Genomic DNA, 72,089 nt, shown 5'->3' with positions numbered 1-72,089 from the left:
CAGATTTAAAAGACGACTTCACCACTTTTCAACCTATCTTAATGTAATAGGCCCTTACTAATGTTCATGATAAAATAGCACCTTTTTTCTAATCTGCCTCATGTGGGCAGTTCAGAGACCCGTGTACTAGTGACATCATTGATGGGAAATCCAAGAAAGTGCAGAAAAGTTACGATGTTATAATGGAAGCCATTGTTCTTGTGATAATGTTTTTATTATATATATAATCTATATTTTTAATACATTTTTTTTAAATGATCTGCCTAACGATATCACTGGCAGATGGGTTTTTGAACTGCCCAAAGCTCTCCTAAAAGACAGACGAGTAGAATTTTGTTTTGCCATTTTATCTTGAACATGACGAATTATATGAAGATAGGTCGAAAGGGGTGGAGTCGTCCTTTAATAAATAATATAGGCTGTACTGTACATTCATAGACTGTACACTGTACATTGTGGTTCATACCGTTGTGGGATAAATAACACAGGTGCACCCTACCTGTACCGAGTGCTGGAAAGGAGACAGACTGAAGCTTGTGGTCTTCACACATCTGCAGGACCTTCCGCATGGAGCTGGTGATCGTCGCCTCCTTGGTCTGTCCCACCATGTGAATGATGTGCTTGGTGGAGAGGTTGCCAGGTTTGGTGATGACGACGCCATCGCTGGGTTGGGTTCCTTATGGGATCAGAGCAGAAATACACATGCATTAATAATAAACCCCTTTAATATCATCAGCCCTTTAAGATGATTTGGATTAGGAGTTGACAGCCTGCAGGTAGAAGAATTTAATTAAAAACCTAATGTTGGGCAGAGTAATATGACAGACAGACAGACATACAGACATTCAGTAAATTAATAGTTAGATGACTTGTCCAAGTGAGGATAAAGAATAAAGAATAAGAAAAAAAAAATTGGGGGGTCAACCGTTGAGGGCCTAGAAATCGTATTGCGATGAAATCTATAATTCCTGTTAAACATCTTACCTAGAGCGATGCATTCATCAACCACGCTCTTCCCAGCAGCTTTCAGAATGGCTGCTGACACACCTACACACAGAAACATATGGTAAGGTCAAAAATCCATCTTCACAATCATTTCCCCACTCATCTCTGGCATACAGTACATCACCCTCAATGAGAATGGTAGATGGTGATTTCTCATCACAAAAGCGAATCTGCCCAACAGGCTTACTGTATTTATTGCGACCGTCAGGTCGCATTTACTATCAAAACCTCCACCGGCTGTCTGTCAGTCAGTCCGTCCGTCCGTCTGTCCGTCAGTCTGTCTGTCTGTCACGCCACACTTTTGCCCTGCTCGTATCTCCGCCATCCATGTGAAATTTTACACATGCACTCCTTGCCTGCCAAACCACAACCTCCACCCATCAATTCTCACATGGCCCTCTTCTAGCGCCACCATGAGGCCAATTCTTGCAAAACACATTTTTGGACACTGCTCCTACAATTTTTGCCCTAAAATCACGCAAATCGGTAAACAGTATGTCTACACTCATGTCATCAACATGGATCTGTCCCATATAGCACCACCATCAGGCCGATTTTTTCAAACACCTTTTTGGACACTGCTCCTACAAATGTTGCCCTAAAATCACGCAAATCGGTACACACTTGCTCTACACTCATGTCATCAACATGGATCTGTCCCATTTAGTGCCACCTTCAGGCCGATTTTTTTAAAACACATTTTTGGACACTGCTCCTACACATTTTGCCCTAAAATCACGCTGCCACCTGACGGTCGCTTATCTCCCGATTAGGGAGTCTTACTGGTTTGTTTACTATGAGAAACATCACACCTTGTCCGCGTGTAGATTTGTACAAATGTTTACAGTCATGGGTTTGCTGCTCTGACATCATGCTCTGATGTCACTGTGATGTCCGCCACATCTTGACACTGTGGTTCCCTTGACACATCACTGTGACATCACAGGTGATAGCACAGGTGACACCACCTATGTAAAAGTCCATATATGGGTATTCCCCAGAATCCCTTTTGTGCCCATATATGAAGATCCCTGATGTCATCGATATATATCACTGGCCAGATGGCCAAGACATGGCCTATATCTGTGTGGCTGGTTCAGATAGGGATCTCCATGTATGGGCATACAATATATTGTCATGGGAACCACTCTAACAGAATCCCTTTTATGCCATATATACAGGTATATGGAGATCCCTGATGTCATAAATTCCAGGTCGAAAATGAGAATGTTAGGGTACCATATATGGCCCATATATGGAGATCCACAGGCATCAAAACAAGGCCCTAACTCACCAAGGCCCTGCTTGGCATTACCAATTAACATACGTTTTTTTATGCCCATCTCCATGTATGGGCATAACATATATTGTATTTATATGGATACATAAATTATTATTATTAATAAAGGATAAAATAAAAAGTCCATATATGGTCATTCCCAGAAAAATAAAAAAACCTTTTATGCCCATGCATGGAGATTTCTGATGTCATAAATCCCAGGCTAAAAATGAGAATGTTAGGGTACCCCCTTATGCCCATATATGGAGATCCACAGGCATCAAACCAAGACCCTAACTCACCAAGGCCCTGCTTGGCATTACTTACGTACGTTTTATGCCCATATATGGAGATTCCTATATTGTCAATATTAAGGACATTATTAAGGATATTATGTTATCAATATTAAGGCCATATATTGGCGGCGTGTTCCTCCCCCCGCGTCATCAGCGCCCACACCCTAGGTGGGGTTGGCGATAGGGCCTTTCTGTGTGGAGTTTGCATGTTCTCCCCGTGTCTCCTAGGGTTGATACCCTCACAAAAACATGAACAAACTCCCCCCAGAATGACAACAACTAGAATCGTCAGAGAAACGCTGTGGTTGGCCAGATGAGTTATCCTGAGGTATCTTACTAGTATTATACCCACAACAGAACTAGAAAGATTGCTCTCAGCAGTCTGTAACTGTAACTTAATGTGAACCTAACGAGTAGCATATTTCGTAGAACCGTCATGCATGATGATAATTTTTATTTGAATCCAACACTTGTTGGATTGACTATGATCAAATAATTTATGTAAAAGAAATTAAGATATTATAAAACCATTGTGTCTTCCGAGTCCTGGCCTCACCATAAAGCTGCATCACTGTACCTGAACTGAGACCGAGGGAGGTGTTGGTGCTGCTGACGACAGCATCCGTCTTCTCCCGAGTGATGTCACCGCTGAACACCTTGACCTTCACCGGTCCCACCATGGCTTCCGTGTTGGTGGCTGGAATTGAATCCTGGCTGCTGGTGTCATCTTCCTCTTCCTCTGACGTAGAGCACGAGCTACTGCTATCATCACTGTCATCATCGTCACTATCTATTGTCTGGTGCTGATCCTATGGGATAGTCACGTGTCACTAATCAGTTTCTTAACCACTTAAAGTTGATACACCATGCATTTAAAAAGTATTTATGTCATATTGTTTATGTCCCAAAAACGTTTTTCAAAAGGTTTGTTTGAGGCTAAATTACCACTCCTGAATAGAGAGCCTCTCTCATTTTTGAATGGCTCTCAGAGCATTTCAGCTGCAGTACCACCTTTGGCCTGAACTGCGCCACCCCCCCCCCCCCCCCCCAAAAAAATGTTTTTGAAAAATAAAATTATTTTTTGAAAATATTTTTTTTTATGATGACGTCACAATCGGCAGATAACGTCACAATCGGCAGCAAATCTGGATAGCCTGTTTTGAGGCTAAAACCGCAGAAGAGTCTGCAGAAGAAAACCGATATACAAAGTTCACCACGGATCGTGTTGTGACAACCTTGTGAACTTGTATCCGCTATTCTTGGCAAATATTTCCCCCAGATAATAGGGAGGCTATGATTCATGTGGTTAAGACTCAGAGAAAAGAGATTTGAAAATGATATTCACCATCATGGTCATCGATTAAGGCCCCGGCTACACGGAGCTGGATTGTTGATATCCAGATAGATTGTTGATATCCAGATAGAAAACTATCTAGGTCCACACGGAGCTGGAGATCTAGGTCTAAAATATGAGTCCCCAGACCTCCACTAGAGGGAGGCATGGAGGGAGGTCTATAATTATAGGCTCCAACAAGCATGCCAGGCCAGTAGGTGGCGCCGTGGTGGTAAGGGATAAGTAATACCCAGAGTGCTCTACCATAGAAGAATAGGCTCAGCATCTCAGCATGCGCAGTACTAAGCCGGAACACCGGCAGTGAATCAAAAACAAAAACAAACAGCTACTGAAAACACGTGAGTGAAGTCATGGAGAGCAAGAAGAAAAAAGATAAAAGTGAAAAAAGTGATAAAATTTTTATATGGACCGACGATGAGGTTGAGTTGCTGCTTAATATCGCCGTACAATACAAGGCCATGAGAGCACAAGAGAGTGTTGACTGGGATTCGTGTTACATGCCAAAAGAATCAATGGGCATGCGCGAAGATTACGGTGATGTCATTGTCTTCAGAAATATCCGCCTATCTTGACTACACGGATCCAGTGAAGCGGATAGTTTTCAGTGTCTCCACTTATTTATCCGGATTGAAAACTATCCAGATTCACTGCCAAACTATCCAGCTTCGTGTGGCTACATGCCCCAACAGCACAAAAAAGTGTCTAGATATCAACAATCCAGCAACAATCCAGCTCCGTGTAGCCGGGGCCTAAGTCTGTCTGTCAAGCACTATACTTTATAGCCCTAGCACCATATTCTCATACAGCACGTATACGATCCTATCGTTGATTTTACGTGACTTGAACAACATTATTAGTATAAATAGAATACAATAGAATAGTCCACTATACTCTATATCTAACTATTCATTTTAGGGAGTAATAAGACACTCTCTCAGTCAGTCACACTCAATGCATTTCCACGTTTATCTATTCACTCCATTCAGCAATGTACACAATTACAGCACATGTACAGCACATGTACACATGTACAGCACATGTACACAATTACACATATTAACGCATATTATTATATTCATCATAAATATATCAACTATATTCACAATTATAGCAACGCAATCCTTCTACACATAATCAACACTGTCTTTCTCAATACAATACTTTCTCCTCCATGGGCTGCTCCTTACATTATGATGCTCCTTAATATTCTCAAGCACGCACCAGTTACAGTTACTAAAAATGAATTTGGAGCTAGCTAGCTCTATATATATATATATATATATATTAGGGGTGCAACGATACACAAAATTCACGGTTCGGTTCGGTACGATATTTTAGTGTCACGGTTCGATACTTTTTCGATACAAAAAATAACAGAAATGTCCTTGATTTATGAATGTATTTTTATAAATATGTATTTTTTTGTTTTAACTTTGAACAATACGGTACCCAACCTATAGGGTAGTGGTTCTCTAAGTGGGTACTGCGGATTCCTAGGGGTCCTTGAGAGGGTTTCAGGGGGATGTGGATTGGTATTGTGTATTCTATTGTTCGGTACAGGGTCATTCGGTTCGATATTTCTCGGTTCGATTCGATTTTCGATATTCGGTTCGATATGTTGCACATATATATATTAGGGGTGCAACATATCGAACCGAATATCGAAAATCGAATCGAACCGAGAAATATCGAACCGAATAACCCTGTACCGAACAATACAATACAATACCACTCCAGATCCACATTCCCCTGGAACCCTCTCAAGGATACCTAGGAGTTCGCTGAGCCCACTTAGAGAACCAATACCCTATACTGTAGGTTGGGTACCGTATTGTTCAAAGTTAAAACAAAAAAATACATAGTTATAAAAAATTCTGTTTATTTTTTGTTTCGAAAAAGTATCGAACCGTGACACCAAAATATCGAACCGAACCGAACCGAACCGTGAATTGTGTGTATCGTTGCACCCATATATATATATATATATATATATATATATATATATATATATATATATATACATATATATATATATACACACACACATATATATATAGCGCCTATATATATATATATATATATAGTCCTACACCGGCCATGTTGAGGACCAACAAAGGCCCCTTGGAAATAATTCAGTACCCTCAGATTATTTTGAGATTATGATTATTTTTTTTGTCTTGTTTCACACAATATTCAGTAGTGAAAGTGAGCCGGAACGGCCGGAACCCCCGTTCCGTTAAAACATTTGGGGACGGAACGGAGTTCCGTTAAGAAGAGGAGAAGCCAGCTGTCAAAATCCCATGTTAAATAACCAGCCACAAACGCACGTCCAGGAAGAAAACAATAGCTATACTAAAGTCAGATTAACATACAGTAGGCTACACAAGTGTTACTAGTTATATTTTCTGATAAAGTGCTTCTAAATTATTCCCGTGGGTTTGTGTAGGTCAGTGTGATCCAGTCAGTCCGTTTGCGTTTCAGTGTTTGTTTGACACGGAGCGGGTAGAGGTGAGACGTTCGCGAACGAATCGAGTCTTTTGAACGGCTCTTTGAAATGAACGATAGGATTCGCTTCACAGTAGGGAGCCGTTCCTTTCTAATGAACAGTGGTGGGAAAAATACTCAATTTCTTTACTTAAGTAGAAATATCAATACTGCAATCAAGTAGAAGTTTGGAATGTTAATGTACTTGAGTAGAAGTATCAAAATGTAGGCCTACGTCTTTTGAACAGCTCTTTGAAAGGAACGGATCCCAGAGATCCGGCTCACTTCAAAGAGCCATAAATCCCATCTCTAGGAGGACTCGTGTCTGTGCCTGCATGTGGCCATACATGCAGAATAGACCAAAATGATTCAATTCTGCATCTGGGAATGGGAGATGTAGTGGAGTAGAATTAAAAGTATTGGAAATACTCCAGTAAACTAGGCTAGGCTATACTTAAAACCTGTACTTAAATACAGTACTTTAGTAAATGTACTTAGTTACTTTAGATAACTGGTTATAATAATGTGTAATAATAATATATATAATAATATAATAAATATAATAATAATATATATGCTTAGCCTTCTGTATGGAACATGAACAATATGAAGAAGCTTATTATTGAGGGGCAGCAGGTGGGCCTCCCAAAATAAAGTTTTCTATGCATTTCAGGGGTTTTGGGGGATTAGAGCCTCCCAAATTCTTTCCGGCCGCGCAGCTTCGCCGCGCGGCCAATTTATGACAGTTCCGGCAAGAATTTCAAACCACTTTCACCACTGACAATATTGGACTGACAGTCCCGCATATAAGCTATCATAGCTACAGTATAATGTCCAATAGAGAATGTATTACCGCCTGAAGGATCAGATGCTTATTCAACTTATATTCATGTTGAGAGTGAATACCACTGAGCAGACAGGCTGCAGCAGAGAGCATCTGTGTAGTCACACAGACAGTGGTGCTGCTGCTGCTGCTGCTGTGAGCAGCAATAACCTCAGGCTTCCCAGGCAGGCTCACTAGCCGTTCAACTGACAAAAACAAAATGTAAGACATTCCACAAATGCTTCTTTAAACGTTAAGTGTTTTTAAGTGGTTCGTGAAAAATGTCCAGAGAAGCTGCAGAAGCTGTTTTGGGGAGCAGTTAGGGGTTAGGTATCTTGCTCACTTCGGTATCTTAGGTATCTTGGACACTTCAAACCTTAGGCTTCCCATTACCCATTCAACTATTGCCAGCTGACCTTAAGTACAGATACTCCTAGTTAAACATTACTCAACTCAACACAAAGTTTCAAGTTAAAGTATTGGAGTAAGTCCTGTTAAAAGTATATTTTCTTTTTAATATCAAAGCATACTGTATTAATATGTAGACACCCCCCCGGAATGTTCTTTTACAGGTATAGACGGGTTTCTGGTCCACGTTACACTGATAAGAACTAGATGCGTGCGCAGGGTCGGTACCAAATGAGCCAATGAAACCAGCGCTCCCCAAAACAACAGGTTTGGGGATTGGACGGAATTGATTACAGTCAGCTGTGCATTTAGTCTCAATGTTTGTAAACAAGAAACCCGTCTATTGAGAGCTGCATGGACAAGTTTAAGAACCACTAAAAAACACTATTAAACAAGCATTTGTGGAATGTCTGTTTTTAATTTGAATGCTTTGTGCTGTTTATTTGTTGTATGTAAAGCACTTTGTGAGTTCTCTCTGTGAGAATTGCCATACAAATAACAATGACATACATGACATACTTCCCGGACTATATGTCTTGTAAGGCAGTCCGTCTGGAGTGCCAGTAAAATTGTTTAACTATGAATTTCTTAAATTAGCCTTGTTCTGACCCGCCATCAAATGCCTTGGAAAAGATATTGCCAGAGGCCAAATCTAATCCAAATCACCCATTGAATTCCACGGTACTCTGGGAGCAATTAGGGGTTAACTTCTTGCCTGCTGGCCGACTTTCAGAACGACTTCCTCACTAGGAGACTCTCTGCCGAAGTCGATCGGCCATTTTTTTGCAATTTTATTGGATATTTTTTGCTGAATAAATGGTCTTGCCTACCTTGTACGATGGTATCGAGTGACCGTGTAAAGTAAGGATTGGTTCGTGACATCACCGCTAGCTCAGGCCTCCTCTGTGTAAAATCGCCTATGCTAGCCGTTGGTTTCAATACACACTACAATACATAACGCCGCGTCATTACGTCGGATTTTGACCCGGTTTGAAGTGTCTGTGGCGTGGATACATGTCCCAGCCGATGGGCCATCATAATATTTACACCATCAAACGCGCGCGTGGCGCACACGGTCCCACGCTAATGGTTAGCTCCAGGCCCATGTTTGTTGTTCAGGGACACACATCGACATTGCTTGCTCACATCTCATATTTTCTGCAATTATTGTAATCCCCTTTGGATCAGCAGGTTCAAGTACTGTTCATGTTGTACACACAGGTGTGCTGTACAGGTGTGTGAACTTACTCTCTGCTTTGACTTCCACCGGCTGAAGCCCTGCTCAAAGGCCTGGAGGATGGTGTCGTCTTGGATGACCACGTAGATGAGCTTCAGGACGGTGGAGGCAGTGGAGGACAGATGGTCTGTGATGCCCTGCAGGATGGCCTCAACACACGCCAAGCCTGACAGGCCACCACCGCCTCCAGGTGACAAGAGGGAAGAGGAGGAGAAAATGTACGATCAGAACCAGAATCAGTTTCATTGTCACTTCCACGATACACACAGCATACAGGGAAGCAAAATACGGTTCTCCACAACTCATGGTGCTTCACATTTAAAAACAATAAACACTTAGCAAAAAGAGCAAGGCTGATGTATGAAAACACTTTGGTGGCGTCACCGAGAAAGCAGCTCCCTCATTGGCTAAAGGCCCAGCCAATGAGGAGAAAGTAACGTGAAACATTGTACTGTGGATATATATATCTAACATATAATTAGAGAGAGAGGTCAGTCAGTCACAAAATGCATTATCTATTCACTCGCTTCAGCGACTGATCTCAAATTTAACATGGCATTGGTCATTAGCATTATACACACGGTGACGGAGCCCGAATTTAATTTTTCCCAAATTCTAGCGATTAATTAGCGTTTCTTCACTCTACAGCTCTACAGCCTGTTGTCAGGGTTACGGTCTGTTCCTCCAGGCCATGGGATCTGTAGCCCCGGGCCCACACACACCTCTCTCACAGTTAGGAATGTTGCAGTCTCTCTCTCTCTCTCTCTCTCTCTCTCTCTCTCTCTCTCTCTCTCTCTCTCTCTGCATGGGTCACGCATGCAATGGGTGATGTGTGTCTCATCTTCCAACGGGTATAGAAAACTTATGTGGAGCAAATACATCCTCATACTTCTATTCACCTAATTTTGCTGTTAAATTATTTGTATCCATCATAAATATACACTCCTCCATGGGCTGCTCCTTACATTATGATGCTCCCACATATTCTCACGCACGCACCATGCAGTCACAGTTACTTTCCCCAAAACCCACACTCTGCACATATTTTGCAGCACATGAACGGGTAAGGTCTAGTATATATATATATATATATATATAAGCAAACTAAACAGACTATTATATTTGTGAATATAGTTATGTTCTCAAAACAAGCAATATCCCCAGGGTTGGTTAGGCATTTCTCTAAGGCTTCCCACAGACAGTCAGGCACTAAGTTGAGTGAGAGTTGTGTGGGGGAGGCGGGGGGCAGAGACAGCACAATGCATTCCGGTTGGAAGTCTAGTGGTTTGAAGTCTAGTGAGAGTCCTGTGGTTGCACAGAGCACCATCCAACAAGCACACAACACGCACTAGACTTCAAACCACTAGACTTCCATCCGGAATGCATTGTGCTGTCATTGCACCCCGCCTCCCCCACACAACTCTCACACAACTTAGTGCGTACCAGTGAGAGTGCAGCCTAAGAGCAATGATATTCCCAGGGATGATTTGGTATTTCTCTATGACCAGTAATCTTCCCAGGGGGAATATGGGGAGAGAAAGAGCCCTATAGGTGTCTTGGACTGTGGTATAATAACAATTTGCCATGGCAGGAGTGAGTTATTGCTTAAATAATACTGCCTATACCAGTTCCCATAGCAGGTAAGGACAACGTGGCGATGGACTTCTTTTCACAGCATTCCAACACATTGTGGACGCGCGCAGTGGCCTCCGCTGCGTTGGTTGGCCCCACCAAGTGCAGGATGAAGTCACACCGCAAGGCTCCGCCACTCGTCACTCTGACCTGGTCACCTTTCAGGGGCCCTGCAGACACAACCAGAAGGACCAATTCACATGTACAGAACCTAAGATAGAAGGTTTCTGTTTGTCACAATCAAACCCATTTCATTATTTTATGCTTTAACTATTGAAAAATAGCAGATATACAAGCTCACAGCGCGGCACCGAGTGCCGCGCTGCGAGCTTGTAGATCTGCTATTTTTTGAAAAATCGTGAAAATTAGAATTTTCACCCGATTCTATAAGTGTCTTTTGAATCCTTCTAAGGTTTTTTGAAAAACACATGTTTCTATGTCAGCAATCTGGCCAGCCATCGTCAAAGAAAAGGTCCTTTTCATTTAACTGGAGCTCAGTTAGTCTGTTCTTGAGAGACCACTGTGTCAGTGGTTCTCAAACCTTTTCATGTGAAGGACCCCCAAAATGATATTTATTTGGCCACGGACCCCCATCTCAAAATATATAGTTCCAGGGACCCCCCAGAAGCAAAATCGGAGTTACAAACGTTCGCTTTGAAAAGACATATATTCAAAGATTTGCACACATTTTCACGACTTTTTCCAAAAATAGCAGATCTACAAGGTCGCAGCGCGGCACTCGGTGCCGCGCTGTGAGCTTGTATATCTGCTATTTTTCACAGGTTAAAGCATTCAATAATTCTAGGCCTAAATGGGTTAAAAACTATGCTATATAACGCCTGTGTTGGGTGGAAATCTCATTATGTCCAAAACTGTTACCTTTCAGATTTCAAATTACAAAAATAGCAGATCAACAAGTTCAAATCGCTTCAAGACCCGTTTTGACAATTTTTGATACCTTTGTGTGGCGCTGTAGTACAAAAAGTTAAAAGATGGAGATAAGTCAAGTTTTCTGCCTGAGAACAATGATACTGCATTATAGAGTACGAGAAGAAGCACAACAGGACAAGCAACAGTAGATTCACACATAAGTCTACTGAATGCCTGTGTGTGTGTGTGTGTGTGTGTGTGTGTGTGTGTGTGTGTGTGTGTGTGTGTGTGTGTGTGTGTGTGTGTGTGTGTGTGTGTGTGTGTGTGTGTGTGTGTGCAAACGTCACATTCTTCTCATAGCGTTCTGTCAGGTTCTGTGTTCAAGAAGACTCACGGATCTTTCGGCATTCTTGTTCAACTGCAGGCCCAGCTGCTCTCAAAATGGCTCCACAGACACCTAAAATTAAAGAAAAGTGGATTCTTAACAAGTTGTTTTGTATTGTCTGTCTGTACACAAGAGGGTACCGCACCACTGTACCAACCTCCAGTCAAACTGATTCCAGCATTGGTAGTATTCACGATGCCTCTGACAGATTCCTGAGTGATGTTACCTTTCTTCACTTCAACCATGACACCGTGGATCTTAACTAAAGTGGAAGGAAAACTGATACATAAATGAATAAATAATGGCGGTGATGCCTTCAGCAGTCTTTGTCTGCCTTTCTTGAAAATGCGATACAAGCAAAAACAACTGTTTTCCTAATTATCTGACTGCACTGATATTGTTTACGTCCTTTGTACAAGGCATTCTTGTACTTCTGCTTATATGGACATAAATAAAGATTTCAAATCTCTGTGTGTGTGTGTGTGTGTGTGTGTGTGTGTGTGTGTGTGTGTGTGTGTGTGTGTGTGTGTGTGTGTGTGTGTGTGTGTGTGTGTGTGTGTGTGCGCGCGCGTGTGTGTGTGTGTGTGTGTGTGTGTGTGTGTGTGTGTGTGTGTGTGCATAAGTATATACAGCACACTCTAAAAAAGCTCACCTTTGTCTGCATCTGTATTTCCAGTTGAGCTGTCAACAGTATCCGCCATTTTCTGTTGAACACAATGGGCCAGATTCATCAAGCACTTTACGGCCAAATTACACCCATATATTTTTTCCTTTTTTTCAATCATATCATGCCTGAGCACTATTGGACAACATTCAACATGAAACCCACCATCTGACATGTTTTTGGCCACTGTTTTGAAGAATTGCAGTTGTGAAAATCAAGGGAAGGGACTTCACATAAGCTGCAATTGACATTTACATGAACTCATAATTATTTTACTATGTGCAGTTGTGGATGAAGAAAAGTGCCTTTGGAAGATTGCAACATGACACTTGATGGTGAGGAGATGCTGAGCCATTGTCAAGCGATGAGATCAGATAGAGACATGTTTTAGGGTTTTGATTCATTGTCCTGTACTGTACTGTATATGGAATACACTGGCAGTAAACTTGTAGGTGTGTGTGTGATGATCTGAAAGCTGTCTGTAGGGAAAAGATTGAAACACTTTAGTTTACCTGCTTTGAGGGACCTTTTGAGAGACGTTTTGCTTTTCCATCTCTTCTTGAAGTTCTTGCCAATTCTGTTGAAAGTGATGTAGATGTCTTTATTTAGCACGCGCACACACGCGCGCACGCACGCACGCACGCACGCACGCACGCACGCACGCACACACACACACACACACGCACACACACACACACACACACACACACACACACACACACACACACACACACACACACACACACACACACACACACACACACACACACACACACACACAGGATTTGGCTCCAGGCCTTGCAAAAACAGAATAATACACGTAAAGTAAAATGACCGTCAATCTTGTCGTGGGTCTCAAGGTGCAGAGCCGTGGACAGCCTCTGGAATACTTCGTCTAGTTGTCCATTCAGACCTGCAAACTCCTCTCCGTGTTTGTAGTACTTCACCAGACGCTTGGCTAAATTATCAGTGGAATATTTCCTGACACGCTTTTCAGCTTCTTCCAGTATGCTGATGAGGTCGCAGAGGACGATGTTCACATTCTTAGAGATGTCACCATCTCCCTTTCCCTTGATTTTCAAAATGTGTGGCTCCCAGTTTTTCACGCGCTGGGCCAGATCCTGGCAGTCTTTCTTGTTGGCCCTGACCTTCTCACAGAGAGAGTAGAGGGAACTTGCTAAGGTAATGAAACTTTGTACGATCGCCACCGGGTTCACGTCCATGACTGGTGCTTGCCTGGAACATGAGAGAAGCAGAATCAGAATCAACAGGTGAAAAAGAATTGAGGATGGACAAAGGGGGACAGGTTGAAATGTCTGACTAGGTCAGAACATAACAGACTTGACAGACTTAACAGATTTGATATGAATCAAATAATGCAGATCTCGAGATCTCGTGGAATGCAGTGAGAAGTGTACTTGAGCCCCATGAGGCACCCCTGAGTGAGCCATAGGTCTCGTAAACGAATGTACTAATTTTTAATATTCCTCGAATATGAGGAATACATTCATCTTTGAATATAAGAATATATATATTTGAATTATTAGGCTAATTAATATATATGTTTTTTATATGTTTATTTGACAGGGACACGAAAAATAAACATATTAATACTAATAATATTCGAATATATTTGATATTCAGGCCAATATTCCGATTTAATTTCTGAGGAACGTTAACAGCCCTAGCGAGCTGTCAGGGGAGCAAAGGAACGCGCAGAGTTACTGTTTACGTGTTACAGCTACGTTTATTTCCAGCAAAACAGGCCATCTGAAAAGCCATAGGCCTACTACATGTTTCAGATTCATATTTCAATCTAAGCCACAACACATAAAGAAAAGATTGCACTTGGAAAAAGATCCGCTCACTTAAATCAATTGTTCATGCGCCATGCCACAGAACATCCAGCCTTTATCCGGATATACAAATGTTGGTTTGGACGGGTTACTCGGACTTGTAAGTTGCAGGTGAAACTTGGCAACGTGCCATGTGAAACGTACCCATCCTCAGCTCCTTGGGAATACAAACCAACATTTGTACACACTGATGTAGGCCAGATGGTCGAAAATGTTCTGAACAGAATGTGTGTGTGTGTGTGTGTGGGGGGGGGGGGGGGGGGGGGGGGGGGGTGTTTCATACAAACTGGGTCTAGTGATTATGAACTACTGGGATACCTGACCATACAAAGTATTATAACTAGTAAGACGCCTCAGGGCGACATGCAACCTTGCCCTAAAGGGCGAGGTCGCGTCAATTCTTGTCTATCAGGCCAGTGATGTATATCGGACCAGTTACCCAATTTCAACAGTGCCTGTTGAGATTGGCAGAACATGCCCATATATGGGCATATATGGGTCCAGCACCTGTAAATATTTTTGGGTCCAGCACCTGTAAATATTTTTGGAGATGTGCGTGCTTCCTCCTCTGCTCTGAATTCATATATGGGCATTACCAAATATGGGCATTCCCAGATATGCCCTTAATATTGATGACACTGGAACAGGGTTCTCCATATATGGGCATAAAACGGACAAGGATGTAATTAATTTGCAAGTGTGATCTGGGAATGCCCATATATGGGCATGTTCTGACATCACATTGTCGACTATATATGGGCATAAACTATATGGGCATAAAAGGGACATCAAGCCAGAACGTGATGTCAGAGGCTCAGAGCGGCAAACCCATTGAACAGTGACATCAGAGCATGATGTCAGAGTGATGTCACGACAAGGGAACCAATAGACTGTAAAAATGTGTACTGACTGACTGAAGGACTGACATAGATGGAGACAATTATGACATTTCTCATGGTATAATGCGAACTTCGGTCGCAATCAACATATATGGGCTCTATTATGATCAAGGTCTTATGCCTTATGCCTTAACTTCTTTGCCTTTTTTTTTACTATATAGACATATTTTTCTAAATATTTCAAATAGCTGATCTGCAAGCTCACAGCGTGCAGATGTAGATCAGCATTTGAAGTATTTAAAAATGTTTTTCAAAATAGTAAAAAAAAAAAGGCAAAGAAGTTAAGGCATAAGGCATAAGACCTGGATCATAATAGAGTGTCTTATGATGGCTTTATGAAGGCTTATAACATCTCATAACTCTTTATGTGTCAATTTAACTCTGAAAGTGTTTTTAAGAGCTTTACAAAGAACTGCAGTCTTTACCTTTTAAACGAGAGTAGAGTTATTTGATGTTGATGAGGATGAACTTAAATAATCTAATGTAGTTGATAGTTGCAGGGAGCCTGAGCTACGCCTCTGCTACTGAGCAGTGGAGGAAGAGAGGATGTGTGTGAGAGTTAAGGCTGCACAATTAATCGTTTTTAAACCGAAATCGCAATTTGGAACTACGCAATTAGCAAATCGCAAAGGTGCATAATAATCGCAAAAGTGATTTCTCCTGCACACATGGGAAACTTATGGTGTGTCTTAGGGTGCATTTTTTTGCCTTGATGAAAGCAAGGAAGCGACATACAGTACTTTCTTCCTTGACAATAATGAGAGGCAGACAATACCATTACTGAGATCTTTCTGAATATAAAAACTTGTTATATTGCTAATAAGCAAAATACAAGGGAATCTTTAGAAAATATAACTGAACTGAATCAAAAAATGTGGTTAAAATATTTTTTTATCAACCTTTTAACAAAAAAAGTTTTGTTTTAACCAAAGAGCTATCACTTATTCTACCTTAAAATAAATATATAAATATCGCGAATAAAATCGCAATCGCAATATAGTCAGAAAAATCGCAATTAGATATGTTCCCAAAATCGTGCAGCCCTAGTGAGAGTGTGTGTCTGTCTGTGTGTGCGTGCGTGCGTGCGTGACACATTTTGGATTAAAGGTCCAAATATCCAGTTCTACAGACTGCAAGACTGACATCATATTGTATACACAACATTCTTGGGCGGAGATGCTCTCCACTGAGTGTTCCTAACTATTTCAGGTCATTTGGGTGAATAATTTCCCCCTTGGGATAATAAAGGTATCTATCTATCTATATATTATAGGTCCTTGTGTTTTTCATGAAGAACGTAACAGATGGAAATGAATGAACCCCTGTTAGGAGGTGCCACAAATGCCACTGTTTACTGCAGAAACCTGTTTTATCTTTTTTTAAATAATACTTTACTGTAAGAGATGAACTTACTTGTGGAGCACTCGGGAGAGTTGTTAATGGCACGGAGATGAAGCAGCCCTTGGCTCCTGAAGGTTCTGAGGGTCAGGTTGTTAGAAAAGTGCCTGGATGCAGCTCTGTTGGTCAGTCTGTCTCTATAAGTCCTGTCCTATGAGTCCCTCTCGCTCTTCCCCTCATGAGCGTATCTGTCTCTTCTGTCACAATAGTTAAGTGAGCACTCATTTGCATGCAGGTGTTCCTGATCCTGAGTCCATCATGCATGGGCCCCTGGGTCTAAGACTGCCTCAAGGTATCCCCTGACCTGCACTTAGCCTCATAGCACAAACCAGTCTCTTCCTGGGAGGAGTCAGTTTACTAGGCTAGCACTTGCACTCCCATCCTTCCTAGTCCTAACACAACAATGCATGCCGGTGACATAGCCAGAACCAGCCTAGTGAGCCTACACATACCCATACTCACTTAAAGCACTTTTTTTTTATTAGAATACATTTGAGACTGATCAAAACATGTGTGCTACAGATAATCAGATCATTTTACACCAGGGCCAGAAGTGTGATTCATAAAGCAGTTCTGAACAGAGTGTAAGGTACATAATTACATACATATACCAGAGTTCATTTCGTCGACTAAAACTACGACAAAAGATATTTGTTGACTACCTTTTTTCACTGACTGAACGAAATAAAAGCTAAGCTATGATGACTAAAACTAAGACTAAATATATTGACAATTTCGTCATCAAATAAAAACTCACATAAATGTTAGGGATGGACGAGTGTAGAAGAGATCCAGACAGTAGAACTAAAAGACAAGTCATTCAATTACATTAGAAGGAGAGAGGCTGCATATCATGAGTTTTCTCAGTGGAATGCTAAACACAAAATCTAGTTAAAAAAATCACAAAAATGTAGCAAACAAACAAAAGCCTAAGGGCTGTATGTGGCTCTTAAGCACTTAAACCAGTTGACTGGGGTCCCCCAGGGCTCTATACTAGATCTGCCAGTATTTCCCTGTACACTAAATATGCATCTTCCCCAAAAGAAAAGAACATCTACAAGGAAGTATAGCCAATCTATTAACAATCTGCTATTTTCACCTAATGCTCACCCCAGAATAGGGAAGCTAATGTTCACCCCTGGCTGAGGTCAACCTTTCAGAATGTTAAGCACACACACAACCTAGTTTATTTCAAAAGTATAACAAACATCACAATAAAAATGAGTGACACAGTCGCTTTTAGAATTGTACTGATGTATGTATGCATAAAGAGAAAGAACCCCCAAGGTCTAAGTACCTCTCTTTTTAACATACGGCTTAGTTCTTGTTTTTACTTATAAACAGAGCATCTGGTTGTAAGTCATATGGTATAGATCACCAGTAAGACTCCCTAATCGGGAGATAAGCGACCGTAGGTGGCTTATCTCCACAAATAGGGCAAAAATTTGTTTTTTCAAAATCTTCCTGATCCATGTTGATGACATGAGTGTAGACATGCTGTGTAGTGATATTCGTGATTTTAGGGCAAAAACTGTAGGAGCAGTGTCCAAAAATGTGTTTTAAAAATCGGCCTGAAGGTGGCGCTAGAATAGGGCCATGTGAGAAATGAGGGGTGGGGTCTCCGCGTTGCCTTGGCGGACGAATAGGTACCGGCCCCGGCTCTCCCGGACGCTCCTGGCCCGAGTTACGGCATTTTATGTGCGCTGCAGTGGCAGGGGGTCCTCCACTGGGGGCGCCACCACTTTTGCATCCGTTCTGGAGCACCAGGAGTCGGTGGTCCCTGGGAATTCCCCGCGAGCAGCCCCGTTGGGGTGGTCATTTGGTCATTTTTGCACATTTGGTCATTTTTTACATCTGGGGGTCCCCGGGGCTCCGGGGGTCCTTGGAGGTTGTAGTTTGGCAGGCAAGGAGTGTGTGTGTAAAATCTGGCATGGATCGGGTCAACGGGTGCGGAGATATAAGCAGGGAAAAAGTGTGACGTGTGACGTGTGAGCACATTTGGTCATTTTTTACATCTGGGGGTCCCCCAGGGACCTGGGGGTCCCTGGGGCTCCGGGGGTCCTTGGAGGTTGTGTGCAAAATTTGGCATGGATGGGGGCAACGGTTGTGGAGATATGAGCAGGGCAAAAGTGTGACGGACTCACTGAATCACTCAATCACTCACTCACTCACTCACAGACAGCCGGTGGAGGTTTTGGTAGTAAATGCGACCTACGGTCGCAATCAAATATTTGTCAGTTAAGTACCAGCCCTACTACTAATCGGGAGATAAGCGACCGTAGGTCACTTATCTCCACAAATAGGGCAAAAATGTGTTTTGCCAAAATGTTCCTGATCCATGTTGATGACATGAGTGTAGACATACTGTGTAGTGATTTTCGTGATTTTAGGGCAAAATCTGTAGGAGCAGTGTCCAAAAATGTGTTTTTAAAAATCGGCCTGGAGGTGGCGCTATATGGGAGAGATTCATGTTGATGGGATGAGTGTAGACATACTGTGTACCGATTTGCGTGATTTTAGGGCAAAAATTGTAGGAGCAGTGTCCAAAAATGTGTTTTGCAAGAATCGGCCTCATGGTGGCGCTAGAAGAGGGCCATGTGAGAAATGAGGGGTGGGGTCTCCGCGCCGGCAAGGCGGACGAATAGGTACCGGCCCCGGCTGTCCCGGTCGCTCCTAGCCGGAGTTACGGCATTTTATGTGAGCTGCAGTGTAGGGGGTCCTCCACTGGGGGCGCCACCACTTTTGCATCCGTTCTGGAGCACCAGGAGTCGGTGGTCCCCGGGGAAATGCACAGGGTTCAGATTTGCTGGGGGGATGGGGGGATCCATGCCTCTGCTTTTGATATCAGAAATAATTTTACAATTTAATAAAACATTCACTAGCAAGAGACCACACCTCTGCTCAAGTTAAAGAATATTTACCAGTAAGACTCCCTAATCGGGAGATAAGCGACCGTCAGGTCGCAGCGTGATTTTAGGCCGAAATGTGTAGGAGCAGTCCAAAAATGTGTTTGAAAAAATCGGGCTGAAAATCTGTAGGAGCAGTGTCCAAAAATGTGTTTGAAAAAATCGGCCTGATGGTGGCGCTGTATGAGACAGATCCATGTTGATGAAATGAGTGTAGACATACTGTGTAGCGATTTGCGTGATTTTAGGGCAAAAATTGTAGGAGCAGTGTCCAAAAATGTGTTTTGCAAGAATCAGCTACATGGTGGCGCTAGAAGAGGGCCATGTGAGAATTGATGGGTTTGGCAGGCAAGGAGTGTGTGTGCAAAATTTGGCATGGATCGGGGCAACGGTTTGGTAGTTTTTTAGCTTTTTGGCGGGGGTCCCTGGAGCTGCGGGGGTCCCTGGAAGGGTGGAGGTTGTGGATTGGCAGACAAGGAGTGTGTGTGGAAAATTTCACATGGATAGGGGCAACGATGGCGGAGATATGAGTAGGGCAAAAGTGTGACGTGACGTGACGTGACGCGACAGACAGACGGACGGACGGACAGACAGCCGGTGGAGGTTTTGGTAGTAAGTGCCACCTGACGGTCGCAATTAAACAAAATGTGATGTTTATGTGTTGGTGCGTAGCCCGAGGTAAAGTGAAACTCAGGGTAACAGCAGCTCCCGAAAAGATGTTGCTCAACCAGTTCCACTCGCTCATAGGCCTGGTTACACTACTGAGCACAGGACATGTACCCACTGAGCAATAGTCATTTTTTACACGACTAGTTTTTTTTTAGCCTTCATTTCACCCGGCTAGATTCCGATTATATTCACACCGAAAATATACTTTGCAATTTATTCCATAATTCAATAACTATTTATTTAAAAAAACAACAGTATGGTGCTTAACTGATGTCCTATATTGGACTAACATTTCTAATATCTGTTGATCATTATTAAGTATAGTTTAGATCTAGCTGAGATTTAGCCATTATAGTCGGCGTATCAACGTTTATATTTACACCGAATTTAGACAATTAAATTTAATCCATATTTCAATAAACATTTCTTTAATTGATTGGTAGGGGATGGACGAAAATAAGGCCCGGGGTGTGTGTGTGAGTTAAAGGTGATACACCATGCATTTAAAAAGTATTTATGTCATATTGTTTATGTCCCAAAAACGTTTTTCAAAAGGTTTGAGGCTAAATTACCACTCCTGAATAGAGAGCCTCTCACACATCGGGTGCCCACGTGGTGTCTACGCGTCAATCTCTTTGATCTTTACGAGTGCCCAACGACGCGTTTGACGCGTTGTACAGTAAACTATACTGTACTGTAGCTACTGCACTTGGCTACCGCGGTGATGAAACAACTCCATTTCCCAACATGCAGCGCGCAATTACGTCACCCGGACGTGCTGTGTGGCTCGTTGACTTCCTGTTTACCGGCTGCACAAAAATGCTGTTTTCTCGGGATTCTCTTCCTTTTTTCATTTTTTTCTCAAAACGGCAGCCTCTTCTACCTGCCGTAACACAAACACTGTGGCTTAGAAATGATAAAAACGGTCCTGACTGAAAGAAAAGATTTTCGCGAAATAAACAGGACATACTCGGATTACATTTACTTTTCTCGCCAGTACTCTTGCCGGTAGGTAAAATGACGCGTTGCCATGGGCACCAGCAAATTAAACGTCAGAGATCACGTGGGCATCCGATGTGTTAATGGCTCTCAGAGCATTTTCAGCTGCAGTACCACCTTTGGCCTGAACTGCGCCACCCCCCCAAAAAAATCTTTTTGAAAAAATGTTTTTTGGAAGAAAAAAAAATGTTTTTGAAAAAAAAAAAAAAAAAAAAAATGTTTTTTCTTCAAAAACGGCCGTCGATGACAGCAAATCTGGACAGCCTGTTTTGAGAACCCGTGGGATGCTTTTAACCTACACCTTCCCAAAACCAGAGAAAGACACAACGGTCTGAAATGGGACTTTGTGAGGATAGAAGGTGCTAGTGGGACCCCAAAAAAAGGTTTTAAAATTGGAAAAGTGAAATTTCATGGTGTATCACCTTTAAGTCATTGAATAAAGAGTAGGATGTGGCTGTGGCGGCTGTGGCACGGCCTGCCTACTGTGCCTATAGAGCATCGCAGTGAGGTGTCGGAAGCAAGCTGGCCATTCATATTTACCATAGGGTTTTTCATTATCAGCCACAAAGTCGTAGCAATTCAATGTACACTTACCACTAGGCTGGTGGTTGTAAAATGGTTCCATATGCTCCTGTAGAACCCCCGAGTATGTATGCAATCACTCTAGTTTTAGTAAAAACACGTTTTAATCAAGATCGCACAGAGAAGAACTGCATTTCCCATGCTGCTAAACGTAAAAACGACGTCTGTCATTGGTCTAGCTTCTTCTTCTTTCACATATCTTGCGGTTACCGCGGAAGTAGCTCTGGTCCATCGCGTCTCCTCCCGGAGACGCTCTGACAGACCTGTCGGGAAACGCCTGGACTCGAGATTGTCGGCCCCTCCGAGCGCTCAACATCAGTCAAAATAAACTAAACTACTTCACTACTCACCAAACCAAAGGTAGTTTTGCGTTGTTGAAAGTCTATTCTCCGCGGTGGTAAACCTCTCAGCACCCCACCTACTCTGTAAAATACATTATTTTTGTCATGAAATAAAACGCACACACCTCAGGCCACCTAGCGGCCACCGCAGATACAATGGTTCACAACCCGGAAATAAGCGGCGGTCGAGTTGGATGCACTTTATTTCATGCCAAAAATAATGTATTTTACAGAGTAGGTGGGGTGCTGAGGGGTTCACCACCGCGGAGAATAGACTTTCAACAGCGCAAAACGACCTTTGGTTTGGTGAGTAGTGAAACGGTTTTGTTTATTTTGACTGATGTTGAGCGCTCGGAGGGGCCGACAATCTCGAGTCCAGGCGTTTCCCGACGGGTCTGTCAGAGCGTCTCCGGGAGGAGACGCGATGGACCAGAGCTACCGCGGAAGTAGCTTACTGCCCCCTGTCTGCCCGGCAGATGATTGTTCTTCAGCAGAACTCCGTGAGCGAATACTTTCTTTTACAAATATGATGCACTGTGTTAAAGATGACGATAAGAGAGTCCACAGAGATGACAATCACTACATTTCAGGCCATATGCTGGCCTGGATAACTAAACTGAGCGTGATTTAAGGGCTATATTTCAGGAAACAAGACTGTCATTCGCAATGCATTCTGGGAGTGTAGTTTCCGCAATTTTAAAAATAATGATGTAGGCCTACACAGTCTTGTACCCTGCCCTTTTTTTCAGCTTTCGAATTAATCTTTGCATTCAAAAAAATGAGAATATTGTCATGATTCCTCTCCAGCCGAGGTGGCTTTGTCCAAGGCTTAAAAACGTTTAAATAAATACTTTATGAAATGTCTATGCAAGAAATGAATGGAGAAAACGCTTCCGACACCAAAGTGAGGACGGGGTGGGGCTTCAACTGCGATGCTCTATAGCCTGGCGCTGCCAGCCTCTTTCACACACTTCCACCGCCTGCCTGCCTGCCTGCCTGCCGGCCTGAATTATCTTGGTTCCAGGCACGTGCACACATACTGTATGTACATCAAAGTGGGCCTTTTATCCGTCTGTAAAAAGACCCCTCTCCAGACCATGAATGCAGTTTTTACTATGGTGAAAGATATACAAATGCCCTCTTTCCGTGAAGAGAATTGCCTTTTCCAAACTCTCCTGAACTTGAATGCAGCATCCTATGTTGAAAGAATTGTCCTCTTTGTGTAGAACTATGTCGTTACGCCACATCTCCAGAATTTAGTTCAGTGTGGTATCACGCACCGAAAATAGCTGACCTCCAAGCTCACAACGCGTCGCAGCGCGATGCGTTGTGAGCTTGGAGGTCTACTATTTTCCACCAAAAGGCCCTTTTAGAAATTTCAGCCCCTGCCTCTCTAACACTCTCTGCAAGTGCCTGCTTGGTTCTGTGACAGGAAGTGCTGACTGGACCCGACTCGACTTCTTCTAAAAAGGGGGAGATCAATGATACGATTCAACAACAGAAACACAATGACATGAAAAACATGGAAAAACTACATGTGTGCCTCCACTGCTCAGTGCTGTTTAAAGTACTTCCTACAATGTGATGTCCTCGGTTTCAGTTACATAATAGTGTCATTTGGAATAGAATAGACATATGGGGACTGATGGGGAGCCCACATTGACGCTCATGACGTGGCATTTTTCACTGAGGGAACTAAAATGGACTTAAAAACTGTTTATAATTTTGAAATATATCATTTGATAACATCTCACTTAAGTCTGCCTCTGCAGCTTGTGTCAAAGTTATTCACAGACAATTTGATGTGTTCTCATGTTTTGCTAGCTAACTGTGTGTGTGTGTGTGTGCGTGCGTGCGTGCGTGCGTGCGTGCGTGCATGTGTAGGCCTATGTCTCTGACAGACAGACAGACAGACAGACAGACAAACAGACAAGACAGACAAACAAAGCTGAACCATTTGCTATTGCCATTTGAACTCTATTTTCAAAAGGCAATTTGGTCATAAAAATGTCATATTGTTACACTTTTGATTACCCGTAATTATATAATATATAATTTAAATATTTAGACTCACCTAGGGTCTGCCCTCTAGAGCAGGGCTACTCAACTTAAGATGGTTCAAGGGTCACTCAGCAAAATACCAAAAGTCCAAGGGCCGCAAGCTATTTTGTACGTTTAGAGAATGATTTTGAAACACATTACATGACTAGTCTAAAAATCAAGGAAACACAAAAAGTATGGTCCTATTTTGGACTATAGAGAATGATTTTATAACACACTACATGACTAGTCTAAACATCAAGGAAACACACAGATAACACAACAGCCAAGGCCAAACCTCATTGAACAAAACAATTGTATGCCAATTGCATTGTTTCTCTATTTGACTTGCAATTGTGACTGTGACGGTCCCCTCACTATGAGGACTGTAGGTTATGTATGTTAGGATAGGTTGCACTCGTTGGTTATGATTTGTCTATTTGCTTTGTGGTAATTTCTGTTCTCCTGTTTTCTAAAGGACTGGGGAGCAGAGACTGATTGATTGGCCATCAGGCAGATTGGCGTGCACCTGGGCCCGGTGCACACCCTATAAAAGCCTGCCTCCCCAGTCCTCTTCCAGTTCTGCTCCACTCACTGCTTGTCTGTTCTCCTCTCCCCCTGTTCCTTTTGCACTCTTTTCAACACTTTGGCTAACACATAAGACACTGCACGACTCATGCATCCATACAGCATTCCACTACTGACTTGACTGATTACACATCTCATCTCTTTAGGTTTGGTTCAATTATTTGATTTAAGTCTTTAATAAATATTATTTAAACTTTGTTTGTCTGCGTCTCCCCCTTTTTGTTGTGGTCTCTGGCACCCCTAGGCCAAGATCATAACAAGTGGGGGCTCGTCTCGTGCTAAACTTTGATTTTGATTTGGGGCGTCGGTTAATTGCTCGTTGGTCTGTAGTTTGATGAATTGGAGTGAGGTCGTTTGGGAATCATGCCTGGGGATTCCCTTGTTCTGTTTGATCAACGGTCCGGTGAGTACAGAAAGCGCTGCTACAGTATGCTTTTTGGTCTGGACTTTTAAGTGGGAGATGCAGTTAACATTTTGGGTTAACTTTAATGAGTTGTTGGTTAAAGTTTGATAAAGTATTTGCTTAAGTTATAGTATTTGGTTAAGTTGGTATAGTGGGGAGGATTTTTTCCTGGTTTTCGGCTGTTAAGTTAAAGGGTTCCTGGCTGGTTTTGTATTCAAAGTTTGGTTTGCCAGCTGGGGGACTGTTAAATTTCACATTAGCCAGGATGGTTACTCTAGAGGAGTTCATAGACTCTTTCTCAGAGGAGCTGATAGGTAGTATAGGTAATTTGTTAAATAGGTTCGCTTGGTGTTTTTGTCAGTCGGCATTGTTTTTATTGTTAAATACATTTTTGCCCATTTTCTGTATTATGGTTCTGCTCTGTGTCAATATTGGCTAGTCACGTCAGTCGATGGTAACAAAAAGGACTTGGCGTTCTTGCTAAGTAATGCAAGTGGCTAAACAGTACTCCGGTCAATGTTAAGACTGAGGGTGTTCCTAAATGAATACATCTCCAACAGGTGGCAGGAAAAACTGAGTTGATTTGGTCGGTGGTTTGTAGCATGATGGTTACACAAAGCAGGGTCAGACAGAGGTTGGTTCCTCAGACGGTTGGTTCCTCAGACGGTTGGTTCCTCCAGACGGATGTGGTCCACCAGACGGATGCGGTCCACCAGACGGTGCGACCCTCCAGACGGTGCGACCCTCCAGACGGTGCGGTCCACCAGACGGGTGGTCCACCAGACGAGTGGTCCACCAGATGAGTGGTCCACCAGACTGAAGCTGGGAGGGGTTATGGGTGGCCGTAGTTCTGGCCCGTCTCAGAGAGGCGGCGCTGAGGCGCATCGGTTGCAGGCTCGGTGCACTTCCCCCCAGCAGGCCCTGCTAAAATGGCTGCACAGAGACTCATACAAACCCTGTACCAGGACACCATATTGATGCCACCATTCAACACCATTCACCGTTCAAACAAGGTGAGATGAAGTCTTATTTTAACACAAGTATGCGTATGGCTATTATAGAGATGGCCAAAGAAGAATTGTGGAGCGTGCTTGTGTAGAGTAAGTTAAGTGTACCAGCTTATGTATTGACCAGAGCATGAATTGCGGGTTGTTAAAGTTACCGTTTCGGGCAGAAAATGTGATTTGGTGCCAGCAGCGTTTTTGCTGAAAAGATTAGGTTGGCTGACAAAAGTGCTCACCAAAATATGTAGTCGGGGAGCAAACAGTGTTTTTTTCCCAAGAAGTGGGATTGATATGGTTAAAATATGGGGGTTTAATCATATGGAAATTGCAAGATGTAACTCAACTGGTGGGTGACATGGGTGCGTTTGTTTTAATGTACAGTAAAACAACGTGGCATAGTTCTTCTTTTTTGCCATGAGAGAACATGTTTTGTGCACGGCTGAAAATGGCTGCCCATAGGGTTAAGCTATGATAATTGGTCAGCTGTTTTGGGTGAAAGGCGGGTCCGTATGTGAGTACGATAAGTCCTGTTGGTGTAATTGGATATATAGTTTACATCACTGCTGATCCTATAGTGTGTAGTCCCGTAAATGTTTGCATGACCTGGGTTGCTTCTGTACCTAAGATGTCTCCTGTTTTCTTTTTCTCCATTGTAGGCCAAGCTGTTTTTGGTCTCTTAAATTGCTCCTGCATGCGAGGTTGCTGAGATTGTGGGCAGGATGGTGTGGTGAGGTGGAGTTAAGGTTAAAGTAGAGATTGGGTGGTATTTTGGTATACAGGTGCGATTTGTTAGTATGCTATTTGCTAATAATTTGACCATTCCCGACGTTCGAGAGGGCGTTGTTTTACTAAAAACTATTCTGGAGGATTTCTCATTCCCCTCCTGTGTTAGGTGCTGCATGGGTGCCTCCTGCACCTAGGGTGTTGGCCCCTGCAGGGTTAACATTGAGGAAAAAATAAGTTATGTTGCAAGCTAAGTTACAAGCTGATCAGGAAAAAGTGAGGCTAGATACTCAATAGGCAATTGAAAAACTGACACTTAAAAACTGAAGTGGACACTGAAACTAAATTGCAGGTACAGCAGCACAGATTGGGTGTTATACCGATCTTTGTGTGTTAAGGCATTAATTTGTGAAATGGGTATACAGCCCATCCACCGGGCTGAACGGCTGGGAGGTGGGGACAGAGGTATCCAGAGTTCTCCACCAGGCACGTCAGTTTTCGAGGTGGGGAAATGCTTTGACATGTTCGGGGTGGGCTTCGTTATACTTACTTATAACCCCACTTTGATGTATGGATTTCGGGTGGGCTTAACCCTACTTTGATTTCTGAATTTCTACAGGGACCAAGCCAGACGTGGTTGGACTTGGTACTCTTTGTTGGGCATGATGCGATGCCTGAATTTCTACAGGGTCCATGCCAGACGTGGTTGGTACTCTTTGTTGGGCATGATGCGATGCCTTAATTTCTTTGTTGGGCATGATGCGATGCCTTATTTTCTTTGTTGGGCATGATGCGATGCCTGAATTTCTACAGGGGCCAGGCCAGATTTGGGTGGTACTCTTTAAAATAAATAATGTAAAGTAATGGAGATAGGCTCCAGTGGCCCTCTTGGCCAGTCATGCAGCCCTTAGATGCATCAGTTGCTGGGGTGGTGGCTGGTGATAGGGGGGTTAGACATTGGAGGGACAGTTTTTGTGGCCTGTTATCTGTTGTTTCTACTGATCAGTGACCTGTTTTGTGTTCTCCCTATACAGTGCTCAAACATGAGGTTCGTGGCCTTGTGCAGTGGACGTTCTCTCTGGGGTCCTGCTGTGGTCTTTAAGCTCTTAAATGCTTCTTGCTTTTGTATCCAGTTGCTGGGATGAAGGCCTATGACAGGGCGGGAGGTTGGCCATTGGTAGAGTGGGTATAGGTAGTATACGGTAGGTTGTAAATTTAGTATTCATATTTAGTATTTAATATTTAAAGCTTGTTCCGGTGATCCCTTTGGGACCCCGTCTTTATGGGGGGGGGTGTGACGGTCCCCTCACTATGAGGACTGTAGGTTATGTATGTTAGGATAGGTTGCACTCGTTGGTTATGATTTGTCTATTTGCTTTGTGGTAATTTCTGTTCTCCTGTTTTCTAAAGGACTGGGGAGCAGAGACTGATTGATTGGCCATCAGGCAGATTGGCGTGCACCTGGGCCCGGTGCACACCCTATAAAAGCCTGCCTCCCCAGTCCTCTTCCAGTTCTGCTCCACTCACTGCTTGTCTGTTCTCCTCTCCCCCTGTTCCTTTTGCACTCTTTTCAACACTTTGGCTAACACATAAGACACTGCACGACTCATGCATCCATACAGCATTCCACTACTGACTTGACTGATTACACATCTCATCTCTTTAGGTTTGGTTCAATTATTTGATTTAAGTCTTTAATAAATATTATTTAAACTTTGTTTGTCTGCGTCTCCCCCTTTTTGTTGTGGTCTCTGGCACCCCTAGGCCAAAATCATAACATGACTGCCAGAAAATAATACTCCTAAAACCCAAAGAAGTTCAATCAGAGTTAAATTAAGACCCTTAGGATTTTACAGTGTAGTGACAGACCATAGGCGATTCTAGCCTCTTCTAGCAGGGGGTGCAAGACAGGCTGGGTTCCTCATGCACGCACGCTTGCACGTGCAAAAATGTGTGGGTTTTGTACGGTTTATCCTGTTGTTTTAAGTTCGGGTTTCTAAGGTTTATTTTCTACCTACTTACACAATATAAACTGTGATGGAGCCAGAGTGTGGTATGGCAGCAGTTTATCCCTGGAGGGAGAGGGTGCATCCAAACAGTCAGAGGCAGATGCATTGACCCCCATTCACTACCATGTTAAGAGAATCACCCGGAAGAGGTGTTAGGTCTGTGACCTAAGACACATTATGCCTTTGTGGGGTCACAAGCTCAAGGGTTCAATATTGGTCCATGGTTCAGCACTGCTGTACTCTAACCTGGGTTAGAGCCAGCCTACTCCCTCCGTTCCGCGATTTGTTTTGTCTCTCCGCATCACAGTCTGGAAATGATTCAGTTGACTCGTATTTCTGAACATCAGTTGTGACGTAGGCGACGTCGTTGCTGATTGGATGTTGTTCCAACGAATGAGAGAAGGGTTAGGGTAGCTATGTCATCAGTCAGCCAGTACACTGGTGTATTTGTCCCGCCCCTCAGCACAGACCAATCGAAAGCCGCAGTGGTGTTCCAGACGCTTTCTATGTCCCACCACCCCAGGGAGATACGAGGCTTTCCAGGCTGTGATGCGGAGAGACAAAACAAATCGCAGAACGGAGCGACATATAGCTGTACTCTCACCCGGCAGTGATACGTATCCAATGGGACAGACCTAAACGCAGGAAGAACGTCACTTTGTTGACACTCACATTAGCTGCTCAAGTGTGAAGGTTCAAAGGTAAGGGAGTAATGCTGCTATAGGCAGAGGCATTTAGGCATGTAGACCCAGTGAGGGAGGTCCAGCAGTAGAATTGACCTCTGACCTTTGCACTTGGTTGTGTCCGCTGCTGTGACAGCAACAGACTGTGTTGGGGTAGCTCTGATAGACAAACAACTCCTAGATATTCTCTAACATCATGCTCTGGCTTCACTGTGATGGCACACTAACAGAATCCCCTTTATGCCCATATATGGAGTTCCCTGATGTCATCAATATTGAGCCCATATCTAACAGGACTTCATATATGGGAATGCCCATATATGGAGGCCACATCGACCACATACCACATTAACAGAATCCATATATGGCCAAGACAGCCCATATCTGTGTGGCTGGTTCTACGGACAGGGATATCCATGTATGGGCATAAAAGGGTATGATGTCAGATGGCATATAGACATCAAATGACTTTCACATAACGAATAACCGAGTAAGCATATTTGGGGTCTCACAGCATATCTCCATATACAGTACATGGATCTCCATATATGGGTACCAGGGGTCTCCATATATTGGAAACTGGTCCAATTTACATCACTGGCCAGATGGCAAAGAATTGGCGAGACCTGAGGCGTCATACTAGTAGTGAGAACTATTGCATTTAATTTTCAATACAACTTCAGGATACACCAGAGTGATACATAGAGTAGGGGCTACAGCTGTTAAAAAAGAAAGAAACAAAAACATCATTCACTTTTAATATAATTTATCAATTATTAATCTTCTCTCACTTCAGAGAAGTCAGAATGGCCTTCTGGAAAAAAAACAACTTGCTTTAGACCCACACCACAGACATGTCAAACAGGATGTTATAGAGCTATAGCTCTTTCTATAGCGACGATCAGGTGGTTCAGTGGTTTTACTGAGAAAGAGGCTCAGTGGAGGCTTGACTGACGACAAACTACATCTAAAGAGGAAGATGTTTAATCTACTGTCACACTTCTATTGTATTTAGACAGTAGCACATCTGAGAAAGAGACAGTGTAGGAGAGACAAACAGTAGGACATCTGAGAGACAGACAGACAGTAACACAGCTGAGAGAGACAGTGTAGGAAAGACAGACAGTAGGACATCTGAGAGACAGACAGGCAGTTGTATAGTCTCCTGGTTTGTGTGCTGAACAACAAGATGGAGAAACAGGTCCAGATGCTGTTGTTTTTCTGTGGTGTTTTTATGAGCTCTGTCCACACTCTGAAATGGACCAATGTACCTGTGGACCTGGGACAAGACACCATCCTCAACTGTTCTCTGGATGAACATGATGTCTTCTGGAACATGAAGTTACCGGGTGGAGAGACTGTTAAGATCCTGAGAACATTCAGTAAAAGATATGAACGAGTTGAATATTACAATGAGACTTTCAAAGACAGGTACTCTCTGAAGCGAGGGAACCGTCTCTTCATTCACAAGGTGACTGTGGAAGACAGATTGTTTTACTGCACCAGAGCATACGACACCTCCTTTTTCAATGAAATCCTCCATCTCGTCTCTGGTAAGCATGACACGCTTACTGACTTTTGAAAGATTTGAACTTTTCTGAATTAACTAGAACTAATAATTGTACTCAATACTGTAAACGTCACCCCTGACAAATACAGTGTGAGGAACATTATGAATAGGTTGTCATGATCTATTACCTTTGTTATTTATTTTATTGTGTTGTGACATTTGTTTCCTGGTTTCTGTGTTGAACTTACAGCTGTGTTCCGTTTAGAGAGGTAGCCTACTTTACTCCTGCACACTATGACACAGGGATCATTGTTGACTGCCAAAGATTCTGCAAATTGTGTTTTTTTTTTCAGTGACAACATTGTGTTGGGAGGACATTGACGTTGTTTTTTTTTTTTGCTGATGTCTAATGTTGGAACAGCACCTTTAGTGCTTCATCATGGCTTCCTGTGTGTTTTACGCAGTGGTGGTCCTGAATGGAATGTAGGAGGCAGGGCTGTGGGGAGTCGAGTACAGCAATGTATTTATAGTCCATAGAACGACACCACTCACTTCAAACTGGGTTTGATTTTTTGTTTGTTTGTTCTTAAGCTGCCAAGCCGCCAACCTGTCAGTCGTGTAAAGAGATTGGGGCGGCATAGCTCAGGGGTAGAGAAACTGGTATTAGAGCACGAAGGGTATAAATCCCGAAGGGTTCCCAGTTCGAATCCGGGCTCCCCCTGAGTTAATGTCGAAGGGTCCTTGGGCAAGACTCTGAACCCTAATTGCCTCCGGTGAGTAGGTTGGTGCCTTGCATGGCTTCCTCCGCCACCGGTGTATGAATGTGTGTGTGAATGGGTGAATGTAATGCACAATCTATGTAAAGCGCTTTGGATTAAAAGCGCTATATAAATGCACCATTTACCATTTACCATTTATTGCAGAGTTGCCCACCTGTCAGAAGTGTATAGAGACTGCCAGTGACCGTCCTTCCAGTTTGTGGCCCAACGCTCCGCTCACCATCGTGTCTCTGGTTCTCAACGTCATTGTGATCACAGCTCTAATAGGTCTGTACAACGTATATACAAGGTCACAGGTCATTAGCGTTCAGATTTAATCTAATAAGCAAACTGTTAAATGTGGATTCAAGTTAAAGTTTCTGAAATTGTCACTTTAAAAACAGTATTTTCATGAACTAGGCTATTTTAACACTTCTGGTGTAAGCCAGCAGAGGCGCTAGTTAGAGCTAGAAATGATGATCATTAATTCACCCTTTGTACACAAAATGTAACATTTTAACAAATGCTGCTGAGATGTTTCTGGTGTAGGACGTGAGGATAAAGGACTATAATATAAGTGATCAACAGTCACATTAATGTGATCATTAATATGTGTCTGTCTGTTTGATGTGTTTGAAGGTTTTTGTTATTCAGTCAGAAACCCCTCCCCCTCTGGAAACCCCTCCCCCCCTGGAAACCTCTCCCCCTCTGGAAACCCCTCCCCCCATGGAAACCCCTCCCCCACTGATGTAAGTACAAACATGTTATTATAGCCTACAGATATTTTAACACTCTTACATTAACACTCATACACCTGTTATTAAACAACCCTGTATGAACATACACATGTTGTATATCATCACTGTCGGGCAGAAACCTTGTATCTCCAAGTTTCAAGTTTGTAAGTTTTTTTCACCAAAGCCCTGCTTCATCATACAAGGCTGTCGCACAAATGTAGTGAAAATAGCCGATCTACAAGCACACAACGCCTCGCACCGCGAGGCGTTGTGTGCTTGTAGATCTGCTATTTTCACTACAGTTTAGTTCATTTTTAAAATAATAAATACAAAATGAACGGTCCTGGACATACAAGGTTTCCACCCAACAACGACGATATGATATATTATATTATACTGTATATTAATGTTGTTCTCAGGCAGACTATGAGAACGATCCTCCTGGCTCCTCCTACCAGTTAGACTCCGCCTACCAGACTCTCAACCCACACACCATGGATGACAACACAACCTACTCTACTGTTACACCTACACACATGTAATACACACAACACACGGTTGGGGGTTCAAACCCTGCCTGGGATTGACGTCAGCAAGGGCATGCAGTTGCAACGGGTTCCGGGGCGCCAAATCAAATGGGTTCAGATCTCTGAGCCAAGTCTCCTGAAGAGGCTCGTCTGAGGCCTGTCCTGGACAGGTGTCACTGGACGTTATTAATATTGAGCTAGAACCAAAACTCTTCTTATTAGGCCTATACCCGATTGGATAAAAAAATTGCGAGATAAAGTTTCTGGACCTTGGGTTCCTACAAGCCAATCGCCCTTTCATGGAAAAAGACAGGGAAACCAAGCATCGCTCAGTGGTTTAAGGAACTGTCTTTGTGCCTTCTATTAGAAAGAAATCACATACACTCTCAAAAACAAACAAGAGCTATTTGAGAAAATATGGGGGAACTTTATCCAGTATGTCAAGGGCAATGATCTCTCTTATTTAATGGAGGAACCAGGTGTGGGGTAGCTGCATTTCCTCTTCAGTCATTTGTCCGGCCTTACGGCATAGGACTCTGGGTGTAAATAGTGTAAATAGTATATGTGCTCTTTGTATAATAATTATTTAATACTCTTATGTGTCGTGTTAGTGTCAGGTTTTTTGTTTTTTTTCCTGTATGTTGTATTTTCTTTTTTGCTTGTTCCGTCTGTATGTAGCATATTATTGTCCTGTATATGTTGTTTTGTATGTCTCTTTAAAAAATGAAAAACAAAAATAAACATATTGTTTAAAAAAAAAAAAAAAAAAAACATCATGTTAATTACATTCTTCCTGGCATTGTATTCTGGGCAAAGGTTGTCAAAATGTAGAGCTTGCAGACCAGCTATTTGTGTTATTGTACAAAAAAGTATACGTAGGGCTTAACTTGTTAATACATTTATTTTTCTTCTTCAGGTTCAAGGTTCACTAAAACAATGTTTCTTTCTCAAAGTGTGGTCCAGGGACCCTCATGGATCCTCAGAGGTCTGTAACAGAACCTTAATGTTTATAGGTGTACTTTAACTCTGGCCATGTAACAGAACCTTAATGTTTATTGCGACCACAGATCGCAAGTTTAGTATGTAAACAGTCACAGTCTGTCTGTACCAATATGTACAGTATGTCTGACGTCGACTGTCACACCTGACATTGTGGTTCTATGGGTTTGTCGCTCTGACATCACTGTGATGTCAGGTGAACCACTCTTAACAGAATGGGTTTGCAGCTCTGAAACATCACGCTCTGGCTTCACTGTGATGTCACACTAACAGAATCCCTTTTATGCCCATATATGGAGTTCCCTGATGTCATCAATATTAAGCCCATGACTTCATATGGGAATGCCCATATATGGAGGCCACATCGGCCACATACCACACTAACAGCTGGTTCTACAGACAGGGATCTCCATGTATGGGCATAAAGGGGTATGAAGTCAGATGTCATAGGCATCATAGGACTTTCACATAATGAATAACTGAGTAAGCATGTTTGGGCTCTCACAACATATCTCCATATACAGTACATGGATCTCCATATATGGGTACTAGGCGATTCCATATATGGGTAACTGGTCCGATATACATCACTGGCCAGATGGCCAAGAATTGGCGCAACCTTGAGGTCTCCCTTGAGGAGACATGTATTGTGAAGGTGTGAACCGGTGAGCCGGAAGGGTGTGCGACTCAGTTGAAACTGTTGTGTGTACGTGCAGGTTGGAACGAGAGAGAGACGACAATAAATATATCTTGTGAACCAACAAAGTTGTCTTATTCAAGTAACAGCCCTGAGGCGTCTTACTAGTGTCAGATGTCATAGACGTCATAGGACTGCATGTTTGGGGTCTCACAGCACATCTCCATATACAGTACTTGGATCTCCATATATGGGTACCAGGGGTCTCCATATATGGGTAACGATATACATCATTGGCCAGATGGCCAAGACATGGCCAACTGCTTGTCGCCCATAGGCGTCTTACTGGTTGATAGAAAATAAGTCATTTTTTGGGGTGAACTACTCCTTTAACATCAGAAATTCACATTTAAAACAAATGTTAATATTTATTAAACGTATTAAATTAAAGTGTTGATCGAATGCTATTGTGTTGCTGAATTTGTGAATACATATGGCTATAGACTCCCCCCCACTAACTCTATCACATGCACAGACACTCAGCCTGTGTGCAGCTGGCTCTGCCCTCACTCAGGTGTTTGTGTCCAGTATGTGAGGTTGTACGTGGAGACGCTGGTGTTCTTGGTGTGTGCTTGAACAATGGGCTTCTCTCTCTACCTGACTCTGCTTTCTGTCCTCCACCAAGGCACAGGTAAGATATGGACACTATTAGACAGTTAACGTTACTAATGTAGTAATAGTCTCACTCTGACGTTCTGATAAGTGCAATGTAAGGGTGGTTAATGTGGTGGGATCGTTCTAGTTATGTTTAGCTACTGTATTTAGAAAACCACAAAGCACAAAGTCGGGGGTAAAATAAATACTGCTACTATCAACTGCCAGTAAATAACACCACTGCTACTAACTATCACAACTGCTACTAGATAATACAACTACTGCTAAATAATAACACTGCTACTAAATAACACAACTGCCACTAAATAACACAACTACTAACTGCTACTAACTATTGCTACTGTCCTAGTTGTTGGGTGAAAACCTCATAATCTCCAAAACCGTTCCTTTTTATTATTATTTTTTTTAAATAAATATTCAAATAGTGAAAATATTCTGCGCTTGTAAATCTGCTATTTTCACTACTTTTGTGAGACACTCTTGTATGATGAAGAAGGGCATTAATTTACAAAAAGAAAAAAGTTTAAACATGGAGATACAAGGTTTCTTTCCGAAGGCAACATAAATAATACCACTATTAATAACTAACATCACTGCTAAATACCACTGCTACTAACTACTAGCACTACTGCTACTACAAGTGCACTCACGCGCACACTCACACACTCACACACACACACACACACACACACACACACACACACACACACACACACACACACACACGCGCACACACACACACACACACACACTTGAACCTGGGCCAGTTGCAGGAAGGCCCGCAGCAAGCATTGTATGTGGCATGTGAGCCACCAGGGTGCCTTGATTATGTCCTTTTGATTGTGACTTTTTTGGACGGACGGACAGACAGACAGTTTAGAAACTGATGACAAAACTGCTCTGCGGTATTGTTAGAACTTCTCAGTCTTTCTGACGGTGAAGTCTGGTGACTTATTATGGTTAGGTCGAGGTGTGAGGTTTGATCCTGGTACTGTAGTTACAGCTACACAGTCGAATTCTCAGTGTAAATTAACCAACTCTGCGCGAGAGTTCAAAAGATAATCAAATGGATTTGAGTTTGTACACTCTCAGAGTTATATTAACATTCAGGGCTGTGTTTTAATTGTCTACCAGCTCTTATGACTTAATTTAAAGGCCTGCATGTCCATACTGTCTCCGATCACCGAATTTTTTGTCAGAGAGTTCCGACTTTCCGTTGTGCAACTTTCCAAACTCGGGGTAATGCTTTTCAGAAGATGCAAGTGACGTCATTTTGTAGTTGAACCAGACCTTTCCGACGAAAGGTTTGGTGCTCGGAGACAGTATGGACAGGCCTTTAAGTTAAGGCATAAGAGCTGGTACTTAAGACAATCAAAATAGAGCTCTCAGGATACTATAGTCTCCTGTGGATAAAATCTCACAGGTTTGGACGTCTTTGTCTTTGACACTTTCCTATGGGTACACTGCTCAGTCCAGGGCAGGTGCACAGGCCGAGATGATGCCTCTACTTGTGCATTGTTCTCTCCCAGCACAAAAACATTGTCCCCTTCTCAAAGAGAACCATTGTTGGTGGTTGTGTTCTTAATCTCTGTTCTTGTTTTTTTGGATAAATGGCCCTCTTTAAGACAGTTTATTCCCACCACAGAGTCTGGTATCTGAGTATCTCTCAACAATACAATATGACAAGAACGCATTCAATGCTTTGACTTGACCCGCCGCACCTGTCCATAGCTGGAGATTAGCGCAGTGTTTCTAAACCAGCGGACTGGGACCCAAGCATGGGTCATGAGATGTATTGACAGGGTCCTTGATCAAAGGACAAAATAAATAAATTGCGTGTGTGTGTGTGTGTGTGTGTGTGTGTGTGTGTGTGTGTGTGTGTGTGAGTGAGTTGCTCGCGGGCATGCGCTTGTTTCTGTATATATTGTTGCTGTCAGGCAGAAACCTTATCCATAATTTCAAAATGTCCTTTTTCCCCATTAATGAATGCCCTACATTTCATCATACAAGAGTGTCGCACATAAAGTAGTGAAAATAGCAGATCTAAAAGCTCTGTTTTTAAAATAATAATGAAAAAAGGGAACGCTAAACTGAACACATCATAGGAACATGACAGCAACAAATGCTTAACTCTCAAATACCTGGAACGCGCCCGAGTCGCGTTAGATTTGAACCACTTTAACCATTATTTTATGCTTTAACTATTGAAAAATAGCAGATATACAAGCTCACAGCGCGGCACCGAGTGCCGCGCTGCGAGCTTGTAGATCTGCTATTTTTGAAAAATCGTGAAAATGTGTGCAAGTCTTTGAATATTTCAATAATTGTAGGCCTAAATGGGTTAACCTACTATGACTTGTGGCTTCTGACAGCTAAACGCAAAGAATTTGAATGATCACTTTCGATGACAATTCACCTTTGAGACATTTCAGAGGGTCTATAATGTGTCAGGTTGCCTGAGGGCTTCATGAGGTTGGTTCATGTTACTCATTGGCAGTTAAGAGTCCCATGATGACTTAACCTTCCCTTTGGCCTCCACGCTGAATGTGTCCATCTCAGCAGTGTCTTAGCATCCAACGGGATGGTTATGCATGGGGAGAGGTCATCTGTTTGTGTGTGCGTGTGTGTGTGCGTGCGTGTGTGCGTGAGAGAGAGAGAGAGGGAGAGAGAGTGAGTGAGTTGCTCGCGTGCATGCGCTTGTTTCTGTGTTTTTAACTTTGTGTGCATTATTTGTTTCTTGACCAATTTGCATCTCATTCATACTGACTTTACTCATTAAGTCTCTGGTTAATAAACTGCTCCAGCAACACTCAGCTCCCCAGTTTTTGAGCGGTGGTCACACCGTCTCCATAGCGTGGCCGTGTGTGTATCCGTGCGTGTGTGTGTGTGTGTCTGTGTGTCTGTAGCCTCTGGTGTATGTAGCCTCAGTACCCTGGGTGACCAGAGAGGTGCTGTTGAGTCTAGCCTGGCCTGTGCATCAACACACACACACACACACACACACACACACACACACACACACACACACACACACACACACACACACACACACACACACACACACACACACACACACAGGGGAGGGGGGGGGGGGGGGGTTGGTGGGTAAACCACCGCTCAGTTCACACGGGTGTGATTTTACTTTTGTTTTGATAAACTTTAGAGGAGCCAAATTAGTTTAACCCTTTAACCCTTCTCACAATCTAGTTGTTATGTCAATTAACCCTCCTGACTAAGGTTTGTGTTGCCACGGCTGTTCACCAGCTCAGTGTCCTTATGGTTATACAGTAGTGTCTTAAAAAATCACACCCGTGTGAACTGAGCGGTGGTCGTGGAGGCTGCACGTGCGTCCATGCGTGCGTGCATGTGTGTGTGAGTGTGAGTGTGCCTGGCCTGAACAACAGCGCCCCTCCCTTAACATGTGTGGTCAGAAAAGGTATTACAGGCTACATACAGACTCAGGCTACATACAGACATACACGCACACCCACACACACGGCCCCGTATAGGAGACGGTGTGACCACCGCTCAAAAAATGGAAAAAAAAATGGGACCCAATGTCTCCCGGCTTGGCCCTCGGTATCAAGGGTTGGATTGGGGGTAAGTACTCGCGATATACTAGCGCCATGTCCACGGGACGTACATCAAGCTGCCTCACACTACAGACACTGGAGATAGGCTCCTGACCTATGGACCAATAGGCTCCGCCACTTGATTCTGTTGTACCCTAAACTGGCTAACCAGCTGGTGAGGAGCCCCCACTTGGGAGGACGTAGTACGTCTGCCGCCACCCTCCACCAGACAATAAAACTGCAAAGGCCATCTTAGACCAGGGTTTGTAATGTGACACTTAATAATTATCCAGTGTATGTGTGTGCACGTGCGCGCACATACAATATATGTGTTTGTAGGTCGGATGATCAGCGTGCAGACTTGAGGGGAAACAGAGCGTGAATAATTACGTTAATAACCTCACAGACCAGGCTAGTTTGGTTCAAGGTGGAGCTGTTCTAAAGAGCACAATGTGTCATTTTGAAAGTGGGTGTGTGTGTGAGTGAGTGAATGCATGTGGATTCGCGTGCACGCGTCTACCTATTTGTGCGCATGCGTTGGGGTGTGTGTGTGTGTGTGTGTGTGTGTGTGTGTGTGTGTGTGTGTGTGTGTGTGTGTGTGTGTGTGTGTGTGTGTGTGTGTGTGTGTGCACTGTGCACGTCCTGTCTTGCTGTAGCCTGGTTAATAAACCAGACTGCACAACACCACCCCCTGTTGGTAGTGGTGACATGCAGTGAGGAATTAGTATGAGCAACCAGGCTAGTCTTGCTGACCCCAGTGCTGTTATGTTGGTTCCTCCCAGGCCAGTGGTGTTACCAGGACCAGTACTCCTGTGACGACAAATGCAGAGGTAAGAAGAGGCATCACACACCCACCAAAACCTGTACTTTACAGGAAATGGGGAAGAATAATCTGTGTTCCTCATGGATCCAATGCATTTATCATTGAGTCACAAGATCGTGTTAATACTTTTGGTTAAATATTTATAAAAAACAATGACAGACTTACTGTAACCACTTTCAACCTGGAGTCCCTATTTTTGGCTGTGGGTTAGGGTAAGTACAGTACTGTATATCAAGAAGGCCGATGCACACCTCAAAGGTTAGTGACGATACGATACGATACAACTTTATTGTCAGCTTGCACTGAAATTCTTTTTGCGTCACATGACATCACCGTTCAAGGTACAGACAAGACAGATAAAATACAATACGAAACGAAAGACATCACAGAGACAAACAAGGAACAAAAAAAGAACATGTCCAGTGGTTCAACGATTCTGGTTCAGAAGCAGAACAGACTGATGTACAAAAGAGTTCTTTAGTCTGTTCTTCTTATACTTTGGGACTCTGAACCGCCTCATGGAGGGCAATAGTTGATATTCCTCATTTAAAACATGCAAGGGGTCAGAGGAGATACTCTTTGCCAGTCTAAGCATACTCTTGGTCTGGGGCCTGGGCATCTTTAAAGGAATGTAACACGACCTCCACCGGCCTACCAATAATCTTAGCACAGATCTTAATTTGGCTATACAGTTTGTTCTTATACACTAAAGATAGGCTGTTATACCAGGCCGTGCTACAGTACAACATCACAGTTTGAACCACAGATGTATAGAAGAGAGATAAGATCTGACTGCTAGCACCGAAAGATCTAAGTCGGCACAGGGAATACATGCGCTGCTGTATCCTCTTACAGATGTAGTCAATATGAGAGGACCAAGATAAGGTTGCGTCTATCATCACACCCAGATATTTATAAGATGGAACTTGCTCAATAGCTGAACCATGGATTGTCACCGGTCACCGGGGGCAGGGCCAAATATAATTTCCTCCGTTTTCTTGGTGTTGATAATCAGATTGTTTTTGTCACACCATTCAACAAGCCGATCAACGCAACACTGGTACTGTTTCGGGTCATCACTGTCAGTCATCAGAGATATTAACGTAGAATCATCTGAGTATTTCAGAAGAAACTCGTTGGACTCGCAGGTGTTACAGTCTGATGTGTAAAGAGTAAACAGTACTGGTGAGCTAATGCAACCTTGGGGAGCACCAACTCTGGTCCTGATGGGAGAGGAAAGTGTCTTATTTACCTTTACATACTGAATTCAGGTGCATATAGGATAACCAGGGGGGTCAGAATGTTCAGAAAGAGATCCATTATAGCAAATATGATGAAGGCTAACGACCAAAACGTTGATTTAATAAAGACCATGCTTTTTGCCAGTTCCAGACAGTGTGCGGGACCTTTTTCTTTTGATTTGATACCATAGATCCCTCTCTGGGCAATGCTATATGCTGCACACTCACAATCGCTTTGCGGGCCGCTCAGTCTGTAGGGCACTCACCCTTCAACCGCAAGGTCATGAGTTCAATCCCGGACACTGATTTGTGTTCAATCTGTGTTTTTAGATATTTTAGTATTTCAGCATGCTACAACTGGTCATATGATGCATTTTGCATCATATGACCTGGTCCTTTAAGTTGTGTTGTAAGTACTGGGAGCTGATCGTAGGTGTTCCACCTCATCGATTAAAGGTCTAGCGCATTGTGAAACGGGGATAGACTCCTAAACTCTGCCTGATGACGACAATAAGCCTCTCTGATGTTCTTACTATAGGTTTATGACCAACAGCATCCTTCTTGCCAGACCCATGAAATGGGTAGGCCTACATAAGCAAATGTCGGTCTGTCCGGGTTTTCTATATAAAGGGTATATATGATGATGACATGATGATGACATGCCTACAAAAGGCATGATGTCATAAATGATGATGACAGACAGGGGGTCTGGCACAACCAGGTTGACCTGGTCTAGTTTTCTTACAATAGAATAGAATAAAAAAGGAATGGTTATTGTCCACTGCCTTTGCCCTCACCGTGGCAGAGTCAGAATCACACAAGGTACATCCCCTCTTCCCTTCCTCTAGACCCCAAGCACTGGGCAGTCCAGTTCCCCAGCTGTGGCGGGTTACGCCAGTCACCGATCAACATCGTCACCAGCCAGGTGCACCCAAACAGCGCCTTGCCGCCCCTAGAGTTCACCGGCCACAACGACATACTCAACATCACAGTGGAGAACATGGGACACTCTGGTAAACCGAGAACTATAACGCTTTTGATCCCTTTCTCTGAACTTTAAATAAAGACCTGGAATTATTATACTTTAGCTATTGTAAAATAGTAGATGGCATACAAGCTCGCAGCATGGCACGAGTGCCGCACTGCAAGCTTGTAGATCTGCTATTTTTGAAAGATCTTGAAATTCTTTGCAAATCTTTGAATACATCTTTCTTTTTAAAAGCGAACATTTGAGTAACTCAAATATTTGCTTCTGGGGGTCGCTGGAACAACATATTTTTAGATGGGGGTCCGCGGACAAATACATGTAATTTTGGGGGTCCTTGACATTAAAAAGTTTGAGAACCACTGACATCAGAGTTCTCAACGGGCCTGAAAATTAAGGCCCGGCCCTTGGGTCGGCCCGAGGCCCTACCCGGCCTGACTAGTTAGCATACATGTTAGGCCCTACCCTACCCTAAATGTCGGGTCGGGTTTGGGTATGGTCGGGTTAGGGTATGGTCGGGTTCTCATTACTCTATCACAGAGTAATAGTAATAAAATAATAAAAAAATATATATTGAGGCCCTACCCGGCCTGACTAGTTAGCATACATTTTAGGCCCTACCCTACCCTAAATGTCGGGTCGGGTTCGGATATGGTCGGGCTCGGGCAGAATTTGAGAACTCTTAACTGACATACTGTAGAAACATACGTTTTTCAAAAACATCAGAAGGATTTAGGACATTTATAGAATCGGGTCAAAATATTCAGACTTGCACAGATTTTCACGATAAAAGAAAATAGCAGATCTACAAGCTCGCAGCGCGGCACCGAGTGCAGCACTGTGAGCTTGTATATCTGCTATTTTTCAATATTTAAAGCATAAAATAATGTTTAAAGAAATATTGTGTAATAATGCGTTCCAGGTCTAAATACATTATTATTCCTTGTTGCCATACTGAGCTTACTGTATAGCAGGGGTCTTCAACAGGGGGTCCGGGACCCCTAGGGGGTCCCCAGAGTTACTACAGGGGGTCCTCCAAATCTTTGTGTGATATAATTTTTTTTCTCCTGTTTTATATTAACCACTTGAACCCTAGCGTCCATATTCAGAGAACTTTAGCCTAAAATAGCAGATCTACAAGCTCACAACGCCTCGCGCTGCGAGGCGTTGAGAGCTTGTAGATCGGCTATTTTTGGCAAAGAGCTTTGGTGTAGAGGGGGAAAAGAGCAGACTAAGTCTAAGGTCAAGTTTATTAAGTATTGGCGGTTCAAGTGGTTGCATATCTGATAAAACAAATTGACATGAATCTGAAATACACTGATAATTGTGCTGTCAAACGATGAAACTATATGGAATCTGGGGGTCCCTGCTTCATCTCTCTCTCAACTAAGGGGTCCTTGGCCTGAAAACGTTGAAGACCCCTGCTGTATAGCATAGCATGTGATGAAGATGCCTTTGTCATGTTTCCTCCAGCCCACTTTGACCTGCCCACGTCCATCCGTCTGACAGGGGGGGCCCTCCCGGGTCACTACCAAGCCCTGCAGTTCCACTTCCACTGGGGCAGCGATGGGAGGCCCGGCTCGGAGCACACTATAGATGGGGAAAGGTTCCCCATGGAGGTAGGTCAGAGGGGCCAGGAAATCATATGGCAAATCAATCATAGATTTTGATTGACTTCATATTTTTGGATATTTTTCTAAAACGTTTTAAAGCATAAACTAAATGCGCAATAATGAAAATGTAAGGAGAAGAGAACAGGTGCGCTTCCTCTGATTGCTGCCACTGATTTCAAGTGGGTCTGTCTGCAGACCAAAGATTAGGGGGCGGATTGTGGGGGGGATGCTATTGGATAGTATGAGAATGAATCAATCCGCCCCCTGGAATCTCAATCCACCCCCTATGACGTTGCACGGACGGGGCAGAAATGAGCCCAGGGGGTCCCCGGACCCCCAAGAGAACCAGGGACCACCCTCCCCACCCCAAACCCGAGTTAAGACACCCATCTGGGCCACTTTCCACCCAGCACCACCCTCTTCACCTCCGTGATGGAGGGTGTGCTCACTTTGTGCGGGAGGATTTTTCAAAGGACAGGGGCAGGGGAGATTTGCCCAGGCTCTGGTACCTCCAGAGCACCAGGGCCGACTCTCCACACCCTCTAGCCCGACTCGGGGCTCCCTCCTCGGCCACTTTCCACCCAGAGCCGGCCTCTATACCTCTGTGATGGAGGAAGTTCCCACTTTGCTCAGGAGAGTTTTACAAAGGAAGGAAGGGGGGAGAGAGCCTGGGAGCCTGGAGCTCGGAGCTCCAGGGCCCAGGGGCCGGCCCCTCACTGCTCGAGGCCGACCTGGGGGCCTCGGCCTCGGCCGAGGGACCACCCACGGACCCCCTGGAGCCCGAAAAAAAAAAAAATCCATAGCGGATACCCAAGCTCGCCAAACGCTTTAGGCTCCTATTCTACCGCCCTTTGGGCCTCGCGCTCGAGCCTGGTACCGTTGGAACCGGCTCGCCGCCCCGCACACGATGGTGCCATCGCGGACCCCCAGGGCCGACGCCAGGCCCCGAAAACCGGGCCTGGCGACCTCCAGGGACCACCAGCGGGGGTCCCCGGAGGTCCCTGGCGGGCCTCCGAGCACCGCCGCCCGGGGACCACCACCAGGGACCCCCGCGGACCCCCAGGGCCGGCCCCAGGCCCCAAAAACCGGCCTGGGGACCACTTTTTCTTCTAAGTCCAGCTGGACTCGTCCGTGCAACGTCATAGGGGGTGGATTGAGATTCCAGGGGGCGGATTGATTCATTCTCATACTATCCAATAGCATCCCCCCCACAATCCGCCCCCTAATCTTTGGTCTGCAGACAGACCCGTCTCACTGATTTGGGCAGTGGGTGCTTAGCTCTGGGTATAACTGAACTCCAGTGATGGGCAGTAGCTACGTAGCTTAACTACATTTCTAAGTAGGGTAACAGAAACTAGCTACATTTCTCTGGGTATGCTATAGCTTGTAGTGTAGTTGAGCTATATTTAATCAAGAGTAACTATAATGTAGCTTACTACATTTTCCAAGTAGCTGGGCCATCACGGTCGGGATGAATACATAAATTAATAGAACAGTCATTACAATAGTGTCCCCCCAATAGTGAGGGGTATACATTTTATTTAAAGCCAGACAGAAGATTTCCAGTTTCAGTCTGTTTTATAATAAACATTTTTTTTGCGAGCATTTTATGCCTGTATGCCCATTTGTTTGGTGGAAAAAAGAAGAGCTATTTTTGTCCTGTAGTTGTAGTGTAACTTGCTACATTTCTCTGGGGATAGCTTGTAGTGTAGTTGAGCTATATTTAATCAAGAGTAACTAGTAGTGTAGCTCACTATATTTTCCAAGTAGCTTGCCCATCACTGCTGAACTCAAGGATCCACAGAAGTGGAAAAAGCAGCACACCAAAATGAAGTTGCAAGACAGGCTCAGATGCAGTGTTCCATTTTAATCTGAACGCTAATGAAAATGAAAGCTTTAGGATAAACAAATGTGCCTTTGTTTATTTTCAAAATAATAATACATAACCAAAGGATGCTTCTTGAAGTGTAATATCTTAATGATTTTCAATGTTTACCAGCAGGAGCGTGGTACGCAACTCAGTGGATCTTGCTCACTACAGTTGCTCAGCAGTGACAGTGGTCAAAAGTTCCTTTGTTCATCTTTACATGTCCATCATTACTGCAGAAATAGTCAGATATCACATCATTTGTTTGCATCATTGCATACATATTGTGTAGAAGTAGAAATGTACTTCACTACATTCTAATTGTCTCGTGCCCGTTTTTGTGATCTATCTTCTGTCTCACAGCTTCACATTGTCCATATTAAGGAGCCCTACGGGTCCCTGGGAGAAGCAGAACATGACATGGCTGGGATAGCGCTGCTGGCCTTTCTGTTTGAGGTGGGCCAGCATTGTGTTCACAATGGGAGACCAAACCCCTCCAGATGGACATTCTTTTTTATCTAATCTAAACAGCAAAACAAAACACATGGAAAACCACATTCCCATCTTGTTTCAAATGTGTTTCAAATGTGATTTGTAAATTAACACATTTAGACCTGAGGCCGATTCTAAAAACTAAAACCTAACCTAAGGTTTCTGAAACAAAAAAGTAAAAATAAATAATGATATTGCTATATGTATGGCAAAGACTAATGAGACACAGAGGTGGCTCCCAGCTTCAAAGATATACAAACGTATAGGCCTACAGTAAGTAGCACCAGGTCTAAATGGCCTGGGTTAAGGAATAATATTCTATTGCTAACGCTACTGATATATTTGTCACTGTTGACTGTTAAGAGCCAGGCAAACTTTTTTTTGCTGCAGTGTCTTAATTTGAAAATGTACACGAGCATGTCCACAATACAAATCAATTACCTATTAATAAAGATTCTACCCCAAGTCTAAAAGGCTGTGTTCTTTTCCCCGATCAGCATAATCAGCTAATGATAACAAACTGAAAGATGGCGAATGGGTATAATAATAACGTGTGTCTATAGGCTCTGCAGTGGTTTGTTTCTCTAATGTCTGCTATGCTTTCCTCATAGGAGACAACAGAGGATAACCCTCATTTCAACACTGTGATAGCTGCTCTGGGGCGGGTTCAGAACAATGGTAAGAGACAAACTTACTCAACATACACCACACTACAAACGCATGGAACAGTGCCATCATTTGAATACTGATTTACTTAAAACAAAATATACAGTATATACAGTACTGTAATAATTCGCCTTTTAATTTTTTCCTGAGCAAGTGCATTTTTTTACCACATTTTTACCATAGGGGATAAATTGAATCTTGATCGTCAGGTAAAAATTTGTTTGAGACATGACATGACATTAAAGGGATATTTCACTTACCAAAAACTTTTGGTAATTGTATTGTCTAATCAGGCTTTTATGAACACCCTGAACAGTTTTTAATTTGCTTGATTCAATATTTAGATATTTGATGTAAATGTTACCAGGCCCTCCAGGCCCAGGGCCTCTCCCCACACACACCCATTGTAACTTCAAACTTCATTTTAACAATGATAGATTCATTAAAAACACCCATTATCTTTTCTGGTGACTCAGTTTACCCCCTAATACGTGAGCAGGCTGTGTTTTTTCGATAACCTTTTTCATTTATTTTTAATAATTATTTTTTGTATTTCATTTTTTCCATTTTCCCAAATAAATGAAAAACGTTATGGAAAAAATCAAACCTCGGTTCGAAGTGGAGCGGTGAATTTGAGCAGCTGTACCCTATGTGAGTGAGTGAGTGAGTGAGTAAACTGTGCCTGTGAGTGAGTGGTGAGTGTGCCTGGCCTGCACAAAACAGCGCCCCTCCTTTAACTAGTGTGTTGTGTGTGGCCACTCAAGGTATTGCCAGGCTACGGACACGGCCACCCAGCCACCCAGCCAGCCACCCACCCACATGCCCACGGACATACCTGTCTATTGGGAGCGCTTTCACCGCTCCAAAAACACAGCCTGCTCACGTATTAGGAGGGTAAAATAATAGGTGTTTTTAATGAATCTATCATGCTTAAAAAGGAGTTTGAAGTTACAATGGGTGTGTGTGGGGGGAAAAGCCCATAAGGTGTTTCCCTGTTGAAAGTTTAAGTTATATTGCTATTAACATAATCTACCATACAGATTGGACAAAATTACATTTTATTGATTAAATAATAGTGCTGCTTTAACTAGATAACAACCATGCTTCTCAGGCAGTACCACCGTCATCCCAAACTTTCGTCTCAGTGACATCATTCCGGACGCCAAAGACCTCCACAGTTACTACCGCTACGTGGGCTCCATGACCACCCCGGGCTGCGAGCAGGCGGTCGCTTGGACCGTGTTCCACAAGATGCTACCCATCAGCAGCAGACAGGTTCGTACGCTGCCGTTTTGTTCAAAGGTGGCCTCCTATGTTTTCACTGCATGTGGCATCATCTCTCCTTTTGTCCATCTATTATAGGCTACCTCTAGAAGCCAGTGGGTATCAATCTTGTGGGCTGGGGGCCCACAAGTGGGTTGTGAGGATGTTGCAAGTGGGCCCCAAAATAATTGGCAACAACACTTTGTATTTTTATTTTTTTCCTTAAAACATTGAAACATGTGCTTTCATTGTCATCCAGTAAATAGGAACTTAAAAGCATATTACGAACACAATCGATAGATTGATCATTAAATGTAGCAGCAAACTGCTTTAGACGTTTCAAGTGGGACCTTTAAAAAAGTTCATTAGTGGGACCTTTAAAAAAGTTCATTTGTTCAAAAAGGTCATTACCTCAATGTATTTGTGACAGATTTGTCATTACACCACATCTCCAACAAGGGTCATCTTCTTGCATGTTCCTTTTGATAGTTGTGTCTTGTAGTGTTTCTTTTGTTTGTTGTATCTCATCCAGTCTCTGATTTTGCCATGATAGAACCTGAAATGCTGCATGTGCGGACGCATAAAGATGGATTTATAAACTAGGTGATCTACAAGCTCACAACGAAAGCTATTTCATAGTACGATGGATGGAGTATATGAAGGACAACTTGTCAACTCAGTTCCTCTCCTTTTACTACAGTATGTGCATTCACTGTGCCATTCTCACTCCGTACTTCCATCCTCTCCTCCCCTCTTCCTCCCTTCCATCCATCCTCTCCTCTCTCCTTCCATCCTCTCCTCTCCTCTCCAGCTGGTTGCTGTGACTCAGCAGTGTCGTTTCTGGACGGGCCAGCGGATGACGGACATCTTCCGTCCTACGCAGCCTCTGGACGGCAGAGTGGTGTACCGGTCCGATGCCGGTGCGGTCCTGCCCGGACTCATTGGCCTGTTGCTGTGTGTTCAGTCAGTGCTGGGGTCTCTAGCACTGGGCCACTAAATGAGCCAATGAAAGACGCCCACAAGATATCATGTATCTGCAGGGGATCAACCAGCTAGTGTATGTGTGTGTATATATATATATGTCACAGTTAGTTTGAGATTCAGTTAGATTGAGAACAGGAGCGCTCGTTTTTGGGTGGAGCAGGCGCTGCCTCCTTCGGGGAACTAGGAATAATTTGACTGAGGTTAGGGTTAGGATTAGGGTTAGGTTTAGGCATAGTTTTACTGAGGTTATGGTTAGGCAAAGTTTTACTAAGGTTAGGTTTAGGCATAGTTTTACTGAGGTTAGGATTAGGGTTAGGCATAGTTTTACTAAGGTTAGGGTTAGGTTTAAGCATAGCAGCATTCACCAGGTTAGCATTCACCAGCGTGGGACTAATGCATGGGCTTCTTCCACATCCAGGTGAACTTATTCCACATCCAGGTGAACAAAAACAAGCGCTCCTTTCCCAATTTAACTGGTTTCTCAAACTAACTGTAACATATATATACTGTAGCAGTGGTTCACTTCACTTCATGACCTAGGTGTTGCACCTCTTTCTCAAATCCGAAATATAAAGACAAAATGGCATAATATTTAAATATGTACTGTATGTAAAAAAAGAATGGTTAAATGTAGGGATCTGTACATCAAAGTGTGTACACAAGAAACAATATACAACTAGAGAATTAAGCGTGTGCTGAATGTGTTGTTAACTTACCATGACTGTTCCTGTTTCTTCTTTCTGTACTTGTTCAATAGATTTGTAATAAAATGTATCATAAATAGAACATAAAAAGCAGCCTACATGTACTGTATATGAAATTAACATCGAGACGTACAATTGAGTGATCTATTTTATTACAGTACCCGGTAAATGTGCAGTGTATAAATCACATTTTGACCTTGAGAAGATAAATGTTTACTTGTAACAGTTTTTCATAATTTTTAAGCAATGTGGAAAAAACATCAACTGTATAGCTTATGCTAGAAGGCAGTGTGGTTTTAAAGTTCAGACTTCCTCTCTTACCTATGTCTTGTAGGTTATAATTGACCTTTACAATGTAACAACAACAACTTCCTGTTCAAGCTGATTGGTCAGTACGCTGGTTCAAAGCCAGTGACGTTTAAGAATCACTGTCCTAAGATGAAAGACAGAAGGGTCCCTGGTCACTGGGAGTGTTTCTGGAGCCAGTTTCTCAGGCGTTCTATCTGTGCAGTGACGCTACTCTTGGCCGTGCCACCGGGGGCGCTGTACTGCTCCACGCTGCTCCTGTAGTCCCACACCGATGACACGTCACTGTCAAACAGAGGGCTGAAGGAAAGAAATGGAAGAACAAGGGCTTGTAAGACTGTGTGTGTGTGTGTGTGTGTGTGTGTGTGTGTGTGTGTGTGTGTGTGTGTGTGTGTGTGTGTGTGTGTGTGTGTGTGTGTGTGTGTGTACTTCTATCTCTGTTAAGACAAAGGGTGTGATAACATTTAGCTGGACCTCACTTTTCAAGGGGCTGTTTTAGGGTAGGAATTAATGTTGTCAAAGCAAATGAACGGACAGTCCTCCAAGTATAGTTATGGGGGATGTGTGTGTGTGTGTACGCTTTTGTATTTTGGGAGAGCAAACACACTTCACAAGGACAGGAATACTAGCCTGGCATTGCCAGACTGATCACGTGGTATCACTAACATGATATCGTGGAGAGAACGTGTGTGAGTGATCCCACGTGATCAGTCTGGCAATGCCAGGCTATAGAACGTGAGGCATGGTGAGGCCATTTAGCCAGTTCTCACTTTTCAAAAGGTCTATTTTAGACTAGACTTGGGTTTTAGGTTACCAGTCAGGGTTGAAGAATGAATGGTGTCAATGGACATCAATGGGTGTCATTCACAAAACTCTTCTTAAATGACTACTATATTTTAGTGTAGCCCCAAGTAAAGACACGTGTGTGCGACAGTTACCTAACAGTGGTCAGGTCCTGTACAGTGAGTTGGTTCAGTGGGACGTTCTTGGTTTCAGCCAGGAACACCGCTTTCCCAGAGGCTGCATGGGCCTCCCTGAATGGCATCTGAGAGCACGCACGCACGCACGCACACACACACGCACACACACACACTCTTTAGGAGGGTGATTTTATGGATGCCATTTTTGACGTTTGTAATCTTAAGCCTACAGCCGGCAATAGCAGATGTACAGCCACATAATGGTGTGAACTTGTACATAGGGCTGTCACAAAATGACATTTTACATGACGATTAATTGTCATTCAAATAATTGGCGATTAGCGATTTAATTGTGTTTTTGTCGTTGATAATTACATTTCTGTTTGGCTTTTAGGCTTTGAAGTTGCATATGGTAGATATGACAGATAACCTAAATATACAAAGAAATTACTGACATATTTGACAACTTTATACTTAAAAAAGAACATTGATAGTGGAAATAGCCGATCTACAAGCTCACAACGCGTCGCGATGCGACGCGCTGTGAGCTTGTAGATCTGCTATTTCCACTATTTTTGACATGGAAGCGATTATGACGATTATGAAAAATAATCACGATTATGTCAAATAATCACGATTAGACGATTATGTAATAATTGTGACAGCCCTACTTGTACATCTGCTATTTTCAGTGCATGGCAAGTCATGCAACCAAGTATGAATCAGGCACAACAATGATCCCAAGTCCCACTAAACCTAACCTCTAAATGCCTAACCCTAGCCTGAATCTTTCCCTATATAAGTCTCTAAAGAAAAGATATATTTAATCATAATACGTCCATTTCTCCTGTGAGGACATGGCAAAATGATCCTCACAATATCCATTTCTCAAACTCAAGTATTAGAGATGCTCCGATTGCGATTCTTTCAGGCGATACCGATCAACTGGAATCAGTATCTGCCGATACCGATATTCCCAATCACAGCGTCAAATCCATAAATTCTTCTATTTATTGTGTTACTGTAGCAGCATTTATATATTTAATGATTCTTCTTACAAAACATTGACATTGTATATTAAGTATAAACATTAGGAGATTGCAGGCTGAGGTCCTTTAGTATCCAATTCAACTTGTAGGAGTTGAAGCTGAGGTTACATTCAGTCCCACAGATAAATATTGTGAAAATAGCTGATCTAGCTTGTAGATCGGCAAAGTCGATAGAGGCAAAGCCGATACCGATCAAAGCCGATAGAGGCATTATCGGCCAATCGCGATCACTCACCGATCAATCTGCACATCTCTCAAGTATACATGCGTTGAAGTATAGTAATGCGTAATAATATTAAAGTATAGTAATATGTGGTACACTACTCACCCCCTTCCTGACAAGGAAGTAGGCCAGGTCGGTGGCCAACATGTCTGGACTGAGTGCTGCCTCCATCATACTCTGGTTGATCTGAAACATACATAACATACATAAGACCGTGAGGAACAACGGGTCAGGATGGTTCACTGCTGCTCAGCTGTAAGAGACCAGCAAGTCACAGTTGTCATTGTTTTCTACGGAAGGTACAGTGGATGGCATCCCTCAGACAGAGGCTTGATTGACTATGTTCTTACAGTATCCTTGTCTGTTTGGAAATCTACCACGGTGAAGCCAAAGTAAAATATCCACATTTCTTCTCTATTCTACAAAGATAAAAAAGAAAAACTCCAAAGATATGAGAACAAGCAATATCCAAATACAGTACACAATACATCAATATCCAAATACACAACAAAGAACATTGTTGAACATTCTAAAGTGATTCAAACGTTGTTGTAAAAGAAAGAGTCGCGCCCGTGACCAATGTGAGCTTGCAGAGGTTTAGCCTATTCATAATGACGTGCCCAAAATAGTGACGCAAGGGTTAATGTAATGGAGTTCCAGCAGGAGAATCCCTGACCTTGAGAGTGGACAGGACCCCCGTGGTCACCTGCAGAACCGCTTGAATAGTGTCATAGCAGTCAAACATGGCCTCCTTGTCTTCCTGGCGAACAAAGGGAAAGAAAGAGGCAGAGATAAACAACAGGAAGAAGAGGGAACTAGCGAAAACAAACATGATGCACATGACTCACACACACAATGTGTTTTTAATAGCACATTACGTACAGTAAAGCAGTGAAGCTAAGCATGATGCAATATAAAATAAAAGGTGCAGTAAATATTGTTCATATGAAAGAAAACAGACACAGACATACCTGCAGGTCTTTGTTGTAGGTGCTGGGCAGACCCTTCATTGTCATTAGAAAGCCTGCACACTGAAACACACAGATCCTCAACACACCATGGACAATAAGCAAAACCCTTTGGTGAATGCACTGGGATGAATCTAGGTTCAAATTTCCACTACTGCATGTGTGTCTCTACTCCTGAATGTACCTGTGGTTATATGTATATGTGCAGTAAAGTATTATTGTACAGTATATTATGTGATTATTCAGAGTGATTGGGTTGGTGTGGTGGTCTTACTCTGCCAAAGACACGACCAGCTTTACTCCTGATCAACTCCAGACTGTCTGCATTCTTCTTCTGCGGCATCAGACTGCTGCCTGTGCTACACACACACACACACACGCACACACACACACACACACACACACACACACACACACACACACACACACACACACACACACACACACACACACACACACACACACACACACACACACACACACACACACACACAGAGTTTAAATATTATCAGAGTATTCACTGTATTCACACTCAGCGCTAATAGATTTACATATTACAATCAATGGGTGATTCATAAATGAGCTGCCTTCAGTGCCAAGTTATGCCCGCGATAGCCATACTGTAGAGACACAGACAGACACGCACAGGTTTTGTGAATTGATAGATCACGCGCACACGCACACACACACACACACACACACACACACACACACACACACACACACACACACACACACACACACACACACACACACACACACACACACACACACACACACACACACACACACACACCTGTAGGCATCGGAGAGGCTGACGAAGGAGAACTCCTTGGTGCTGTACAACATCAGATCCTCAGCCATCTTACTGAGATGTGTAAGACACAGCGATGCCCAGAACAAGAACTCCGCTATACATAGAACACACATACAGTACATACACACAGTGTGTTATCATCCAACCATACGTCCTAGTAGTGATGGTCACTTACACGTATGATTAAATGCAACAGTGTGTTAAAATACAATCATTCAGCGTTGCTGTTGAGGAGAAACCTTGTATCTCCAGATTTGAATAAATTCATGATTATTTCTTTTTTGAAAGGTTTTGAACAGTTGTGCATACAGTAAACATGCCAAATAGCAAAGTGGTTAGATCATTCTGTGGGTTTTATGAATATTTAACCAATGAAAAGTATTAACAGGAGCTTGTGACCAATGCATAACTACATTGGACCAATCATTGGAAGGCAGGTGACTTTTTTCCATTTCCTGAAAAATCCGGGTTTCGTACATACAAGGTTTCTGCCTGACAGCAAGCACATGCTCTACTGTTTGTGTGTGATGGCATTAGTGACTGACAGGTATGGTTAGCGTACCAACAAAGTCCCTTTGTCCAGTGGCGTCCATGCTGTTGATGCTGATGTCATCGAACGCCAACTCTATGTCCCAGGCAAATTAAAAAGCACAGACATGAGAGAAGAGTTGGGTTTAGAAACAATAGATTATTATTCAACCTGATGCTCATCAAGAGCATTTTAAAATGAGAGGGTTCTTTGTCTGTCTAGGCCCTAGGCCCTTAGACTCTAGTCTAGGGCTAGGCAGACACCTCTTGTGCCCTATTCTTATAATAGCACTTACACCTTGCGTCTTGGTTGACAGAACAAGTACCACTGTGCCACTGTACTTGGTTGTCTACTCTTGGTTACTTGTGATGTTGGTGATTTATGCACTGGAACCTAATTCTTGCTCTTGTTTCGAATAAGAGTGTTAACCAGAACCTTAAAATGCAGGTGTAAATAAATATACAAAAGAGATCCCAACCTGGTTGGGAGAGGCATAATTCTCTCACCTTGGCGCAGGAACTCTCTGTCGATATCAAATGGAGTTCCAGCGATGGCTCCACTGAATAGAGATACAACAAATCGGTCACATCGTATGATTACACACGGGGAAGTATGTTTCAAGCACCTTCACGGTAAATAGTAAAACACATTTCCAGCATTCAAAATCCTACAATACGTTAGGTGTTATTTATATTCCTTAATACTTTCTTGTCATTTAATTAAATAGATTTGAACAGGGGCTTAGTTTCACACGTAAATAGGGTAGGGTGTGTATTATTTAAAAAACGATAAAGAGGGGCGCCCGCTGGCCTGGTGGTCAAGGCGCATACCACATACTAGGCTATGATGCCTGCTGGCGTCGCCGATTCGATTCCCGATCCGGACGACCTTTGCCACATGTCATTCCCCATCTCTCTCCCCATTTCCTGTCAGTCTACTGTCCTATCAATAAAGGCATAAAAAGCCCAAAAACAAATCTAAAAAAAAAAAAAAAACGATAAAGACATTTGGCACTGAATGGTCCAGTGGTTTTCTGGTTTACAAGATTAGCGACAGACAGAAAAGAGGGAGAGAGAGACACACACACACCATTATAGAGCCATGGTGTAAGAAAAGCTGCCCCAAAAAAAAAAATGCTGCCTTCTGATGAGTTGGTCCAGGATGGTCATGGAGCAACAGTGGGTGTCATTCATACCTGCCCAGGGGTAACACGTTAACCCTCTTGCTCGTCTCCTCGAGGCGTTCCACGTCTCTGCTTAGTGTCACCGCGTGGCTGGAGGACACAGAGACCACAACGGAAGATTACATTCTGATTGATTTATTGAATTCTTTATTAGTCAGAAATGTAAACAGCACATGGTACAGTAAGACATTAAAGCTAAAAGGATAACACAAAAAAGACCTTGTTTCCCATGTGATCCTACTGTATGTGTTCAATTCATCGGCAGTATACAAAGTTAACGGAATATAGGCCCTTTCTGCCAGGTCACCTACCTCAGGATCCAGTGACTCCACCTGATTGGTTGAGCTCTCTGCATGTGCGTGTAACCAGGAAACAGAACGTCGATTTCTCTGCAGTTCAAAGAGACGGCACATGCATGCTGTTAAGTGTGTGTGTGTGTGTGTGTGTGTGTGTGTGTGTGTGTGTGTGTGTGTGTGTGTGTGTGCGTGTGTGTGTGAGCAAGCCAAGGAAGCATTCCTTATTAACGTTGTAAACATCTCAAAATTGTTGTATCACAGCTTGGATAGAACTGTAGACAATTTTAAAAGCTTGTGTTTAGCTATTGTCCACTGATGGTTGGTGAGGTGTTTGCAGGTGGCAGGAATGACAAAGAAAAGCGATATGTTCCTGGCAAGAAACTGTTTTGTCCTTGCAATGGTTTGCATTCACCACATTTGGAACCACGATATAGACGTGATAAAACCTATCTCTGAGTTTTGCATGAGCGATTCTTAATGTTTATTTTGTATGTGAACATAAAATGTGTGTGTGTGTGTGTGTGTGTGTGTGTGTGTGTGTGTGTGTGTGTGTGTGTGTGTGTTGTGCGTCTACTTCCTCACACAGCTGCTCGATCCACCATGGTTGAGATCAGATGTAAGGCGTCTCCCCTCAGTGTTGTAATGGCATCGCGCAACCACAGCCTCATGTCAGTCACAACCTGTTCAAGCCAGACCACACACAATTTAATATTTAAGTATTTTGCAGTAACACTTATCTAGTGTAAAAGTGTAAAATCAGTAAACAGCATGCATCCTAGGCAACTTCCTAGGGTAACATTCATACCCAACAACTACAAACAGCTAGTCCCACTGCTGGTTGACCCTTGATGGGCCTCTCCAAAACTACTATAAGGAGTAGAAAGGATTACATTTTGGAGCTATGCGTGTGATTCTGTTGTGAATGTTTTAACTTCCTACAGCATCAACAGAACATTCAGGAGGCAAAATAACATCAAACCTGATCATTCCTGCTCCTGCCAGTGTGCAACTTCCCTGCAGGCTCACCAATCAACTCCTGAGAAACAAGAGGATAAAGATAATCACATATGCATGCATGCATGCATAGCATGCAGGACAAACACAACGGATACCTGTCAGCTAGAGAGACCTTTAATTGTGAATTATTTAAATGTATATTTTGAAACTTGCTGTGTTCCATTTAACATCAATGTCTGAGGGCTAAACTGTTTGCATTTGCAGGCTAAGTCCTGGCATACAGTATTTAACTTCGAATTCTCCTTGGCTTTGCAGCATGCAGCTGCCGAGCAACTTGGACTTTGCTTTAATATTTTTTTAATATAATTATCGACTTTTAAATCACTTATTAGAACCTATTTTTAATAAACCTTGTATGATCCCTTTATTTATGTTTACATGTATTTGTTAGCATGTATGAAACTAGTTAACAGTGACAAATGAAGTGTACTAGTGTCACTGTGTCATAACAAAAACTAAGTGTATTATTGCCAAGCTGACACCTCTCTGGTCATTGTCACCTTTAGCCTGCGTTCGTTGGCAGTGTGAATGTCTTCGTCACCTGGCCTGATCGCAAACACCCCTTTGGACCACTCTTCTTTGATCTGAAAAGGCAGAACAAAACTGAACTCTGCATCAAAGGATATTATTAAGCTGCATACTGTGAGAAGTTCTCAATTCCCATTTTCCGTGGAAAAACAACCACTTTTGTAGTGCCAGCAATTACTATAGCAATTGTTAGTAGTACTGTATTTCTTTTCTTTACATTTCATGTGTGGATTATGGTCAGACTTCCCAGGGGATGAAAATGCACCCTCATCTGACCTCCATGTTTGTTTGTGTGGAAGCTGCAAGCAGTCATGTGACAGTGATATTGTTCAACACACACTCAGCAGAATACACAGAGGAATTCTGCAGCAGGGCACATTTGCAGCTGTCACCCATTAACCACAATGTGTTACACAACATGCACATATGGACATTACAGCAGGCCAGACTGTCAATCACACTGTATATTCGAGTGTTACAGTATATTCAGGGCACTAGACAGAGCTTTGCGATATTATCTTGATGGATATTAGGGAAGGACATGGCACATTGAGAATATCTTGTTTTACCAGCAGATGGCATTTGAGATCATGAAACAGAGGTACTTTATGAGACTTCTACATAATCAGTTTTAAAAGATGTTTTTAAATTGGAAAAGCCTTTGATTTATTTAATTTGTATACCATTTGGAGTTTTTTTCTTTCCAGCTTAGTTATTATTACATTTTTATTCATTATTAATCATCAAAAATCAATATTACAAAGCCTCAATGCAAGTAAAAATGAGTAGGGTACGGGTAGGTTTGTCATTGCATAATTATGCGTTCATGATAGTTGTCCGCAGGTCATGAGACAAGTACAGTAATATTCCAGTTGCCCATAAACATTTGAAATCCAGAGTGCCAACGATTATCCCTCCTTTATTACCCGGCTTGTTTGGATGCTTGATTCTGATTGGTCGAGCGCTGAAATCAGAGGTCTGATATCCCACGATAACAGACCGCTCCGCTCTATAACAGACCGCTGCCTAATCAACGGCTCAGAGCAGCTGCTGCATTCAGGCTGCACTGCGTGGATTTAGTGCTGTATCCAACATGTCTACCAACATGTCTACCAAAACATTTGAGGCGAGAAATAGACGACGCAGTAACAGAAAATGGATTCTATTTGACCAGCACTTCTTTGTTTTCCAAGGCGACCGTGTCACACTGGTGGGGACGCACTTTCAGCCGTCTGTAAACAAGGAAATACTTTGTTTTGTTTTTAGTTTTGAGTCAAATTATTAATTTTATTTAGTAGCCGGGTAATAAGCGGGGTTGATATGCCACCTCCGCTTCGCGTCGGTGGCATATCAACCTGTCGGGCTCCTATCACTCGATAATGACTGCTGAGCGAGATGTTATCCCTTACTTAGTTCCACTCAAGGCCCATATATTCTGTTCAGTTTGTGAGCTGTGGCTGATCTGCTAGAACAGCCACTTCCAGTACAATGGAGGTCAAATAAGGCAGCATTATTGTAGCTTTTTCTTCATTATCGATAATATATTGAAGTCTTGAAGATTACAAGAATGCCACGACATTCAGTGCAATACTGCAACAGCTGTATTATAAGCAATAAGCATGTGATTAAACGTTGGATGACATGTGATAAAACCTTGAAACTGCACGCCTCAGGGACAAATCCGAGAGTGAGTGAGTGACAGATATCAAAGAGCGCGCACGCGCACACACACACACACACACACACACACACACACACACACACACACACACACACACACACACACACACACACACACACACACACACACACACACACACACACACACACACACACACACACACACACACACACACACACACACACACGTTGTGTGCCTGTTCACCTGGTCCATTCCTTGTAGAATTGCATTCATTTCTTCCTTGGTAACTAGCTTGGCCTTTTCCAGTGCTTTGACGTAGGCCTTGCTCCCTCGGATGTCAGCGTCCCACATCCTCTGGTCGTAGGATATGGATGCGTTGAACTTTTCCATGATGGGGTCGGTGTCTCCCACGAAGCGGCCGCCCCAAAGTTTATTTCCCTGATGGGCAGAAATCAGACATACATGACATCATTCACCACACACATAGAGTACAAACCAGCATAGACAGCAATAGACACCAGTTTATCAGCATAAAATTGACGCGACCTACCCATCTGACCACTTAACAGACAGGCAATCTGTACATTCTCAGAGCGTGTTCATTTTAACAATCAAACACAATCAGATTTTGATAAACACGATCGTGTTCTGGCTTGGATCAAGGACATTGAATTGCATGTTTTTAACCCATTCAGGCCGGGAACACATTTTAGTGTAGCACAGTACATGTACAGTATGTAGCAACATTTGTTTTTGTAATTTCTTTTAATAATATTTGATGTTTTCCAGAAAACTTAGGTCAGGCCTAAAAACAATTTATTTGTGTTCATGTGCCTAGAGGCCCTAGATATGTGCTGTGAGGGGACATATTTTTCTTGAGGATCCAAATCTTTTTTGCATTGTACCATATTAATTGTTTTAAGATGTTTGGGATATCAATTTATCAAACTGTAAACATTAAACATTCAATATTGCTATTTGCTAATAATAAATGCATGCGCATGCATTAGCGTGTGAACACCTGGCACAACATTTGACAGACCTAGTCCAAGACCCATTGTGATCCTGATTTACATGAAGGTTTGTGTGTGTGAGTGTGTGCGCGGGTGTGCGTGCACTGTTCAAGTACTGTGCTGTCCCTGTGTCCCTCTCTGTGTATAAATCAATTATGTCTGCTCTGTGATCTCTCTCTCTCTCTCTCTCTCTCTCTCTCTCTCTTCTGTGTGAGATGGTATCTCTGTCGTGTCATGGGTGTGGCCGTGTGTGCCAGTGCCACCCACCCAATAGAGGCAGCTGACAGACGCCCCCCAAAATGTGATACAGAATAATAAGTTGATAAGCACATTGTGCCGGCCAGGTTAAGTCAACTGTACAGGTGGCTCTGTCCAGTGACCCTCACGGGAGACAACAAGCAGTGTCAAAACTATGCAACTCTTGCAACTAAATGCCAAAAGCTAGTATATTACATTGAAACAGAGCTCACTAATTAATTTCTACCTTGGAAATGTCCCTGTAACCTATACTCCATCCATTGATTGATTGATTGAAGTCACTTTATTAGAGTTTGCATAGGAAAAAGTACAGTTTCATGACAGTACAGTTCACTGGTACAAGGTCAACCAAAAGGATGGGCCTACCTCAAAAAAGCTTTTGAGCTTGTTTCAATGTGCATAAAATTAAATTGACATTTCATCAAATGATCATCACTAATTAAACAAATAAATAGGCCTAAGTAGCCTAATTAACTAGTAAGTGTCCATTGTACACCCTTGACTTCTGTGTTGGCTTTTAATAGAGGAAATCATAACATGACATGGCATCATTCATGACATGGCACACCCCGTTTTTTTCTGACGCTCCTCAAAGTTGCTTTGTGCCTGAGTCAGCCTCTGTCTGATCAGCTGGCTGCTAAAACAACAAGTCCACTCACACACATCCACACGTGGAGGAGGCAACAAAAACAAAACATGACAGGCACATTTTGTACACATCATCATCTGCTTCCATTCAACTCACCTCTGCAGTCGCCATGTTCCTCAGTGATGCGGTGGTGGCTGGATGGTCTCTATTGTCCAGGCAGTCCAGATACTCTTCAGCTCTCGACAGATTATTCTGATGTTTTGACCGGACTGTCTCTTTTTATACCGCCATGGTCTCGCTTACGTCAAACGGCCGGAACGAACCATTCTACCGGGTTGTGCACGGACACATTTGAAATGGACTGTTTGTTTCCTTTACGGACACATTTGAAAGACGGACCGTGTGATCATCAGATGCTACTGCTGTTGTCGACATGGAAGTGTAAGAATTGTTGTATATTTTTGAGCTATTCTGCTTAACATTGGCATACTTTTTAATTATCTTCATGAATGTTTGAGAAGAGGTGGTTATTGCTTAAATGCAGATGATTGGAAAGAGAGGAAAATCCACCAGAGATGTGATATTCATCATGGCATTCAGTGTTCTGTGAAGGTTCACTTTAAATGTGGCTATGGTTGAGTGGTTTGTTGTGGTTATGATTATAGTTATAATAATATTACGACTGGGGATATCAATCATTATGATAATGATGGATATGCATACTCATACAACTTACATTGTATGGCCAAAGTATGGAAATGGCTAGCCCTGAATACAGGACGGTCTTGTACATGATATGACCGTCCTGTATTCAGGGCTAGGAAATGGCAACATTCCAAATATAGTACAAATACATGTATTTACAGACATTGTAATCATCAGTATTATTTGTGTGTGTACAAATGTAACCAAATGAACCCATGTCCAGGAGTGTGAGTTCATAATTGGATAATGGTTACATTTATTTTGTACACAAACTATCAAAGATGATAATGATGGAAATATGTCATGTTTGATTATAGAAAAAGATAGATGCTTTATTTGTCCTTGCGGAAATTCTTTTTGCACCAAGCAGTCATCAGGATTCAGGACACAAAATCACAACACATAATACACAATACATGAATGACAAGACAAACTCACAATTCACTGACAACATGATACACACCACAATACATGAATGACAAGACAAACTCACAATTCACTGACAACATGATACAAAACGAGAATACCAGTCATAACATTATGAATTAATGTACAATTTTATTGTGTTTAGTAGTGTGAAGAAAGCAGATGGAATGAAATGAAAATTTGGAATAGTTGAGGCCAAATCATTAATAACAAAAGGATTTATGCCCCACATTTGGAGCAAAAATGTCTACTGGCCGGCAGGGCAGTAATGTATCGATTCGGAACTGATTCAATCGTCTAAACAAATGATTTCTCTTCTGTGTGTTTCTTAGGAAGGACCACAATGCTGCTATGCTCAGCAACTATGAGGTACTGTGTTTTTGCCACTGTTTTGCATTGCAAATATTACCGCCATTGTTATGACAACAAAAATTCCCACAATGGCAAAAATACCAGATCTATGCATTGTGCGCTTATAGATGTGATTAAAATATAATAATAATACAAAAGAATATTTATACATAGTATAAAATAAGGCTCAAGTGATTAAAACAGGAAAGAAAAACAGCACTTGGATCATATCACAATATTACAATCCCGCACGATATGTAGGCTCTTATTACTCACGACATCGATATACTATGGATGTATCGCCCAGCCCTGGTATACATTGCATGTCTGCATAATATCAACAGGTGTTCAAACTCCTAACGGATCTGAAGGAACAGAGGAAGGACAGCGGGAAGAAAACGCACAGCGCTGGACAGCAGAACCTCAACACCATCATGTACGAGGTACGGGATGCTCTTTTCTTTTTCTTTTCAATGAGCGAAACCCGTTAACAATTAATCATTTGTCTGTAAGAAATGTATACATTTACTGTGGATGGATGTCTGTGTGCAGCTATGTGCAATAGCAGTATTAAATAGACTAAGCCCCCATGCTCCCCCCCCCCCCTTTTCTTTTTTTTCTGCCTTTGTATTTGATGTAATGCTTTTGAAACTGATATTATCCTAGATAAAGTATGTTCTATCCGTCTGTCTTTCAATGTTATATGAGATACTTAAAGTGTGATTCCTGTGGAAATAAGCGTCGGCTTTCTAGGATCTCCTTTTAGTTGACCTTGTACCAGTGATTTGTACTGTCATGAAACTGTACTTTTTTTCTATTGCAAACTTCTAATAAATTCTTCAATCAATCAACCAATCAATTAGTCCTAAGTTAAATGTTGCCCTTCTTTACCGTACATGAGTGTCAAACTTGTAGATTGTCTATTTCCACAATTTTACTTTCTTTTAAAATAATAATAATAATAATAAAAGGATTTGAACAAACAAGGTTTCCACCTGACAGCAACAATATGCAACTTAAATCAATGTTTAGCTAAAACAATTACACTTCACAAGTGCTGAAATAACCATCAGTTCGGTTACACCCAAATAGTAAATAGTGTAATGGGCAGACTCAAGCTTTTGGAGCGTTTCATTGTAAGTCAATAAAAAGACGTTGCATTGAGTGATATTTTGCTACTACATCCGAAGCGATTGAACTCAATTCAATCAATCAATTTCTATTTATCAAAGCACAAGTCAGACAACTTCAAGAAGTTGATTAGTGACAAATAAACATTACATGTAGAGAAGGTGAAGAGATCATACTCTTGTTACCGTTCTTATTACAATCCACACCTTTTTTTCTTTCTCTCTCTCTTTGTTTTTTCAGACGTTGAAATACCTCTCAAATACGCCGTGCAGCAGGCAGAGTCCAGAGACGGTCAAAGAGTTCCTCACCACTATGATGCCTCACAAACTCACAAAGTGGGTGTTATCTCACAGAGACATGTGTTTTTACATACAAATTATTGTGATTAACCATTTAATTGTGTTTTTGGCATTGGACATCAGGACATAATAGCACATATGAATAAAAATGACATTTCCGTTTGCCTTTTAGGCTTTGTAAACAAACATTGCGCAGCCTAGGGCAGATATGAGAAATAACTTGACAAAGAAATTAATTTTAATAATGATGAGGATGATATCAAATAATTGCGATTATGTAATCATTGTGGTTAGGGTTGTCACAATTATTACATAATCGCCTAATCGCAATTATTTGACATAATCGCGATTATTTTTCATAATCGTCATAATCGTTTCCATGTTGAAAAATGTACATATTTCTGAGAGCTGGAGAGTATCTGGACTGCCTGGACCACAGAGACCAAAAACACAATTCAATTGTTAATCGCAATTATTTGAGTGACAATTAATCGTCATGTAAAATGTCATAATCATGACAGCCTTAACCCATTTAGGCCTGAACACATTATGACGCAATATTTTATGCTTTAACTATTGAAAAATAGTAGATATACAAGCTCACAGCGCGGCACCGAGTGCCGCGCTGCGAGCTTGTAGATCTGCTATTTTTGAAAAAGTCGTGAAAATGTGTGCAAATCTTTGGATATATGTATTTTCAAAGCGAACGTTTGTAACTCAAATTTTGCTTCTGGGTGGTCCCTGGAACTAGATATTTTGAAATGGGGGTCTGTGGCCAAATAAATATCATTTTGGGAGTCCTTCACATGAACATGTTTGAGAACCACTGACATAGTAGTCTCTCAAGAACAGACTAACTGAGCTCCAGTTAAGTGAAAAGGACCTTTTCTTTGACAATGGCTGGCCAGATTGCTGACATAGAAACATAGGTTTTTTCCAAAAAACTTAGAAGGATTCAAGACACTTATAGAATCGGGTCAAAATTCTAATTTTCACGATTTTTCAAAAATAGCAGATCTACAAGCTCGCAGCGCGGCACTTGGTGCCGCGCTGTGAGCTTGTATATCTGCTATTTTTTAATATTTAAAGCATAAAATATTGCGTCATAATGTGTTCAGGCCTAAATGGGTTAATTGTGGTTTGAGACAGGCCTACTCCTGAATTCTCATACACTCATTCTTCTTTTTTATTTTTCATCAGGGCTGAAAAACTACAGCTGCTGAACCACAGGCCACAGACAGCCGTGGAGATCCAACTAGTGAGTGGCCTGTATCTTTGCACCTATTTGTACTGGATATTTTCATGCAGTGTGAATGATATGTGTGGAAGTGTGTGGTATAGGGCTGTCACAATTATTACATAATCGTCTAATCGTGATTATTTGACATTATCGCAATTATTTTGTCATAATCGTCATATTCGTGAATGTTGAAAAATGTCCGAAATAGCGACGCGTTGTGAGCTTGTAGATCGGCTATTTCCACTATCAAAGTTATTTTTTAAGTAATAAGTTGTCAAATATGTCAGTAATTTCTTTGTATATTTAGGTTATGTGTCATATCTACCATGTACAACTTCAAAGCCTAAAAGCCAAACAGAAATGTAATTATCAACGACAAAAACACAATTAAATCGGTAATTGCCAATTATTTGAGTGACAATTAATCGTCATGTAAAATGTCATATCGTGACAGCTCTAGTGTGGTAATTTAATTGTGACATTGGAGTTCTATGAAGTGCTTACCAGAGGTACAGTAGAAGTGCATCTCTGGTTCTATCTCTCTCTGCAGTCTAAAACCAAGACAGTAGTTCATTCTCAATAGTGGATTTATTCATAAACGTTCATATTAAACATAACAGAAACGTAATGTAATGTAAATATTGTACAACAAATAAAATGTAACAAATACAGAAAATATATCACAAACGCACCTCACTGGCTTCTGCACATAACCAAAGGGAATGAGATCAGCGAAGTGCCCATGAACAAGCTCAGACTGCAACAGAACTTTAATCTATCATTGCATCGATCAAACATTCAAAAGCATACAATATTGACTTGGAGTTGGATATCAAGGTTATAACTAAAAAACAAACAAACCTTGGAAACCCTGGTCCCGCGTCTCGCTGTCAAACCAACATTTGACAGTGACAGCGTTTAAAGTATAATCACTTAAAACGCCTTCTAAATCAGTAGCTCTCACACTTTCAAGATGTTTCACAAATGTTCAAAAATAGCTCACAGCAAACACCGACCCGCTTCTAATGGGTTACGGTGTCTACCTGTCACCATACCATAGTCTTCCAGCTTGACTGAAACAATTGATACTTCTGGCACAATGAACGTTGTAAGTTCAACTGGGCAAAAGTAAATAAGCAAAAAAGACACCAAAATGAAAATACTAAAAACTAAACTAGTTCTAGCAGCCAAACTGACAATGAGGTAAGTAAACTAGGATGTGTGGTTTGCTCAATGTGCACTGCAGGCAAACTAAACTGGCTTTGCATCCGTGACGCCTTGCGAGTTTTTGAGTTGGCTGTTCGCCATGTTCATCCCACATGCTTCGTCGTGTGACGAAGTATGAATTAATTGTACGTTCCACAAGCAGAGCTTATATATGCTTTTACTGTATGGGGATATTGGCTTATAATGACAGTATAGTCCCTGACATACTGTAGGTGTAGTTTAATAATACATTTAACACAGTTGCTAGGCTTTATTGTGCATTCTGGATATTATCCCATTTAGAACGGGTACACATTTTGTGTATCATTATTTTATGCTTTAACTATTGAAAAATAGCAGATATACAAGCTCACAGCGCGGCACCGAGTGCCGCGCTGCGAGCTCGTAGATCTGCTATTTTTGAAAAGTCGTGAACATTAGAATTTTGACCCGATTCTATAAGTGTCTTTTGAATCCTTCTAATTCTAGGCCTAAATGGGTTATTATGGCAGATACAGATAACCTACAGTAGTCCTAGTGTATTACCGTATTTAATTTCTCTCTCTCTCTCTCTCTGTCTCTGTCACTGTCTGTAGATAGTAGAGGAGAGTGAGGAGAGGCTATCAGAGGAGCAGATTGAGGAGCTCATTCAGAGAGTCACTGACATCCTTCCTGGAGATCCAGAGCAGGAAACGGCAGCTCCGGGAGAGGCAGAGGCAGAGCTGGATGGAACCACAGAGAACTGATGATCCGGCACATACCAGGACCAGGACACCTCAAAGGCATCATAAACCTCTGACTCGCTTACAGAGTAATATCCTCTGTGTTCATTTCACTCTCTGAGCGCACAAATGCAGCCAAAAATGTCCTTTTGGCACATAGGATTTTACTGTGTATGACGCGACCGCGTATTTCCCGGTGAACCTAAGCGCAACGGTGGGGGCTCGGGAGTGTGGGGAACACGCACCACTGACTATTGCTGATGATGGAGAGGTTATATAGCTTAGCCTTTTATGTATTGAGAATGAGAGGCACTCTTGCCGATTTAGTAAGAGACTCGTCGCCAATTGCAAGATATTTAAAAGTTATTTGGGGCCATGATGATAACCTTTTCTTCCCACAACTAGACTAAGGATTTATATTGTCTGTGTTATTGTTTACAACCACAATTATTCACGTGTGGCAAGATGGCGGTTCCACTAGTTTTTAGTAGGCTAGTGTAGGCTTAGAAGCCTTTTCAGAAGTTAATTTAATGTTTTCCATTTAACGATTTCCTTTATCATCATCTTCCGCTAATGCACGCAACTGTTTTCTCCAGGTTTTAAGTTCTTATTTTAGTTTTTCTCATAAGCTCGCGACCCTCCTTGCCCATCGGCCCCCACCTTTGCGCACAGGTTCACCGGGAAATACGCGGTCGCGTGTATGACTGGGTCAAAGAACTGTGGGTAGTTTTCATTCAATTTTTGTCTGCTTGTTTGAGTTGAATCCCAAGTTGACAAAGAGAAATAACCAAACTGTTTGTCTATCCGTGGCAGCAGTTAGGAACTGGGACTTCAAGTAAAAGCTAATGTTTATTTTACCCTTAAAGCGCCTAATGGACTCATTAAAGTCCACTACTGGGTGCAGGATAATAGACAGTACATTTCCCCATCTGTCATCATTACTTGTTATTGACGCAAGTCATACATACTGCATGTTGTGGCTTGAAGACGGAAATCCAGGAAGTGGTATGGCAACGGCAGAGCAAAACAAATCTGGAAATGTAATTTGTGCTGTGTCCATGCAAGTGGTAATTTAATTACTTACAGAGCTTGAGGAGTGTTGTGCAGCTCAATGCTGTACATTTGCTTCCAATGCTCCAGCAGACTAGCAAGATGCCTCACAGGCAGAAAATGCTTAAGACTGAAAGGCCCCTTTGCCAATATGTATTTATTACATTATTGGTAATCATTATTTATGTAGCCAATGTGTTTATATTTTGCCTATCTATGAGAAATGGGGAGTTCTTGACACAGAACCAAATTATTAATTTGCCCGTTATATGTTTGCATACTGTGCAGAATTGGATTTTCCTTGGATCATTATAGTTGAGAAGCTGGTTCTCCAGTGTCTTCCCAGTCAGGCTGGAGTGTAGAACCAGAATATAATGTCTTGACCTGGCAAAGACCATCCGTGGAATAGCTTTGGGAGAGCTAATAACCTACTTCAGAAATAAGTCACTCTTTCATAGACTCACTAATCACTAATAATATGTTTTGGTTATGGTGGCAATGGTTATAATGCTTTACCATTTGCTGTTTACCAAGCTAGACCATGAGACTACCTTTCTTCAGTGAGTGTCAACCTACCCTTAAAGGTCCCATTTTAATGCCTTTCGTTATTTGTGGATAATTCCTTAGTATCTATTAAACTCTCCTTTACTAATATTTACACTGAACATGTCTTTTTTTTCTCTCATGACTCTATGCAGCCCACAGCTTAATATCAGAATACTGATATATTATTGATTTCAGCTGCTCAAATTTCAAACGTGCAAACAGGACCTGCTTTAATTACTTAAGTCCATATTAGTAGCTTTTAATGACTAGTATTAAAATTGTATTGTCTTTTTTTATTTCCAACTTATTTGTACTAAAGTTCATAAAGTTAACATATTGTAAGTATAACTAAAATGCATTTGGGTATAACAAAAAATTAGCAAATGCCAGTTACAAGCTGAAAACGCGTCGCATTGCGACGCCTTTTGTACTTGTTGATGAATTAGGACATTAATTTACTAAATAAGTTACGTTCAAATTAGGAGATAAGAGTTTTCTGTCGACCTTAACTGTTTGTAATGTGGCCCCCTGGAGTGAAATACAGTGGCCCTCTATCATCAAAGTTGCCCACCCCTGTTCTAGATAGTAGGCATATAGTAGCAGTACTGTATGTAATTTGAACTTTTTGTCAAAAAACACTGCTCTCCTTGCACACACACACACACACACCTTGCCGCATAGCAAAGTTGCAACATGCTCTCGCAGGCACACACAAGCTCCTATTTAGCCAAAAGCAGGCTAACATCAATTAGCTACTGTACAAAATTAAATTACACTGTATCTTACATTTATTTACAGATTACATGTTTGCTGCAGGTTTTGCTTTTTCTAAAGTTTGTATTTCACAACTCAACATTGTATAGTTCCAGGTTTTCTATGCAGTCTGGTGTGAAATATTCTGTGCATACACACACAACACACAATGAAAGTTTCATTGATTAAGACATTACAAAAGTGGCTTACACGACCAGGGCTGTCAGGATCCAGGAGATTCACCTGTGACAGGACAGGTGAGCTGGCTGTGCAGCCTGCCCCAGAACAGTCTCTCTGAAGTGAGAGTCATTACAACCCATTATGTTAGGACTCCCTCTTGCGGCCGTCGATGGATATTGTTCTGTCAATATGTGGTTCAGGGCCCCAAACTGTATACATCATGTACCAAGTTTCATGCTTTTGTGATTGTCATGATATGTAAGCATACAGTATACACAGTATGTAAACGGTTTTCGGACAAAACCACCCGACTATTAGACCCAGGGCCCATACAGAACAGGGGAGTTCAGTCAATATGTGGGATTGACCCAGGGCCTATGGAAAGCCAAATAACATTAATAGTATACCACTTTACTGTATGTACTCTAAATTCATGGGTTGAAATTTGGGGCCTTTCATGAAGCTTGTTCACACAGAAGAAGTGTGTCTGCTTCTGAACAATGTTTTCATATACAATTTATGTTTGTACCTTGTTTTCGTAGGTGTTGACATGCAACCATCAGATATAATAACCTGTTTCTGGCCCAATGGGGATCGCTTGAGCCCTTGCTCTTTTCCTGAGTTGAAAAGCACCCTGTGTCATGCCCCCCCTGCACATTTCATCCTTACTGATGCGTTGCTATGACAATTGAATTTCTCTTGGGATCAATAAAGATCTGTCTATCTAGCCATCATCCATCCATCCAGTGTCCTTGTGAAATGAGATAAGATAATGAGGAACAAAGCTGATTAGGGGTTAACTATCCTGGCTGGCTCGCTCAGACTACACCCCTTTCAGGAAGTGTGTACTGATGCAAAGGTAGATGGTAGGGAGATTTCCCGCTTCAAACCTCTGCTTCAAGCGGAAGGCGGGAACATTCACTCACACAGTAGAAACTCCGGACATTTCTACTGTAGTTGGAAAACAGGAGGAAGGCAGACGAGGACATTGATTTATCTCTCCATTTCAAGGGAGTTCTTGGAAGGGTAAGTTAAGCATTTTTAGTTTAGTTAGTTTTAAATCTCGTATAAATGCAAGTAGAATACATTGTGTTTGTGAATTTCAGATATGACCAGCTTTCCATTGATTATAACAACAATATAGGCTGCAATAACATGTATGGGCATTGTCACTTAATAACCCAAATAAAAACAGTTTTTTGCAATGTTAGTTGCAATGTCAGTTTTTTGCATACTGTATACCAAGATAGACTATGAGTCCTTTCTAGAGTGTTATACTACTGTATCCTCAACCCACTCTTAAAGCTCTCATATTTTAGCCGTGTTTAATAGCTATTTCTGGAATTCCTGAGTAAATGTCTTTGTTTTTAGTCTATTTTTTTCTTCAGTGTCTTTCTACCACAGTATCTAAGAAGTCATTGAAAAGCAAAGTGATGTGTGAGTCACAGTTGGCATCAAACCAAGGCCAATGATAGTTTCTGCCCAGCTTGTGACATAGCTCATAGCTATTCTTTCAAGTTATGCTGAATTTCCAAGCAACCAGCAGATAAAGCTGCTGATATATGTCATGTTTGCATTGTTTCTAAATTGTAATGCAAGTTTTCTTTTGTTATCATTATTATTATCTTGTAGCCTAATTGTGTGTGCTTTCAGCAGACTACAATGCCTTCCAAGAAGAGACCGAAAGGGCTGGCAGCTCAGGGGAACACACCTATTACGAACTTCTTCAGTCCCAGCAGGCCAACAGGTGAAGCTTTTTTCTTTTTTTTCTCCTTCTTTTTAGCACCTTTACGTTAGAATCAAGTGAAATTGGAAGTAATGAAGAAAAAACAAAAGCAACCTGATTACCCTAGAAATGCACACGTTTTAATGTGTGCTTAAAGTGTCTGCCCCAAGTCCGGTTAAATTGAGGAGGGCTGTGTCAGGAAAGGCATGCATGACATGCAGTAAAACGTGTTCCAAATCAAATAATATGTGGACTAAAGGAAACAGGTGATGCACTGTGACTGCCCCTGGCGGGAATTAGACGGAAGAAGAAACAAAATACTGGAACTGGAACACTAAAATAATAATAGACATGTTGTGGCTTTCTCTCCCCTGACTGGATGAAATTGGTACAGTAGCTAGTCAAATTGATTTGGAAACTTTATTTTTGCATTTTCTGACTACGTGGCTGTGGCTTGTGATTGAAAATGTTTGTGAGAACTGCAACAAGCTGGCCGGCACTTTTTTTTTTCTTCACTATTTTGAAATAGGACTTAAGACTAAGAGGTTAATACATTTCTCTTTTGGGTCTCGAGCTGAAAGTCTGGGAACCCCTGGTGGTTTATAGTGTAATAGAGATGTTGGCCACATTGAATTCCTTGAAGTTGTCCTCAATGCGTTTAGCATTGTTTCGATGTTTTAATGCCTCTATCCGTCTACTGTATCTATCTGGCTCTCCTGTTGGCCTCTCTCTGTCTCCTGATCTGAGGGCTACATCCTGGGCTCTGCCTCTGAGCAGCGCTCAGACACTGCTGTTGAACTGGTCTGATCAGATATTTCTCTTTTTA

The 72,089-nt window shown here is 42.3% G+C and overlaps 3 protein-coding genes across 3 annotated transcripts; 2 read left to right on the top strand and 1 right to left on the bottom strand.

The window, feature by feature from the left end:
* Window positions 1-35,344: 35,344 nt before the first annotated feature.
* On the top strand, window positions 35,345-48,899 carry ca4c (carbonic anhydrase IV c; the record flags this gene model as incomplete). Its single annotated transcript, XM_080748740.1, has 8 exons — window positions 35,345-35,396; window positions 39,735-39,782; window positions 41,865-42,029; window positions 43,475-43,620; window positions 45,845-45,937; window positions 46,585-46,651; window positions 47,751-47,914; window positions 48,714-48,899. 8 exons carry the CDS (start codon window positions 35,345-35,347, stop codon window positions 48,897-48,899), a joined length of 921 nt encoding a protein of 306 aa, XP_080604866.1.
* Window positions 48,900-49,839: 940 nt separating this feature from the next.
* asl (argininosuccinate lyase) lies at window positions 49,840-61,216 on the bottom strand. Its single transcript, XM_080748520.1, has 16 exons — window positions 61,085-61,216; window positions 59,312-59,506; window positions 57,399-57,482; window positions 56,861-56,917; window positions 56,464-56,561; window positions 55,897-55,974; window positions 55,598-55,675; window positions 54,909-54,961; window positions 54,436-54,498; window positions 53,853-53,967; window positions 53,331-53,415; window positions 53,060-53,119; window positions 52,765-52,848; window positions 52,194-52,274; window positions 50,835-50,941; window positions 49,840-50,196 (listed from the first exon to the last, which is right to left on the bottom strand). Exons 1-16 carry the CDS (start codon window positions 61,097-61,099, stop codon window positions 50,052-50,054), a joined length of 1,398 nt encoding a protein of 465 aa, XP_080604646.1. The 5' UTR covers window positions 61,100-61,216; the 3' UTR covers window positions 49,840-50,051.
* A 106-nt stretch (window positions 61,217-61,322) lies between these two features.
* Window positions 61,323-68,723, top strand: crcp (calcitonin gene-related peptide-receptor component protein). The gene is made up of 6 exons (XM_080749665.1): window positions 61,323-61,369; window positions 62,392-62,428; window positions 62,755-62,853; window positions 63,782-63,876; window positions 65,041-65,098; window positions 66,883-68,723. The coding sequence occupies exons 1-6, from the start codon at window positions 61,362-61,364 to the stop codon at window positions 67,030-67,032; spliced, it is 447 nt and encodes a 148-aa protein (XP_080605791.1). The 5' UTR covers window positions 61,323-61,361; the 3' UTR covers window positions 67,033-68,723.
* The last annotated feature ends 3,366 nt before the right edge of the window (window positions 68,724-72,089 follow it).

Source organism: Nannobrachium achirus (assembly GCF_963921795.1).
Source record: "Nannobrachium achirus genome assembly, chromosome: 19".
Classification (NCBI taxonomy): domain Eukaryota; kingdom Metazoa; phylum Chordata; class Actinopteri; order Myctophiformes; family Myctophidae; genus Nannobrachium; species Nannobrachium achirus.
Note: the sequence above shows the minus strand (reverse complement) of the source record. Positions and strands in the feature narration are given on the sequence as shown.

Bases quoted from the DNA above. Each gene is read 5' to 3' on its own strand.
- asl (XM_080748520.1), bottom strand. The intron at 56,562-56,860 runs GTTTGATGTTAT...TGGCTTGAACAG, and splicing joins GCAGGAGCAGGAATGATCAG to GTTGTGACTGACATGAGGCT. The intron at 55,975-56,463 runs GTGAGGAAGTAG...TTTGAACTGCAG, and splicing joins ATGGTGGATCGAGCAGCTGT to AGAAATCGACGTTCTGTTTC.
- crcp (XM_080749665.1), top strand. The intron at 62,854-63,781 runs GTACGGGATGCT...TTGTTTTTTCAG, and splicing joins TCAACACCATCATGTACGAG to ACGTTGAAATACCTCTCAAA. The intron at 63,877-65,040 runs GTGGGTGTTATC...ATTTTTCATCAG, and splicing joins ATGCCTCACAAACTCACAAA to GGCTGAAAAACTACAGCTGC.